Source organism: Panulirus ornatus, chromosome 43, assembly GCF_036320965.1.
Source record: "Panulirus ornatus isolate Po-2019 chromosome 43, ASM3632096v1, whole genome shotgun sequence".
In the NCBI taxonomy this organism is placed as follows: domain Eukaryota; kingdom Metazoa; phylum Arthropoda; class Malacostraca; order Decapoda; family Palinuridae; genus Panulirus; species Panulirus ornatus.
Window position 1 is genome coordinate 22,015,942 of NC_092266.1, and position 69,815 is coordinate 22,085,756.

The 69,815-nt window shown below is 42.8% G+C and overlaps 2 protein-coding genes across 4 annotated transcripts in view; one reads left to right on the forward strand and one right to left on the reverse strand.

Annotated features, from left to right (window-relative positions):
* Positions 1–3,113: 3,113 nt before the first annotated feature.
* Positions 3,114–27,073, reverse strand: glu (structural maintenance of chromosomes 4-like protein gluon). Of its 2 annotated transcripts, none has more exons than XM_071687219.1 (9): positions 27,019–27,073; positions 23,303–23,573; positions 19,500–21,977; positions 18,122–18,289; positions 14,812–14,985; positions 11,602–11,793; positions 10,648–10,880; positions 8,811–8,994; positions 3,114–4,371 (listed from the first exon to the last, which is right to left on the reverse strand). In XM_071687219.1, the coding sequence occupies exons 2-9, from the start codon at positions 23,552–23,554 to the stop codon at positions 4,147–4,149; spliced, it is 3,906 nt and encodes a 1,301-aa protein (XP_071543320.1). In that variant the 5' UTR covers positions 23,555–23,573; positions 27,019–27,073; the 3' UTR covers positions 3,114–4,146. The 2 variants fall into 2 exon arrangements, with proteins under 2 accessions (XP_071543320.1, XP_071543319.1); XM_071687218.1 differs by lacking the exon at positions 27,019–27,073 and adding an exon at positions 26,480–26,695.
* A 6,884-nt stretch (positions 27,074–33,957) lies between these two features.
* The window catches only part of LOC139762389 (cell adhesion molecule 2-like), a 62,495-nt gene continuing 26,637 nt past the window's right edge, over positions 33,958–69,815 (forward strand). For both annotated transcript variants that reach the window (XM_071687220.1, XM_071687221.1), the window contains exon 1: positions 33,958–34,552. In XM_071687220.1, the coding sequence (XP_071543321.1) occupies positions 34,495–34,552 (58 nt within the window). In that variant the 5' untranslated portion in view covers positions 33,958–34,494. The remainder of the gene's footprint in view (positions 34,553–69,815) is intronic.

The window sequence follows — 69,815 nt, forward strand, 5'->3', positions numbered from 1 at the left end:
CCTCTTCTGCTCTCTCAACCACGCTCTTTTTATTTCCACACATCTCTCTCACCCTTACGTTACTTACTCGATCAAACCACCTCACACCACACATTGTCCTCAAACATCTCATTTCCAGCACATCCATCCTCCTGCGCACAACTCTATCCATAGCCCACGCCTCGCAACCATACAACATTGTTGGAACTACTATTCCTTCAAACATACCCATTTTTGCTTTCCGGGATAATGTTCTCGACTTCCACACATTTTTCAAGGCTCCCAAAATTTTCGCCCCCTCCCCCACCCTATGATCCACTTCCGCTTCCATGGTTCCATCCGCTGACAGATCCACTCCCAGATATCTAAAACACTTCACTTCCTCCAGTTTTTCTCCATTCAAACTCACCTCCCAATTGACTTGACCCTCAACCCTACTGTACCTAATAACCTTGCTCTTATTCACATTTACTCTTAACTTTCTTCTTCCACACACTTTACCAAACTCCGTCACCAGCTTCTGCAGTTTCTCACATGAATCCGCCACCAGCGCTGTATCATCAGCGAACAACAACTGACTCACTTCCCAAGCTCTCTCATCCCCAACAGACTTCATACTTGCCCCTCTTTCCAAGACTCTTGCATTTACCTCCCTAACAACCCCATCCATAAACAAATTAAACAACCATGGAGACATCACACACCCCTGCCGCAAACCTACATTCACTGAGAACCAATCACTTTCCTCTCTTCCTACACGTACACATGCCTTACATCCTCGATAAAAACTTTTCACTGCTTCTAACAACTTGCCTCCCACACCATATATTCTTAATACCTTCCACAGAGCATCTCTATCAACTCTATCATATGCCTTCTCCAGATCCATAAATGCTACATACAAATCCATTTGCTTTTCTAAGTATTTCTCACATACATTCTTCAAAGCAAACACCTGATCCACACATCCTCTCCCACTTCTGAAACCACACTGCTCTTCCCCAATCTGATGCTCTGTACATGCCTTCACCCTCTCAATCAATACCCTCCCATATAATTTACCAGGAATACTCAACAAACTTATACCTCTGTAATTTGAGCACTCACTCTTATCCCCTTTGCCTTTGTACAATGGCACTATGCACGCATTCCGCCAATCCTCAGGCACCTCACCATGAGTCATACATACATTAAATAACCTTACCAACCAGTCAACAATACAGTCACCCCCTTTTTTAATAAATTCCACTGCAATACCATCCAAACCTGCTGCCTTGCCGGCTTTCATCTTCCGCAAAGCTTTTACTACCTCTTCTCTGTTTACCAAATCATTTTCCCTAACCCTCTCACTTTGCACACCACCTCGACCCAAACACCCTATATCTGCCACTCTGTCATCAGACACATTCAACAAACCTTCAAAATACTCATTCCATCTCCTTCTCACATCACCACTACTTGTTATCACCTCCCCATTTACGCCCTTCACTGAAGTTCCCATTTGCTCCCTTGTCTTACGCACCCTATTTACCTCCTTCCAGAACATCTTTTTATTCTCCCTAAAATTTACTGATAGTCTCTCACCCCAACTCTCATTTGCCCTTTTTTTCACCTCTTGCACCTTTCTCTTGACCTCCTGTCTCTTTCTTTTATACATTTTATACATTTATACATTTCAGTCTGGCATTGCCATGTAGCTCTCCTGCCCTCTCTGTGATGCTGGCAGGGCTGCTCTGTACTCTTGCTTCATTCACCATTATGAGATTATTGTTTTATGACTGTATTCTTTGCTTTTCTCCTTTTCATTTGATCTCTCGCATTTGCTGAGTACCACGCCTTGTTCAAGTTTCTTTGCCTGCCCAAGTACCTCCTGGCTAGATGACTCAAAGTTAAACAACCAAAACTGGTTATCCCTTTGCATCTTGATTAGTCACAAATTCTTTTCTTTATCACTGAAAATGTCTTGCAATTGTACAGCTTCTGGTATTCTTTAAATAAGCATTTCTTCTTTCTTTCTCTTTTCTTCCAGACCAAAAACAATTGGTGACTTGTGTCTTCAACCTCCTGATTTTGTAACTTTTCTAACCTTGTTTGGCTAGACTCTTCAGTGGTGAATTGAAACTCATCAGCCCTGAATTGCTCTAAAATCTCCCTTCTAGCTAAAAAGCACTGGTCCTGTATGCTCTACACTTCGTTGATTACTATAACAATGCATAATTTTCCTTCTACAGCTTCAGCTTATTTCCTGTCTACCTTTGTTAGAATTACCACAGGTCTATGTTCCTCTTCATCAGTCTTCATGTTCAGTGTCTGGTGATATTGTTGGTGAAAATACACCTACTGCTCACAGTTGCCAACAGATTCTGGATGTTTTAGTCCTATCCTTTAGCTGGACAGTCTTAAGGTCATTATGAAAAGATCCATCATATCTTCTTTACTATTCTATGAATTCCACTTTTGCTTAAATCATGTAACTCTTGAATCACCTCCACTAGATGGAACATATGTAGCACCCAATGACTGTATTTCTCAGATCCTTAAGTTCCTCTCACCTCACGACAACTTTCTAACCTGTGTTATTACCTAAGTGGCAGAATTGTCTTTTCCCTCATGACATCTTTCTAACGTGTAATTACCTGAGCAGCAGTTCTAAGGTATTGTGATTACTCCTCTCTCCTATAACTACTAAATGGTTGGGGTAGCTTACATATTTTGTGGTAGAAAGTTGTAAGATAGAGCTCCTGAACTTTCAGACTTATAGGTACCCTTCATATCTAGTAATTCTTTTCTCAAAAGGTTTGTCATTTCATGTTAAAAAGGTAGTGACACCGAGACAAAGCTTACCATGGTTTGCTTGTTCATCTATGGACCATTTCCTGTGTAATAATCTAGTCTTTGGTTTATCAAACTTGACAAATAACCTGACAGTAATACAGCAAAATACTAATCATAAACCATATCGAAAATGTATATCTATAGAAGAATAAAACTTTTTCTGATACCTAAATTACGATCAATAAATTATGTAAAACTATTTGTAGACAACTACACTACTATCACAATATTATCTTAAAAAAATGGTAGTGCAGTTCAAGTTCCCATAACTGAGCAAGGCATAATGAAAGAGAATCATATATAGTTACAACTCCTTTTAATGACACAACTTTCTGTATAAAAATGTATAAAACATATTTCCACATATGAATGATTATTCACTCACATGGTTACAAATTGTATTTCAGCACTCTGCTTGTAAGGAGTAGCACTGTGAGTGAGAAGTCATCTTTGACAAGGCTGTATCATTATCAGCAGACAGAATGGAATACAACATCGTCAAAGACTTCTGCCTAGGGGGAGTTTACTTTATCCTGCTCCCATCTGCAGTACATCTTGAAGATGCAGGATCCCCATAAAAGGAATCCTGAGGTTGTGTAATTAACTATGGTTATAACTTAAATACCATGGAACTCCTAATAAAACATATGATGAAACATTACTTGGAAAGGAATCTTTAAAATTTTAATTTATAAGTGTTGACATCTAAATACTGTAACATAATTACAATCCATGGACAATGCAATGATGAGACATTAAAAATTACAAGGGTATACTTAAAATATCTATAACACAAATAAAAATTTTCCATCATAATCATATGGGCAGCTATAAGAAATCTAAGAATGAGATTAATTTTATATAGAATAAATAAAAGAATTTCTTTGCTTATGAAGCAAAGCTCTCAGCAAAAGAAAGACTGTTAGGGCATTTACTAGATTGCAAACTAATTACTATGGTACAATACATAAAAAAATAACTGATTTTTACTTGGTATACATTTCATTGAAAGCATGGTTCTTTTGAAAAACTATTTCCTTTGTGTTTGGAACACTTCTTTGGGGAATTTCTGGGAAAAATAAAAATCAATAAAACACAGGATTTTGAATTGAAAGAAATTAAAATACACTGATATGCACATGATGCTCAGTTCCCTGCCAACACTGGGTCTTGTATGTGCTACTGGACAAAGCATGAGGCAAAAATATTATTTTTTTTCCATAAACATATTTTACCATTCTCTACCCTCTACTCATAAAGCAAAATACTTAAAAAATAAAACTTTTTAAAATATATATCTTTCAACTAAGCTACACTACTTACATCTTTGTACTAAGCTCTACTTTCGGCTAAGGCTTGTAGTGCTATGTTTGCTTGATTCACTGTAGCATTGGCTTTTTCACCTGTATCCCCACCAACATTTCCAATTTCTGATGGGTTGATTGTGACCGACTTTGTGGCATTATATGTCTTGTAAATGCCCACTAGTCTGTCTGCCAACTCAAACATTTGAGACCTCAGTGAAATGATAATGAACTGGGCATTTTTCGTGCGTTCCTGTGTTAAAAGAATTAAATCATATACATCACTAGGAAAAATTAAATAATGGCACATATACCAAAAACATATTTAATGAAACAAAGCCAAATGCATAAATAAACAGATGGTCAAACTATATAACATACTAGGTAAATGAATCATTCCTTTTCTGTCATTCTTCATCTAATCTCTCTCTCTCCGTATCATACCAAATTTCAACTTAACTCATTACACACTCCATTTCAACTTTTCTTCCATTTACATCTGATACATTTTTGCCTAATCCTGACATTAGTATAATCCGCCTGCTGTGGTTAAACCAGTAGTGAGAAATCATCTTTTTGGAGATAAACACAAGTAATACAGTCTTGTGAAGCACTTTCTTGCTCTATATGAGTCCATTCTTCCCTTGTTTCTGCCTGAAGTGTAGCCTCAAAGCAGCAGGAGCCCCTTTTGTTATAATAATAATAATAATAATATAATAATAATAATAATGCGAGGTAGTGCTAAGAACAGAAGACTGGGCCTTTGAGGAAATATCCTCACCTGGCCCCATTCTCTGTTCCCTCTTTTGGAAAATTAAAAAAAAAAAAAAAAAAAAAGAGGGGGGGGGGGGGGGGGGGAGATTTCCAGCCCCCTGCTCCCTTCCCTTTTAGTTGCCTTCTACAACACGCAGGGAATACGTGGGAAGAGTGGTTTGAAAATGTTTTGGGAGTAAAGTCAGGGGTTGGTAAGAGGACAAGAGCAAAGGAAGGAGTAGCACTACTCCAGAAACAGCAATTGTGGGAGTATGTGATAGAGTGAAAGAAAGTAAACTTTATGGGTAAAACTGAAAGTCGATGGAGAGAGATGGGTGATTATTGGTGCCTTTACACATGGGCATCAGAAGAAAGATCATAAGAGGCAAGTGTTTTGGAAGCAGCTGAGTGAATGTGTTTGCAGTTTTGATGCACAAGATTGGGTTACAGTAATGAGTGATTTGAAAGCAAAGGTGAGTAATGTGGCAGTTCAGGGAATAATTGGTGTACATGGGGGGGTTCAGTGTTGTAAATGGAAATGGTGAAGAGCTGGTAGGTTTGTGTGCTAAAATTGGACTAGTGATTGGGAATACCTGGTTTAAAAAGAGAGTTATACATAAGTATATGTATGTAAGTAGGAGAGATGGCCAGAGTGTTATTGGATTACGTATTAATTGACAGGTGCGTGAAAGAGAGACTTTTGGATGTTAATGTGCTGAGAGGTGCAACTGGATGAATGTCTGACCATTATCTTGTGGAGGCAAAGGTGAAGATTTGTAGAGGTCTTCAGAAAAGAAGAGAGAGTGTTGGGCTGAAGAGAATGGTGAGAGTAAGCAAGCTTAGGAAGGAGACTTTTGTGAGGAAGTACCAGGAGAGACTGAGTAAAGAGTGGAAAAAGGTGAGAGCAAAAGACGTAAGGGGAGTTGGGGAGGAATGGGATGTATTTTGGGAAGCAGTGATGGCTTGTGCAAAAGATGCTTGTGGCATGTGAAGTGTGGGAGGTTGGCAGATTAGAAAAGGTAGTGAGTGGTGGGATGAAGAAGTAAGATTATTAGTGAAAGAGAAGAGAGAGGTATTTGGACGATTTTTGCAGGGAAATAGTGCAAATGACTGGGAGATGTCGAAAAGAATGAGGCAGATTAAGAGAAAGGGGCAAGAGGTGAAAAAGAGGGCAAATAAGAGTTGGGGTGAGAGAGTATCATTAAATTTCAGGGAGAATAAAAAGATGTTTTGGAAGGAGGTAAATAGAGTGCATAAGACAAGAGAACAAATGGGAACATCGGTGAAGGGGGCTAATGAGGAGGTAATAACAAGTAGTGGTGAGGTGAGAAGGCGATGGCGTAAGTATTTTGAAGGTTTGTTCAATGTGTTAGATGATAGAATGGCTGTTATAGGATGTTTTGGTCAAGGTGGTGTGTGAAATTAGAGGGTCAGGGAGAGTGGTTAGGTAAACAGAGATTAAGTATTGAAAGCTTTGAGGAAGATGAAAGCCGGCAAGGCGGCGGGCCCGGATGGTACTGCTGTGGAACCTACTAAAGAAGGGGGCGACTGCGTTGTTGACTTTTTTTTTTTTTTTTTTTTTTAATTTTTCCAAAAAAAGGAACAGAGAAGGGGGCCAGGTGAGGATGTTCCCTCAGAGGCCCAGTCCTCTGTTCTTAACGCTACCTTGCTGATGCGGGAAATGGCGAATAGTTTGAAAAAAAAAAAAAAAATAATAATAATGAAAGCTAGAGACTGGATGTGAGCAAATGCAGCCTTCTTTGTTCCTGGTGTTGTATTGCTAACATGGGAAACATGGACTCAGTATAAAATTTAAAATAACATCCAGAATAATAATAATAATAATAACGATACTGTATTTCAAAAAATACTCAAAATGGTAACCTCCCCTTTCTTAACTGTTACTAGCTCTGACAGCACCATCGTACAGATATTCTTTGTTCACTTTAGAGAGCTCATTCACCTTTTTAAGATTAATGATTCACCTCCACATATGACCTAATCTGGTAATTCTATATGTTAGACTAATTCTCCCATCTTAACAGGTAAAAGCAAACTCTGGCCCCATTGCAAACATCCACTCTTTAGCTGTCATGTATAATTACTAAAACCAGGGTATATCATCCACAACCAAACCCAAATGACTACTCCATAGTTTATATTGACTGCCTCATATGTCCTGGTTCAGCCCACTTGTTGCATAATGTCCATATATTTGAAATCAAACCAATTAATTTTATCCTAAGCATGCCTATCCTCACCAGAATGTTCAAGTCCTAATACCCAAAAGCCTTCTTCACTACATTTTTCCATCTCATCTGTCTCCCTCTTCCCTCGCTCTCTCCACTTATGATAAGGTCCTCTGGTCAGTCTTTTTTCAATCATTTACTCCATCTCTCCAAACAATTTCAGTACAGCCTGGGTAGCTCTCTTAATCAGACCACACTTACTAAACCTCATTTTGCCATTCACACCAAACTGTCCTCGGGCATTTAATTTCCAATGTCCATCCTCTTTCTTTTGCATTTAAGGCCCAACTCACATTCCTATAACTGTCAGAAGTACAACCCTAAAACACTTGCACTAACCTTTCCTTCTACATGTTCCTTAATCTTTACATGGTGGCTAACATCATCTGATGTTCTCTTGGGATATGGAAGCTGATATCTGTTGATGTTTTCACTTACTGTACCAAAAGCAGTCTACATGAGTCTCCTCTATTCTTAAGAAGAAGTGGAAAAAATTCTGCTCTCTCAATACCCCTATAACTCTCAACAAAAATGCACGGTTATCAATCTGCAGGTCATGCATACATGGCAACTCCACGGAAAATATATAGATTGCTAGATGCCCTATGTAAACACGAGGAATTCTTGTGATATGTATCAGTTTGTGAGGAAAGTGGAGAGGAATAACATGAGAAATGAAAAGAAATAAGGAACTTAAGAGAAGCTAAGCTGAATTACATAAGGAGGAAGGCCTACACAGATATCTGGCCACTGACCTTGTGCTCAATGAAGAAACCACATAACAAAAGGGCTTAATTTTCTCTTCATGTAATCCTGCGGTCATGGAGGATTCTGGTAACAAATGATAATAAGTAAAGAGCTAAAACATTCCCAAATAAAAAACAGCACCAATATCCAATCACCACAGTGCTGTGCCTGTCTAAGAAATAAGAGAAGAGCGGTCAGTAGAGAAAGAGCCAAATCCTGAAATACCTTCCCTAAATTTACTAGGCAACTCTCCCTTACACTAAATTTTAATGTGAAATATGCACCATTTCTACATAAATTCATGTCGGTTATCGTAAAAGCTATGCCTGTGTAAGAAAAAAGAATACGGTGGGAAATCATGCTCAACATAAACAATTACTTCAGCCACCACAATTCCATCTGCTGTCCATGTCAACCCCCCATGTACTTAAAGCAATCCACCTCCTCCTTGCCCTCTCGGAGCACTGAAACTTACACTCAAATCATCCTGTTTCATTCTCCTATGCACATCATCACCTTACTTTCATTTGCATCTATTCCCCATTTCACTCGCCTCCCACACACCTGATTATGAAGTTTCTCTCAAGAGACTGCCACATGAGTCATATCATGTGTAACAGCATCTGATTAAATACTTCACTTTGGTAAATCTTTTTCTTTCAAACTATTCGCCATTTCCCGCATTAGCAAGGTAGCGTTAAGAACAGAGGACTGGGCCTCTGAGGGAATATCCTCACCTGGCCCCCTTCTCTGTTCCTTCTTTTGGAAAATTAAAAAAAAAACAAGAGGGGAGGATTTCCAGCCCCCGGCTCCTTCCCCTTTTAGTCGCCTTCTACGAAAGCAGGGAATACGTGGGAAGTATTCTTTCTCCCCTATCCCCAGGGATACTTTGGTAAATATGTACATATAAATACATATAAACATGAACAGAGTGTGTTCATACCTTGACATAATTGCCAACAATTGAGACATTCTTGAAGTCAAGTGCAGCATCAATTTCATCCATGACATAAAGTGGTGTTGGCTTGTAATAATGAAGAGCAAACACAAGTGCCAATGATGACAGTGTCTTCTCACCACCAGATAAATTAGTGATATTTTTCCACGACTTCTTTGGTGGACGTACACTGGAAAAAAAATTACGGGATAAACACACTACCTTACAGATAAAACAATGAAAGTCATACTAAAGAGAAAGATCTTTGCAACAGATAAATTTTTCACCATAACTGAAATCCTCATCCAAGTTAATAAAGAACATAAAACACATCCTCTACCACTCTTGAAACCACAGTTCCTCCCCAATCTGATGCTCTATGTATCCCATTGCTGTCTAATCATCACTCTTCCATACAACTTAACAACCAAAGTAAACAAACTCATCTGTCTCTCTATCTATCTATATTTCTGATGCCTGTTCCCTTTGGGAACTCCCTCAAGAGGTTGGCTACAGCAACAATCTCTACAACTAAGCTCCCATGCCGCTTCTTAGACTTTTAGTACCTCATTCTTAACAGACCAATGGCACAGGGCAACTCTAGGGCATAACCCTGTGATCTGAACTTTCACCTCTGTCTCCCTTACCTTTATACAATGGAACTACACATGCATTCTGCTAATCCGCAGGCATTTCAACATGATCCATATATATAATGAAAATTGCAACCAAACAATCAACTAAAGTCGCCCTTCATTTACGAAATTCAATTGAAATATCGTAAACTCCAGCTGCTTGCTACATTTCATCATACACAATGGATTTCACCAGCTCTTCTCTTTTCACCAAACCATTTCACCTTCTATGCCACTTCCCCATTTGCCCCCTTCACTAATATTTAGATTTGTTCTCTTGTTTTTCTCACTCCATTAACCTCCTTATAAAACATTTTCTTATTCTCCCTTAAGTCTGCTATACTCACTCATCCCAGCTCTCAATTTCTCTTTTTCAGCTCCAGCACCTTTCTCCTGAACTCTGGCCCATTTTCTCTTGTACATCTCCTATTCGCTTGCATTTTTAGTCAAAATATATTCCAGAAAACAAGGACACAGCAGCAATTACACTGAAATGAACTGATGTTGCAGAAAAAATTAACAACAGTGAGGCCAAAAGAAAATTCAGTTTCAGAAAATCTTTCAGAGAGTGGAGCAAGATTTCCACCCAACTTCAGAAAGTGCCAGAGGAAAATTGTTCCAACAGAAGTAAGCCAAGCAAGAGGCCACATTTGGAGAAAAATGTGGATGAGTAAATGATCTTGTCAAAGTGGGTACATTACTACTTGTCCATCCATCCAACTCTTTGCCTGAAAAGCAAAACATTCACTGGGTAACTGAGGCATGACACTTTACCTTACTGTGGCCAGAGAATACAAAGGAACTATCAAATCATCACTAACAACATTAGCAGTGAACATTGCACTTGGAAAGAATGTAAGACTGGGAATTTACAAGGAGAGTGTATAATAGAACAATGAAAGGGGTTGATGAAAAGACCACTAGTGACACGGGCAAATAAAGTGGGAGAATACTGGAGGGTGAGAAATGGTGTAAGAATGCATGGAATGGTGTATGCGAGGGATGCATGTAAGGACAGAGATACGCAGAGACTCTTTCGCTGTGGCTACCCCGTTATGAGATTTCCCAGAGGGAATGGGCATTAGAGATACAGACAGATAGATAGGTAGTGCATCATCAACTGACGATTATAGCATTTTACGAATTAAATCAACAAACAGTCCTGCTGTATAATTTCTTTCAGGATTTTTAATCAACTTTCTACTTACCTAAAAACAATACCTTCACTGAATGGATCAAGGGAATCAACTAGTTCTAGTTCTGCATCTCCACCCAAGGTAATCATCTGGTACATTTCCTTCAGTTTGTTGGATATAATTGAGAAACCTGCCATGAATTCATTGAGACGCTGCTTTCTTAAGTCCTCATGGTATTTTCGCTGTTCATCCCTTTGGCTTGTAATCTCATCAAGCTCTGCAACTCGTTGTAAATAAATCTCTTCCTGAAAAATGAAAAAATAAGTTATATCCTTTGCTCCTTTTCCTATTTTTCTGTACTGAAATGAGTACATGCTGTATTTTCTTCCTATTATCATTGCAGAATATCAAAATATTCACACATGTTTGTTATTTCCCATGCAAGCAAAGTAGCATATAGGTCAGGTGACAGCCTTAGAGGAAAAACATCCTCACTTGGTTCCTTTTATCTACTCTGTCTTTGGAAAGTAATTTAGGAAGGAAGGATTTCCAGCCCCAAGCTCCTGCCCTTTTAATTGCTTTTCACAACACTTGGAAGATATATGGGCAGTATTCTTTCTCCTTCATCCCCAAGGACAAAATGAAATATACTGTATATTTACTGTCATACATGTTCCCTATTTCCAATGTTAGTAAGGCTATGTACATATTCATACTTGCTCGCCTTCATCCATTCCCTGTGCCACCCCGGCCCACAAGAAACAGCATTGCCACCCCCTCCATCAGTAAGGTAATGCCAGGAAACACACGAAGAAAGGCCACATCCACTCACACTCATTCTCTAGCTGTCATGTGTAATGCACCACAACCATAGTAAATTACAACCACAAATGCTTTAGGAGTAAGTACTTTAAACCATCCAGCACAATGATGCCCATTACTGGACATCAAACTATCAAATCAGTTACATATTCAAATAAACCTTACATACTTTTTGACAAGCGATTAAAAGAAAGTGCTCATTACCTTCTTACGGTATTCATGGACAACTGCCAGGTTAGGTTTTGATTCAGCTAGTTTCTCCTCCAAGAGGGTCAGCTGGTAATTTAGCTGTTTGGGGTCCAGCTGACGAAGGGCTTCTGGCTCAAGAATGGCTAATTCAGCTTCATCCTCTTCCTCTTTATCTATTGGGATCTCCATCAGCTCAAGACGATTTAGCTAGAGTTGATGAGAAATTGATCAGAAATATATCTAATTAGGGATAAAACATCTTTGTAAAAGTGTATTTAGAGGCAGAAGCAAGTACGGTAAGAAAGACAACTGTTACGTATTTACGTACTTATATCTAATAGTGTATGACAGGGTTGATAATGATGCTCTGTGAAAGGTGCTATGAATGTGATGTGAGGAAGGAAAACTATTAGAAGCAGCATTTTTTATCAAGAGGATAAAGAATATGTTCAAGTAGATGGAAAGGAAGGTGAGTGGCTCCAAGGGAAGATGTGTCTGTGGCTGGGGTGTATGCAGTCTGCTGGGGGTGGGAGGGCCTGGGAGGTGAGTCAGTTGTTTCCTGATGGTACAGCACCGATGGCAGGTTCAAATGAAAAACCGCAGAAGCTTGTGTCTGAGTTTGGGAATATGTGTGAAAGGAAAAAGTCCAGAGAAAATGTGAATAAAAATACAGTTATTAGGTTTAGTGATGAAAAGATAGATTAATTAATGTGTGAGTGTGAATGACCAGAACTTGGAGGAAGTGAAGCATATGAGATATTTGGGAATGGAACCATGTGAGCTCAAGTGAGCCATAGGGTGGGTTAGGGATCATGTCCTTAGTTTACTGAGGAATGTGTGGAAACAGAGGTCACTCTCTTTTGGAGAAAAGTTGGGTATGTTTAATGGTGTGGTGGTCCTGTTGGTGCATTATTGATGTTAGGAAAGAGCCTTATACAAAAACGTTAAAAGAAATGTTGAATATGTTGGAAATAAAATGCATGAGAGCAATATGCAAAATGTTCATCAAATAAATATTAGGGTATGAGAGAGGTGTGGTAGTAAGAGGAGTATGTATGAGAGAGCTAAAGAGGGTATGTAGAAATGATATGGACAAATAGAGAGGATGAGCAAAGAAAGGATGACTAAGACAGTTATATACGTCAAAGATGGAAGGAGGAAAGAAAAGGGGTAAACTAAGGAGAAGGTGAAATGATGGAGTAAGGGATGCTTTGAAGGCTCAGGGAATGAACATGCAAGAGGGTGTAAGGTGTGCAAGGGACAGAGCGAAGTGGAGCAATGTGATGTACAAAGGACGACAAAAACATATTGTTAATGGACTGAACCTGGACACATGATGCAATTGGGAAAAACTATGGAGAGACTTTGGAGTGATCTGGGTCTGAAAATGCTGGAGGGTGAAATGTGTGCATGGGATAAGAGTGGATTGGCATGATTTGGTATACAGGGGTCAATGTGCTGTCAATGGGGTAAACCATGGAAAGGTCTGTGGGGCCTGGTTATGGATAGAGAGCTGTGGTTCACATGTATTACACATGACTGTTAGAGAATGGGTCTGGAGTGGACGCAGCCTTTTTTTGTCTGTTCCTGGCGCTACCTCAATAATACATGAAGTGGCAATCAGGTATGAAAAATAAAAATAAAAATAACAATCTATTATTTTTGATGTCTGCTCTCTCCGGAATCTCCCTCAGAGGGGTGGCCACAATAATAGTCTCCATAATTAGTGAAATCCAGTGCCACTTCATAGACTCTAGTGTCTCACCCTTAACAGGCAACTGGCAGAGGGCAACTCTAGTGAAGTGTTTGCAGAGGCTCGTATCTAATGTTTCTAGTGACTACTTCTACCTAATGCCCCTGCCTAATGTTCCTACCTACTACTCCTACTTGAATGTTACTACCTAGTACTTCTATCTACTGCTCCTACTAACACTATAATATAATAAAAATATTCTTTTCATAAATGGTTCCTGTTGTCCATATCAATCAAGTAGCACCAGCAACAAAGAAATGGCTTCATCCACTCACTTCCATCCTCTAGCTGTCGTGCATAATACAATGAAACTAAAACCTCCTACCCACAACCAGGCCCCAAAGACCTTTTTGTTGTTTCCCCCAACTGCTTCATAAACCCTGGTTAAGCCCACAGACAAAAAGTGTTCCCCAGTATACTACATCACTCTAATTCTCTCTATCCTTTACATGCTTCACACCCTCCTGAATGTCCTGGCCCCTTGGCTACTCCTTTGCAAATAATTTAGTTACTCAGGGCAGAAATTTCCATTATGTAGGCAACTCTTCTTAATGGATATTTACACAATGAATATCACACCTCTATTTTCAGGTTGCCCATCAAGGTAAGGTGGTTGCTTAGGAGGCACTGTGTGATAATTTCTCCCCATAGTCAGTCATCATCCAGCCAAGTCAATGACAACACATTCTCATGAGTTTTACAAAATTTGAACACATTATCAGCCAGATAGTAGTGGACAAAACATTAATCTGTAGTGATTACTTTAATTGTCATATAAATATCTTTGAACTGAAAATTAAATAAATTTATATACAAATAGAAAAACATATTCACAGGGTTGGAAAGGAAACCTGAGGACTTAAAGGGCTAAGCAAATCTGAAATGAAATAGATACATTCTTTCTTTTCTTTCAAACTATTCGCCATTTCTCGTGTTAGCGAGGTAGCATTAAGAACAGAGGACTGGGCCTTTGAGGGAATATCCTCACCTGGCCCCCTTCTCTGTTCCTTCTTTTGGAAAGTTAAAAAAAACAAGAGGAGAGGATTTCCAGCCCCCCCGCTCCCTCCCCTTTTAGTCGCCTTCTACGACACGCAGGGAATATGTGGGAAGTATTCTTTCTCCCCTATCCCCAGGGATAAAAGAAATGGTAAATACCGATAAACAAGTTTGCTGAAGAAACTGAAAAACGAAATGAAATTAAAATACTATCATTAGTAAAGAAACTTACTACAATTTCTTCGAAGCAATTCAATAAATAACTGAAATTATAAAGAATATCAATATGATCTTTGCTTTGCTCTTACCTACGTAATCTAAAACTACTTCAAGTTTAAAAAAGGCACCACATACATGACAACATGAATGCATTTAATGTATCTAACATATATTCAAAATGAAATGCTTTTGGAAAATATAAATATCAAATTCATCAACAAATGTAATTGTATTGAATAATACAAGAACAAACCAACCTTTTTCTTCCAATGAGACATCTTAGCTTTCTGGTCCTTGATGATACCATCATATTTTTCTATCTCCTGATCAATTTCAATCTTTGTGGCTTTTATCTTGTTTTCTGCTTTGACAAACTTCTCATACTCAGTCTTCAGTTCAGTGACTTGCTCTCCCAAATCAAGCTCTTCTTGCTGTCACAAAGATAAGTTTTTTATCTTAATGAACAAATAAAACATTGATCTGACTATACTTCTATAACTATCTTTCCTATCCATCTATTCATATCTCTGTCTGGGGAAGAAAATAGGGTTCAGGGTGGGAGGTGGACTCAGCAGAAAAGTCCCAAAACCACCCTATCATCCACAAATAATAACTGATGAATCTCCTATGCTACACCACCCCCAGGATACACCACTATTTCCATGACCCTCATATTTATCTCCACCATTCCCATTCATGAACAAATCAAATACCAAGAACATTAAAATTAAAGGCAGCACGGCAACGTAAATGAGATGTATGGATAAAGTGCTGGTCATAATCCTAAGGAGACATGACATGACTAAACACCTTACAAGAAAACATACAATTCACAGTAGAAGACATCAAACTTCTGTTCTCAGACACATTATGGAGAGGGGATGGAGGACTGAAATTTTCAGTATACTGGAAGCAGACCAATAGAGATGGCAACTTACACTTCTTTTCAGCTCACAACAGCTGAATCAAGTCATGTGTTGTGTCTAGTTTTTTTTTTCTTCTCTAAGGGCAATGAGAATATGCATCATGGAATATTTGGATGGGGAGTTCGGGCAGAAAGCTGACATCTTCAGAAAACTTCAATATCCTTGGGGCATATTGGTGAAGCTGAAGAAGGCAAGGAGAATCATGGAGAGGAGCAGAGACAAAAATGAGGACGGAAAAGCTGAGAAGAAAATATAAAGTGGTTCATAGCACCAAGTGATCAAGTCCTAGTGGAAGAATTCTCAGTCAAGCCTCCATGGTAATAACATGAGGCTCAGGGATCAAGATAGGAAACAAAGTGAAAGACAAAAGACCAAAGAATACATAACAAAGTGTGTTGTACATAATTCCATGTAGAAGATGTAACAGGACATATGTGGGAAAGCCAAGAAGAGGTGTGGAAACAACAAGAGAACATAGGAACGATGAGAAAAACAGCTAAATGACCAAGGTAACCCTATACATGGCAGGGTGGAAGAATCCAGATCAAATAGCAATACTGAAGATCTGTCTTCTGCAATTCTGCAAATTATGAGGCAAGTCAGTAACAAAAGACAGAGAATAATTATGGTATTAGTGCTACTTGGAGGGAGGACCCAGGCCCAGCCACAGGTGGCTATCACCATATAGATGGTTACCGTGGGGTGACGGTCATTAATCTCACCAAGCAAGAATGGGGTTGAGATGCTTCTAACCATACTGATCCAACAGATTCTTTAATGACTCACTTAAACTGACCTTGAGGATGGTCTGATGTTATCAAGGCTATGTGGTCAAAGTCAAATTTGAAGAATTAATTCATAGTTAATCTCTTTACACTTAGTATCTATATCTATCAGAATGACATCAATGATGATTTAATGAGTTGCACCATATTTGAGTTTCATTTCACTGGAGAAAAGGTGAGGTGGTCTGTCCTGACAAAATGGTACACTGCACAATGTATGTTTCAAATTTTTTTGGAGACCATCTTCAGTACCTAAAATATAATCTCAACAGTGAAGAATCCTGACAAGGGTGCACAGTCAGCCATTCTGACTCCCCAAATATATGTATATACTGTCTATTCCCTACTTATGACCTATGCGACTTACGACCATCCGTACATACAACCAGAAAAAATATGAATTGAAAAATATACATAAATATAAAAATCATGCTTGGTCGTACATCTGCTAGTGCTAACAGCTGAAAATGCACGATAGTGACTGTCAGATGATATCCCTGTACTGTGTACATTACAGCAGCACTCTTGGTTACCTTTCAGTAAGCACACGATATTCAAGTGAATCTAACAAATTTTCATGTTGGATTAAAGTATTTTTGTATCAAACCCCAAAGAAGATGACAAACAAGAGAAAAAAACCATCACGTGTAGATAGATTTGGCAAGAAGCCAAGGAAGACACTCAGTGTGGCATTGAAAAATAAAGGCAGTCATCCAATATGGAGGAGGAAAAAAGTTAATGTGATTACGTGTGATTCACAGTTGTCCCATTCGACAGCCCACAAAATCTTAAATGACAAAGAAAAAAATAAGTGAAGCAGTGAAAGGTTTGGTAAGTATGAAGTCTATGATAATAACAAAGGAATGACAAGGGTCCATCCATGAAATGGAAAAGTTGTTGATGCTCTAGATGGAACATCAAATTCAAAAACATTTACCACTAAGCTTACTAACAATTCAGGCGAAGGCTATAAGTCTTTCTGAGACTTTGAAGGAGTGAAAGGGCGAGGATTACATTGCAAGCTTCACAGTAAATCATGGTTGGTTCAATAGATTCAAAAGATATAGTTAGCACAATGTTTGAATCAAAGGTGAAGCAGCAAGAGCTGACAAAGGAGCTGACAAAAAGGTAAATACACCAGGAATATTCTCTTTTTAATAAACCATTGAGTGATTTAAAAATTGTCAATTAAAAAACTGGTTAAACATAAATGAGATAATCACAGTAGAACTTGCATAACATAAAAATAATAATGAAATACAAACTAGGGAATCTTAAATAAAAGGTAAAAAGAAACTGCAGAATTGTAAAATAAAGCTGGTTAATAAAAAAGCATGATAATTATGATAGAAAGTGAGTAGGATAAAAGAATGCTGTACAGGTACACAAATTCTACATGTCATGCTGACATACGTCTGACTTACGTCCATTTCGAGATCCGACCGGTCGATCAGAATGGAACTCGAACGTATGTCTGGGATAGATAGTATTTAGGTCTCTTAGATTTAACAGAATTCACGTAAGTGCATGAAAATTTTTTTCTTGCCTGAGTTTCAAATACCCTAATTGTTAAACTTTAGTTTAAAAAATCAATTATTTCCTTAACCACCCCAAAATTTGGTTAAGGTGATGAGGAACCACTGACATCAAATGGGAATGGAAATGTTAACAGATAGACACTCATTATGCTTTGCCGTGCATTAGAACATTTGTAATGAATAAAATATAAAATTTTTTTTTGACCATTACCACTAGTCTTCAGGTCCAGCAAATCTTTTCATAAGTATAGCTAATCTTCTAACACATTCTGATGTCATAAATTCTAATAAATTGTGAAAAAGCAAAAAAATACATACTGTAACAGACTGCAACTGCTCTAGCACCTCCTTAGCTTCATCTTCAATTCTTGTACGCTTTTTCTGTAAGCTTATTAGCTCATTCTGGACATCAGTAATTTCTGCTTCCATTCCTGCTATTTTCTCCTTTGTTTTTATGGTGTTGCGCTCAGCACTTTTGATGGCTACCTGTTAAAATTAAAAATGATACATAGCTGCTCAAAATCATATGTATACTGCATGGGGCTGACTTAGAAGTTCCAATATAAGAGGTCTTACATGAAGGGTTCTTATGCAATTTTTCCGGAGGCAGGGTTAGCATGTAACATTCACCACATACCTTGCTTGTCTCATGATATTCTTGTTTTCTAATGCTACTAACATTACATAGTTGCATCCCTCATCCTTATTAGTCACTCTTTAACAGACAATCTACTCTTCATGAATTCATGGAAAAGTTTTGTATTATCACCTGCTTTGTCCTTAATATTCTTTCTACAGCTTCTCTATTGGTTCTTTCTTATCAGAACACTGTTAAGTTCCTTTGCTTTTTGGCATATTTTGCTAAACCATTCATCCCTCTTGGCCAACCTTCCTCCTGTTTTTAAGTCTAAGGTATTCATATTCCTACTCCTTCACCGCAAATTTCACAAAACCTACTACACCCTGTTTCCTGGCCACTGAACTCTATTTCCTAGTCTATGCTACAAGAGAAATTCCTGTGTTCTGGGTAATTTCTATGATTGTATTTTTTCTGTGGAGTCTGAGCATATCCATGCTCTTTTTACATCCTCACATATGACATAATAAATCTGAAGATTCATCATATTTCATACACTACTGTTACTTCTATATTGGGAAGGAAGTGTCAGGAACAAATGCCTTACCTTCCCACAACCACTGTCTGGCTGGGATATATAATGTAATGAAACTAGAGCCCACCATCACAGCCAAGCCCTATGGTTTAATCTGACCTCATATACCTTAGTTCAGCAAAGTGACTGCATGTTACTCCCCATATATCACAACAATCCAATCAATTCTTTCCCATACATGTCTCATCCTCCTGAATATTCAGATCCTGATACTCTAAAGCCTCCTTTAATCCATCCTTCCCTTTCGGTCTCTCCTCTCCCTTCCTCTCACTCCTTCTGACACAAAGATTCTCTTTGTCAATCTTTCCTTGCCATTCATTTTTCCACACTAAAAACACTTTCTTACCAATGCATTCCAAAATCTCCTCTTATACACGTCCTTACAGTCATATAGCAACACACATCCAACAAAAACTGCATTTTAAGTGAACATTGTTATATTTAAATTTGTTCAACTAAAAAAGGTACGTTAATACTAGTCTAAGAGGGGGGGGGGCGCCACCGCAAATCAAACGATGACTAACCTGCAGCCTGGTAATTTCTGCATTGACCTTCTCAAGCTTTTTGTTGACACTATCCAAGGATTTCTTGAGTCCCTTCATTTTTCCTCCAGTCACATCCATAATTTGATTGTGAATTTTTGTCACTTCTGATTCCACTGTTTGGGCAGAGGATGATGCCTCTTTATATACTTTCATTTTCTGTTCAATATCCTTTTCAATCTTCTTTATCTTTGCCTGGTCTGGTTTGACAGACTTAACTTTCTCTTCTTGTTGTTTCTTCTGTTGCTGAAGGGATGTAACCTGCTGCTGAGCTGCCTCTAGCTCCATTCTAAATTTCTGAACATCCATTTTCATGAACTTTAAATCTTTTGTAAGGTGCTGTACAGACTCTTCTAGTTGGGAACGCTCTCTACGAAGTTTTCCAGCATGTTGTGTTAACTCATCTACCTTATTTTCTACATGCTCAACTTCTCTGGGGTCAATATTTACAACAGCTGCTCGCTTACCCATACGACCACGAAGAACTGACCGTCCACCCCCACTCATAGTACCAGAAGGTTCAATTAGCTCTCCTTTTAAGGTTACTACACGATGACGCACTCTACCATATGCAATACGAGATGCTTGATCTAAATCATTAGCGACAAGAGTGTCTCTCAGAGCAAAATAAAATGCTGTCTTCACTCTATCATCGTTCATAGTTACTAAATCAAAAAGGCGAGGTACATTCTCTGGGGTCTGCATTGATCTCTCACATTGATTTCTCCATTTCTCCATCTTGTCTAAAGCGATAAAAGTAGCTGTACCAATATTGTTCCTCTTCAAGAAACTGATACATTTCTGACCAGTCTCAACTGTATCAACAACAATATTATCCAGTGGACCACAAGCTGTACTAATTGCAATATCATATTTTTCATCAATGCCCCCTAAATCACCTAAACGGCCAAAGATTCCCACAATGCTTCTGTTTCTTTTCTGTTCCATAATAGCATCCATTACTCTACCCCGGGACCGTGATGACTGCATCGCACTGCGAGTCTCCTCAAGCTTTACTCGATGTGTTCTGAGCTCCTCCTCAATCTTCTGCTGTTCAGGAATTAGTTTTTGAAGTTTCTGCATGTCCATTTTCAGCTGTTCATCACTCTTTGGTATATCATTTTCCAGCTTCTGTACATCCTCTTTTCTTTTACTGATAGTATCATGGGCCTTCTCTATTCCTGCTACAATCTGTTCAAGTTTCTTTTTTTCATTTCGCTCTGTGCTCTGGCAGATGTCTAATTCCGACTGAGCAATATCAACAGCACTCTTTGCTTCATCAACTTCTTTTCGAAGATCAATGAGTTTTGTTTCAAATTTAGCCTTTTCATCCTGCAACTGCTGGGTTTCTGAGTTGAGTGTTGACATTGCTTTGTGATAAGCCTCCTCTTCCTTCTTTCTCTGGTTTTCCATATTACTTCTCAGTTTTTCACACTCTTGTATATCTTTCTCACTTTTTTCTGGAACATGCTCAAGCTCCTCTAATCTACTTTTGTCAGTAGCAAGTTGGCTCATTAGTTTCTTCCTCTTCTGGTTTTTGTGCTTGAGATCTTCCTGCATTTTGACATCTTCACTTTCTAAGCATTTGAATCTTTCTGAGCACTGCTCTTTTATCTTACTAATCTCCTCTAACTTTTTCATGAATTTCTTTTTTTCTTCTTCCTTTGCAGTCTTCTTTTCACTAAGGTCTTCAAGTTCTTTCTTTACATCACTCATACCATCATCAATCTCCTTCTTTTTTTCCTCTGCTTTTTCTTTTGTTTGAGAACATTCTAAATAATAAAACTGAGCCAGTGTATGTTTTTTGCGTGTCACTTTATTTTCTAATCTCAAATGTTCTACGGCTGCGTCTTTAGGCCCTTCTAATTCATCCTTTTCCTTCTCTACAAGTTTAACCCTGTTTAACTTCTCCCCCCTTGCTTCATTTAGGTCTTCTACTCTTTTACTTAAGAGTTCTATAGGCTCCTTGAACCTAGATGATCCAACTATATCTTCGAGAAATTCAAGCATGCCAGTGTCATGCTCAGTGAGGCCTTTGGGTTTCATCATGGCAATCTGTTCCACTTCACCCTGAAGAATGAGGAATCGATTGTGATCTAAGTCAATCCCATGAAACCTAAGTTCTTTTGCAACAGCCTTAAACTGGCATCGCTTTCCATTCATTTGATAATATGATGAGTTATCCCGAAAAGCTGTACGGGACACAACAAAGTGTGAATTAGGTACAACTTCAAACTCATCACAATCCTTATCAATGATCTTTTGAAAATGAACTGCAACTGTGCAGCTCTGGACATTTTGATGCTGCTCAGAGTTGTGTATTAAAACAGATATTTTCTTAGAACGAATCTTTTGAGCTCTGTATCCAAAAACAAACAGCATGGAATCAATAACATTGCTCTTGCCACTTCCATTTGGTCCAACAATAGATGTGAAGCTCTTGTGGAATGGTCCTAGCACCTGTAAGAATGAAAAATGATCAAATGAATTTACTTTCCTGTAAGTTTCCTCATCAAAAAAAAAAAAATTATTACAAAAATTCATTTTTTTCAAGGAACATATGGGGTAAAAATGAAAATTCAAAAGGACTGCCTTTTCCCCATATGATGTTTCTTTTCTTGCATCACATTCTAAATTCTGCTACATTCATAGACTGTTATTGCTCTTCTCTTTACATTCTATTATTTCCCCTTACTTTTACCTTCCTTCTTTTCTGCCTCCGTCCTACTTTCTCACTTGTATACTTATAAGATCCAGAGCAAAGAGATGACAATTCATTTATGTAATCCCTGATGCTAATAGGAGAACACTTTGCAGATGTTGCTTACTCACATGGAATTGATTTAAAACTAGAGTAACAGGCACTTTGAAGTAATATAATGAGCCTGGGGCTGAAATTTTGATATCCAGTACTCCCTGACCAAACTAATGATAACTAATGTACTGATTTTGACAACTGGCATGTCTCTAGCTTATATTTTGATGTAATATCCATTGCAATACGGTATCTTATGCAATGTACATCAGAATTTTCTGAGGTAACCCCAAGTCCACATAAATGCAAGATTTTTTGATATTGACATACCCTACCATGTCACCTTCCCTTAAAGGATCTAAAATCCATTACATAGTTGATATTACAATCAGGATAAAATGTTAACAAAATATATATTAAACTGTAAAATGCATCAAATATATATACTATCTATGGCTAGTCAAGAGAGCTTATAGTAAGTGCACGTGGGGAAAGACATTACCTGCACAGGTTGATGCCAGTAACATCCTGCTACAAAAGTATATATTGACACCAAAAGTACACAGTTAAACAAAGCCAGGCGTATTAGGCAGAAGCCTCTGACAACACTGACTAGAGTTGCCCTCTTCTAGTGGCATGTTTAGGGGGAAGCACTAAAGGCTTAGAAGTAGCGCTGGGGTTCACTAACTCTGTGGCCAACCTCTTGACCCTCTCCCCAGAGGAAATGAGCATCAAAGATATATATGGATTGTTAAACTGTTGTCACTATTTTGTGCTTCCTTCATTTAGTTCAAATACCACCTAACCATTTTCATTTATCAATTATCTAGTTCTATAATCAATCTGAAACTTCTGGGCAAAATGGATGCAATACATACACAAAACATGCTGGATAATTTTCCAAAAAGTTGTCAAATAGTGAATAAACATGGGAAATACTAGAAAATCTTACTAGATCTCAAAAATATGAGGATATTTGAATATAAAGGTGAGGCTGGAAAAGGGACAGAGCTCTATAAATTTGTATTACCTGTTTACCAGCATAGCTCTTGAAAAATTCATTTTCTATGTGTGTAATAACCATTCTGGGACTTGTGCTGTCAAATGTACATGCTGGAAGTGGTGGAGGAGGAAGGTATATGTCACCAATGCGGATTCCCCCTTCTTGATCCTCTTCCTCTTCCATTTCTACATCTTCTACTACATCTTTTTCTGGTTCTACATCTTTTTCCTTTTCTTTCTCTTTGTTCTTTTCTTTACTTTTCCTCCTTTCGGATGGCATGATGCTTCAGTACAGCTCACTGTGAATTAAAGTAAAAAAAATAATTATCATCCCTCTTTGCTTGGCACATTTTATCATCTCAATTCCTGAGTTATAAAATTAAAAACAGAGTGAGGCCCTATTCTCTGTGATGAAATCATTAGTCACAACTATCATGATCAATTAAAACTTTACAAGCCTGTAAGAATATGATTAAATAAATGCCACGATGAAATCATCAACCACACCTATCAGGTTCAACTGAATCGTTAAAAGCATGCAAAAATATAATAAAACATATGCACCTTTACAACGCTTATTCTGGCACAAAGTAAACTTGAAAAGGACCTAAATGAAAAACAATTTATCAAAAATGAGAAGCCTGACCTTAAGGAGGAATTATGTCAATGACAAGAGACTCATAAAAAGCACAGAAAACTTAGCAAGGAGGGAACATAAACCGATATGGTTTACACTGTACTGAGCAAAAATAAGCAATAATTCTGTTACAAAAAATCTTGAGGAAAACTGAATCGCTTGAAAGCCTTTCCGCAGGTAGGACAACAAAAGCCAAAGAATAATATCAAAGTCAATACTCTAGACCAGTTAGTCTTGACCAGTCAGTCTTGTTGAGTCAAATTTTAGTTTGGAGCCCGCAAGAAAAATAAAGCCGAAGTCCAGCTTAAATGAGGTGCAGAACCCTTATTTTTGATGCTGCAAATCTAGGGGCATGCTAAAAATATTTTGTACGATGCCAGAAACTTTACCTGCTTGTTAGTCCTTTGATAATATGATGTAAAGTGCATCTCCATTGCAATACTGAAAATTTGCCTAACGCATAAGATGAAATGTGTGGCTAAATCTCACACTCGAAGACAAGCACAAAAATAGTTGTACTTCCATGAACACAGTTGTTTACAAAAACAACTATTAACATAAGGACTCAGTAAAGTCTGTAAAATAAAAGGTGATATTTCCCAAAGCATCCAAGTTCCATATTCAGTCACACACCAATAAAGTAAAGAGGAAAAAAAATCGCTAATATCAAATCACCAGCAACAACAAAAAGAAATATGATCTGACACTGATAACATAAAGGTTATATCAATAATCTCCAATGATTTTTTTTATTTTCTATTTACTTTTATCCTGGTTTTCATCTATCATTTTACAAGGGTATCTTTCCTTTATGTGCACTCACACACTATCAAGGAAATTCCACACCAAGCCCACCAATTATGGGTTATTTACTTTACCTTCAAGTAACCACATTTTCCCTAATGTACTACAGTTGTCTTTTTAATACTGTAAAAAAGAGAAAATTAAATCCAAATCATGCTCTACAACTGTTAGTGCATTCTCTAAATGCTATAGCATTGCAGAATAAAAGCACACAATGTCCACTTGTGGAACAAGAATTTGAGCATTTGGGAAACACAGGATTCATTAAAGAAAAACCAGATACATGTAAAACATTTGGAAATAAAAAATCAACAGAACCTTTGAAAACTTTACTTAGTGCCTGAAATGATACAATCATATCAACACTAAATTTGTCTACTTCTGGCAGTTACATGTTCATTCACTATGTTGTATGTTTTTTTTATCCACTGCTTTTTGGATGGTACACAACTATGGGTTTAACTATTATACTTTAACTAGAATACTGCTAGGAAGATTATTATGGTCTTTGGAAGTTCAGTTACAGGTTCATTATTAACTTTTACATCAACTAACTATACCAATACATATTCCCTGATATAATACCATCATCTTATTCAATATTGTTCAATACATATGATGAAAGAGACTGATCCTACACAAGTAATCCTGCAATCACAATGAACTATATAATGTATCTACAACATACGCAACCATATCCCACAGCTAGTTTCTGTGCAGTTCTAAAACAGACTTACAAAAAAAAAAATTCTTCCCAATCTATATAAGGGTGGCAAGAAACTGCACTTGGCCCAAATGTGAGGCACTTCCTACTCACGACCACCGGCATTCATTCGTGTAAACATCCAAACCGTGCTTGGACCTTTTTTGTAATTTTAGCAACTGCCATCCTAGATTATCAATTTTCTATTTTTCACACATATTCATCATTTCCCGCATCAGCGAGGTAGCACCAAGAATAGAGGACTGAGCCTTAGAGGGAATATCCTCACTTGGCCCCCTTCTTCGTCTCTTGGAAAATTTAAAATGGAAGGGGACGATTTCCAGCCCCCCAATCCTAGTGGAAATCTATTTCACATAATAACTTTCTATGTCAATCATTTCTTACATCTAAAATCAAATCTGAATTCATCGTTTAAACCCACTATTACAAATTCTCTCTAATGCGGATCTTCAATTCATTCAGCCCTCTCATCCGCTTGTAAACTTACCACCACTACTTTACTTCTTTCTATGAAATGTATATTTAATTTTCTTAAGTCTCTCTGCATAAAGATTTCTACTGCCTAGTATCATTTTTGTCATCCTTACCTGTATGTTTCCTAGAGAATTTACACCCATTCTGTAAAGTGGTACACCAGAGTTACACTACATAATCAAGATGTCTCCTTTGTAAGATATATGGGCGCAGTATGACAACTGCACTTGTACAGCTAACACCTCCAGAGATAAATCAAAGTACTAAATTGTGCTTAATTTTGGACATTCATATATTGTTGCCCCGTATTTGAGTAAGTGCTTATCAACACTCTAATACACCATTTACACAATTTGTCAATATCTACGTTAAGGTGATACACTGGACCCTTGTTTTCTCTGTAATACCAGTTTACATTTATCAGTTAAGTCTATTGACATGCTTTATAAACCTTCAGTTACTTCTGTGGAGCCTATGAACTGAAGCTTTACAGACAAGATACTCAGCAAGATAAGCACTAGAATCAGAATGTCTTTTCGGTGTCATAGTTCATTTGAAAAGTTTACCTCCGATTATTGTATTAGCCGTTACTTGTAGACAGTCCACCTTCAATTATGACAAAGATTCTTCCAGCTTCATCTTCTGTCCTCTTTCTATGCTGTTCACTTGATCTGAATACGATATCTTATCCTACTTCTTTATCGCAGATACAGTGTCCATGGATTTTCTTAAAACCACAGAGCATCTGCCACTTTGGCGGGAGAACCTCAAAAGTCAACAATACATCGTTTCGTTTCAAAGGATCGTAACAGCAGATATCCCACAGTAAACAAAGATTCATATTTACGGGAAACAGTTTTAAAAAGTTATACAAAATTGATCTTATTAGAATAGTTGAGGATATCATTTATATCACCAGCATACGAAGAACAAAGCTTATGACCCCATGATAAAATGATTAATAACAAAAACATGAACCAGTCGTTTCATTCAAATGTGTACACAGGGACAAGGAATGAACCACTGGTATATATCAACTAGTTATTGAGTTGAAATTGGAATATCTCTCCAATAAGAAAAAGAAAAATTCATTTCGCTTACGTACGATGTCAGTATAAATCATACCAGTTGTAAAATAAAATAGTAGACCGAATGCGTACTAACTCCTCTCCCTTTTTATATCGTACTGGTCACTGGAACATATCTTCTTTAAAAACTGAGGAGTGGATTTCAGGATATTGTAGACTTTTAAACGGGTTCACTAAAAATATATTTTTGCAACTGACAAAGTCTTGATATTTGGTACTTTTACGTCTCGATTTTTTAGATGTTCATAACGTACTAAGAGAAAGCACATTTACCAGAATTTTTTTCGGGGAGACTATTTTACAGGAAATGAATAATTTCCGAAATGCTCTGATTGCCAATTCTTTTATTTCTTTGTTTGCGAGGAGTGAATAATGCTACTTTGCGTCGGGCACTTGGTATTTTAGGTGCATTCCACTTCATTACTTTCTCATTAATTTTGTATTAAAGGAATACTTGGAACAGCAAAAATGACATTACTTTCTATTGGGCATTTTGATATCATGGTGGAAAATGTCACTGTGAAGAAAAAAAATTCTTCCGTCTGTATGACAGCCCGTTCTCGGGCGGCGGTCCCTTTGTAGCTGGTAGCATAATGGGCTCAGGGTTGGATGTATGTGTTGTATAAAATGGTCTCATCCTGACACACTTCAGGAATCATACTCAGGCCAAAGGACAATTCCTGAATGTCACAACGCAAGTAAAGATGTCAGTAGTGTGATTAACTAATGAATATTAAAATTTTCTGGAGTATTAACCCTTGCCGTAAGATAGCTTTCCTGGAGTCACTTGAAATGGGATTAAGTTCAAGATATTTACATAATGTATTTAGTAGTAATAAATGTACAACTGAAAATATAGAGTAATAAGTGGAAAAAATCGAAATGGCAACAATAACATCATTCACATTTAAAAAAAAAACGAAGGTAATTCATATTGTTTCACTCTTTGTGTCAATTTGACTCGCCCATACGTTTTAACTACTCAGCACCAAAATGTCACAATTCATATTTCAATTCTCCTAAAGAATAAGAGTTTACGAATTTGAAAATGTATGAAAATAAAAGGTATCATATGAGTGTAGAATTTAATCATAATACTCTTCTAATCTAATAACATAGGTATCATTTATAATTCATAATCATACTGTACCTTTGATATTTACGAATATCTCCAAAACGGCAGTAGTAGAAGTTCCATGTAGTCACATAGTTTACAGAAATTAATTTCGGTCAAGCGGGACCTTATTATCTACGGAAGTCGAAAATGTTCGCGCATGTTAAAATTTCTAGTGGACACGGGGACATTGATCTCAGGAGTATGACTGTCCCGCTGAAGTCACACAATTATCTAAGCCTATATATAAGCTTAGACAATTCTCTTTAACTACTGGTGATGAAAATAATTCAGTTGGGTGTTTATAACTCGACGTTGACGGCCTAAAGGAGACATAGAACTTAAACCTAAATAACCATCTGACCACAGGATTATTCTTATAGAAACATCCTGATAGCATAATAATGTATAACTTGATATCCAATGTAATTCACTTTACCATTAATCCCTTATATCCAAGTCTGTTGCTGTCTTTCTTACTCTTTCAACGCTTTCTCCGTCTCTCAGTTAGGTTGCAAGTCCTAGCCAGTATTTACAGAGAACAAATAGAATAACAATACCACAGCCTGTGCCACCCGGCCTGTTACTTTCTCCACGCTAGAAAAGGCATCTTTGATGCACTCCGTTCCCACCCCTACGAACTTGGGTATAATTTGAAGTAATACAGTAGCAGCCTAACCTTCTGTTTCAATACAAGCTGTCCTGCGGTTTATAGAGCACGAAAACCTTCAGAGTTTAAGAACAGTCAATCACCTGCCCAACTCTCTCTCTCTCTCTCTCTCTCTCTCTCTCTTATATATATATATATATATATATATATATATATATATATATATATATATATATATATATATATATATATACACTTTACATCCATTCTTAGGACCTCCTCCACGTGAATCATGTTGCTTTTTACTTGAGACATTCTTTTCAAACAAATAGCCATATATCTGTTTTTTTCGGAATGCATTTCCAATTAGCCTATAAAGGACGCTTGTTAAGTGGCACAGGTCTATAGTTTAGGACTTGCATGTGTGTGTGTGTGTGTGTGTGTGTGTGTGTGTGTGTGTGTGTGTGGAGGGGGGGTGAGATGAAGTCTTACTGTCTTGGGGTGGGCTATTACTTGTATCATTCAGAGGGAGAGGTTTTACACTTGTGTTGCACCGTCTCTTAACCTCGAATTTATTTACTATCTCTGCATTCCCATGGGTATACGTACATACACTCACTGCAACCTAAGCCAGGAAACCATTTTTCGACCATCCCCGGAGGAGGACGAACATCTGCGATGGGTGTGGACTGAATGCCGTGCCCAGAATTCGAACCCATACCGGCCCGTCTTGACTCATGGTCAACTAACCACTAGTATGGGGAAAGAAGATTGTATTCGTGGGGCCTCGTCACTTGAACTTTCTTTACCACCAGCTAACTATTTAGATATCTGGATGTAGGTTAATCGCTTAATTTATTCCAACGAAGGGCGCTGCGAGCCAGCACGGGCCACCATTTCTGGATGAAGATAAATTTGTAGCACAAAGCAGCTGATAGCTGGAATAAAAGAATTTTCATTCGAAGAAAACAATTTAGTATGTTTTTACACAGAAAATACTATTAATATAAACATATGACCATGTCTTAGGAAGATGAAACGGACACGTTTCTTAATGTATCGATCCTCTCGTTCGCCTGACGAGGAAGTGAAAGCAAGGGTTTTTTCCTTCACTGTTAAAACATAATTCAGTAAGATTCAAAATAGAAGAGGAGATCGGGCCTGGGGCTCTCTTCACAGACCCCAGGCTCCGGGGGCAAGCCCGGTGAGCGGGAGGGGAAGGGAGGTCTCTGCCCCCCGGGGTTTGGACTCTGTCGAGGATCCATGGCCCGGGGCCTCCCCCCCTCCCCCACGTTCTCCTGATTGTAACATAAAACTAAAACCCTCGTCCGCACTTCCTCATCTTTACATGGAAAGGCCATAAGTATACTGCGTTGTTTATGAACTCTTTGCTCTCCTAATTTAGGATCTCTTTTCAGTACCTAAAAGTATAAAAAAAAAAAAAAAGAAAGGGCCTTTAAAAACCTCGTTGCCCCCTTCAGCTGGTGTGTTGGGAGAGGGGCGCTAGGCTGTTTGCTTTCACTCCTTATTTGACATGATCTCGACCATCCACCACATGTACATTACAACAGTGCTTCACGTCCTTTGGAACAAAATCATTGCTTAGCTTCTTGTTATGATCTCCGGAGTTTTAAGAATTTGTACGAAAGACATGGAGAGAGGAAGTTTTTGTGACATATATGGATTAAGAAGAAAGAGTAATGACAGGGATGATACAAGGGCCTCGTGGAAGGTGCTGCGAATATATGGGGGTTAATAGTAAGTTACTAAATGCAGCAAGTTCTTATCATGGAAGTAAAGCAAATAAACTGGTGAGAATGGAGGAAGGTGAGAGGTTCCTGGTGAAGGTGGGTCTTCATCAAGGATGTATTATGCCAAAGTGGTTGCTAAATCTGTTTATGGACAGGGTTGTGAGGGAGGTGAGTGCAAGGATCTCAAAACGTTGGGGAGGTCTATGGTATCCTGAAGTTACGGGGCATGGAAGTGAATTAGTTACAATTTGCAGATGACACTGCTCTGGTGGCAGAAGCTGATGACGGTTTCGGAGAATGTCAAAGGTGAGGGTAACCACGAACAAAGGTAAGGTAAAGAGGTGCAGCAGCAGGACAATCAGGAAGGTTTTAGTGTTAATCTGAATGGGGAGGACGAGGCTAGAGTGCTCGAGGCATAGTACCTAGAAGTGACATGTCAGTGAGTAGAACCTTGGGGGACTGAAGTGAGTCACATAGTGGAAGAAGGGCACTAAAGTCCTGGCTACAGTAAGGGGCATGTGGAAGGAGAGGTCAGCAGTGTCTGTGCAAAGTTGGATATGTATTAAGATATAGTTATCCCCGATACGTCATGCAGATGTGTCGTGCGCCTCTACTGCAAAAGAAAAAGAGATGGTGGACATGTTAGAGATGAAATGCAGCGTAAAGTGGGTTGAACACATAAGGTGAGACAGTGCAAGAGGGTGGTGTAGTAGTGAGTGCAATCTGATTGAGAGCGCCAACCAGGCTGTGCTCAGATGTTTCAGACATATGAAGAGTATGAGCAAAGAGAGGCTGAGTAAGAGGATCCATGTGACAGAAGCGGAGGAAGCAAAGAGGAGTCGGGGACCGAAAAGGAGATGGAAGGATGGAAAAAAGGAGGCTTCGTGGTATCAGGCACTGAACATCAAGAAGGATGAGAGGCACGCATGAGACAGCGTCGCTAACCAAATACACCACGAAAGCCCATGTGAAATTACCTTTTGTGCCGCACGGGGAGGAAGTCTTACACTTGTTGGACCCCATCTCTTGAACATTCTCCATTATCATACAACTTTTTACACATGTAAGCTGTTCGTATTTACTATTTCTTCATTCAGATTAATCCATTCATCTACCTATTTTACACTACAAATATTTCTTTACATCTTTTAATATATCTACATATTTCTTTTTTTTTTTTTTTGCTTAATTTCTTGCTATGTTCTCTGGTTGTTCCATCGTTACATCATTCAAAGAATTGTTCACTGTCAACTATATCAAGCTGGTTTATAAACTTTAATGTTGCGATAAGATCACAACTCACTCTTCTCTCTTCCATGATGGGCAAAGTTAAGACCTATAACTTTACCCTGTAACTCACCTTTCTTAACTCGGTATCATCTTTGCTACCCTCCTCTGCATCTTCTCTATCATCTTTTTGTACTTATCTAGGAGCCATGATCGAACTTATTCTAGTTTTGATCTTACGTAGGATATGAACAACTCATCAACAAATCATCAAAGTACCTGGGAACTACTCTAATATTTCCCAGCACACAGTTTGTCTCAAATATTCGCCTAACGTGGAACTCCAGCGATAGGATAAGGAAGATGTCAACCCCCAAGTCCTTCTGACGCACATAATCCTTAAGCTTATTTCCTGCTAGATAGTGTTCCTCTGTAAGCTGATGCAATCCACCTCGCTTTTCACATCACTCATAACATTTGCATCATCCGCAGACATATCTAAGTAGGATTCTATACCCACTGGCAAGACATTCATCTAAAACAACAAGAGTAATGGTCCCAGAATAGAATCCTTAGGTACTCCACAAGTGACCACCCATCTCGAGGGGGTTCCTCTGACATGCGTCCTTTGTTCCCTTCGATAAAGATATTCTATCCATTAGAGTCTCTTCCTTATTACTGCTTGATGATCCAGCTTTTTAATTAGTCTCCCATGAGGTAGTGTCAAATGCTTTCCGGCATCCAGATACAAACATTCCACCCAGCCTCCCCTCTCCTCTTGTCTATGACAGCGAACTCGCTCGTTGAAACCTAAGAAATTCATAACACGACCTTTTATGAGTAGTCTCTAAGGTAATCTCTCCTCTGTCGAAAGTCATCAATTTGCTCTCTGACTTCTTTCCCAGAACCTCAAAATCCACACTCCTCAGGGACATAGAGGTCTGAAGTTCAACGACTCTCCAGTCTTCTCAATTAGAGACAGGTATTACGCTTGCCCATCTCCCACTTTTCTGGCACCTAATATCTTTCTTCAATTTCATCTTAAACGGACATTACACAGATCTGTCAAGTGTATCTCAAAACATCATCACAAATGGTTAAATTTCAGCTGGACCATGCGTCCAGGGGTTGAAAAGCCTTTCAGCCTGTGTGTGTGTGTGTGTGTGTGTGTGTGGCCAGGTGGTAGATGAAGCATCTCTAGCCTTGTTATGTGTGTGGCCAGGGTTAGATGAAGCCTTTCTAGCCTGAGTGTGTGTGGCCATGGGTAAATGAAGCCTCTCTAGCCTTAATGCGTGTGTGCGACCAGTAGATAAAGCCTCGCTGGCCTGAGTGTGTGTAGCCAGTGGTAGATGAAGCCTCTCTAGCTTGAGTGTCTGTGGCCAGTGGTAGATGAAGCCTCTCTCGCTATGTTAGTATTCAGAGAGAGTGCTGGACACAGGGAGGCAGGTGGCCGGTGGCCGCGGTTATGGCCCTGCACCAGCCTACCTCGGTACAGTGCCCAGCTGACGTTGTTTCCAACAGACCAGTACTGCAGTCAGCCCGCCCTCGCCTCACTCCTAACTCTTCACACTTGTGTTTGTTCTCAAACCAACATCTCTGACTGAAACCAACGTGATGTTCTTTGTCCCACACTTAAGTAATGTAAAATTGCAACTTAAAATATCCTATCGTACATCACTGTGATTATGAAATGATCAATACCCTACACTAACCGACCACGAAGTTGCAATGACCAAAATCCCACACTAAAGTGATGTTGCAATAACCAGTGTCACACTAGAGAATAGTATTGTTGTTGTAATGATCACTTTCATACACGAAACCACAATGATACCGCAATGAGCAATGTTTAGCACTAAACTATTGTGGGGTTAGGGTTAAGTCCAGAGACTCACGCTTGATTAACGGTGTATGATAGGTTTCCTGCCTTGTCTAAGTCATAAATTTCCCTCCGTGGATATAGAGTAATGATTGGACTAAGCTCTACCTAAATCTAAATAATAAACGTTCTCAGGGGAAAATCTAATTTGGAAAAAAAGATAAAATTCCAGTAGGAATTGTTTAACAGTTGTCATTGTGTATACTGTCTGAAAGCAGAGATGCGCGGGATATTCATATCGGGCAATTACAATGGTGCTCTTCCCGCTGACATGTCTGCATACAACAACAATTTATGGTCTTAAATGTTAGTAGCGAGTGTGGTTGAGAGCCTGGCTGCGTGACAGCGGCCCAGACTGGCAGGTGGTGGCTGGGCAGGGTTGTCAGTGGCTCGGCCGACGTTAAGAGTGGCGCACCGACCTCCGACACCAGCAGCGCCTCGCTCACACCACGCGCCGAACTAGGCTCTTTTGACTGCCAATGACAATTTTCTGTTCAGGATGGCATTTCCTTTGGATTAGTTTACTTGCACATGCACACATTACTACTGAGAGGCACTCTGATAATGAAACTGTAAAGCTGAAAAGTTAACTTAGATGTATGTTGCTTTGCTATACAACATTCTTGGGTTACGACTGCAAATAACAGAAAGTATAATGACCAGTAACTGGCAAAAGTATCACACGTGAGGCTATTAATGTATATAAGTTGGGAGACAGTGCAATCAGCCCCACAGTCCTTAAAATGCACGTAGAGCCGCCCTTACTGTAGCTTCCCACTGTGAGAGAATCGTAAAAAAACGCACCAGAGTCCAGGGACAGTATTGGAAGTGTTCTCTCGGCCGTTGCAGTGGTGGTTGAAGCATCGTGTAGGATATACCCTCGGGTCTGCTAGCAGTGTGTGACGCGCCGGCATGGTCTGCAGGAGGAGCTCGCTGGCCTGGCTGCTGCTGGCGGTGCTGCTCGTACAAGGTAATGTACTCTCAAAAAGGTTCGGTCACCGAGGGACCAAAAAGCATTTCTCTCTCATCCTGTGCTGGGAAATCGAAGGCATCATGCTCGTGTATTTTTTTTTTTTTTAAAGTGTATAAAGTTCAAGATTCCTCAATGTCCTAGACATTGTGAGTCCAGGATCCACGTTGTCCTGGTGATAGTGAGTTCCCGGATCCACGTTCTTCCTGGTGATAGTGAGTTCCAGGATCTACGTTGTCCTGGTGATAGTGAGTTCCAAGACCCACGTTGTTCCTGATGATAGTGAGTTCCAGGATCCACGTTGTCCTGGTGATGGTGAGTTCCGTGACCCACGTTGTTCCTGGTGATAGTGAGTTCCAGGATCCACGTTGTCCTGATGATAGTGAGTTCCAGGATCCACGTTGTCCTGATGATAGTGAGTTCCAGGATCCACGTTGTCTTGTGCGTTTGTGGACACAGAATTTCCTGAACATCATTTGGTTGCTTTAGGTTGGTGGTGAAACAGACACAAAGTCATGTTACGGGTCACAAGTGTAAATCACTAAGTGACTCTGACCCACTTGCCCTACGCCGTAATATTGGTTCACTTTCCCTCTTCTTTAGGTTTTGCTTCGGTATCTGTCCCTGAGAGCTGGTTGGTGGAGTGAGACCCGCCATTAGCCAGACAACGTAATACTCGACAAGCTATTTATGTTATGTACCGGTAATTACTGGAAGTCTGTTGGCAACTCAAGGGTGCGTAGATTTGAAATCTGTTTCTGTACACCATGAAACTTGGAGACTCTCTACCCGCTCATGTCTTTCCAAACAACTATGACCTGGACCATTCTAAAAGGCGAGATTTCCAATTCCCCCGAAATTCTTACAATATTTTCCTCTTTTCTTTATCCTTCCTCTCATGAACCCTCTTTAAATGTCATTTAAGGCCTGGCCTCGACGTGGACTTGTACGTGACTGGAGCCTAAGAAAAAAAGAATGCGATAATTGTAAGAAAAAAAAATATTACTTATGTTTCTAAATGTTTATGGCACAATGTAACCAAAAGGGGGGGGGGGGGATCACCGGGGATCACCCCGACTCCCTGCATTGTCTTGGTAACTGCGAGTTGCGAGACCTGTATTGTCCTGCTAACCGTGGGCCCCAGGATCCATGGCGTCCTGGTAATTGTGAGCTCCAAAATCCACGTTGTCCTGGTGATTGTGAGCTCCAGGGACCGACCACCATGTGAGCTCCAGGGACCGACTACGTTGTGAGCTCCAGGGACCGACTACGTTGGCCTCGTGACTTACTGAATATTTCTTTAACTGAACTTGAATGCAATTCTAATATTTGCCTGCAGACAGATGGTCACATAAACTGTCAACTAAGGTGGGACTCTGGCGATAGATTCCTGCATCTTATTTCTTGCTATATGGTGTGTGTGTATATGTGTGTGTGTGTGTGTGTGTGTGTGCGTGTGTGTGTGTGTGTGTGTGTGTGTGTGTATCCTATATGGGGAGGAAGTTATGCACTCGTGGGACCCGCTCTTCTGAACTTTATCATATTACAACTTTATAATCTTCTGTATCCTATCCATATTCACAACATCATTACTTATCCTATACATTTTTTCTATATATCATCTTTTCTAACAAGTTTATTGTTTAATTCTAAGTTATGCCCCACAGTTGTTCTATCTGTTCATCTTTCATGGAACTGTTGCTCACTATCATCAAACTGGCTAAGAAACTTACGAGGTCGTGATCGTAACCCACCTTGTCTCTTCTTTCTTCTAAGGTGGACACATTTACCTTTCCCCTGCAACTCAGCTGTAGTTTATTCTGGTGTCAACTTCGTCGTCTTCCTCTAGATTTTCTTTATTAGATCTATATGCTTTTTAAAGTGCAGGACCAAACTTGAAAAGCATACTCTAGTGTTGGTCTTCTGTATGATGTGGACGGCTTGTCGAATATTTCCAAATCGATGAACTTGAATATATTCTTATTATTTGCCAGCAAAAAGTTGGTCTCCTTAACTATAGTCTCTTAAAGTGGGACTCTAGCGACAGATAAGGGAAGATGTCGACTCCCAATCCTCACTTACATGCAGAATCCTACAGCTTACTTCCCGGTCGATGCTGTCCATGTTAAAGCCTTCTTTCACTGTGGTCCATCCTCACTGCTTAGCATTTACTCGAGTCGAACTTCATGAAACATGTATCAGACCAAAGTTGGTGTCTGTCAAGGTCCCCTTGTAAGTTAATGCAATCTTCCTTGCTTTACACCAGCCCCATCACCTGTGCATCATCAGCAAATATATTCAGGTAGGATTCCATACCTTTTAGACGATTATTCACATAAATCAAGAGGAGTGATAGTAGTAAAAAATTACCCTGCGGCACTCCTCTGGTGACATCAACCCATTTCGAGAAGGCTCCTCTGATACGCGTCCTTTGTTCCATTCTACTAAGGATCTTCTATCCATCGAAGGAGTCTCCCCCTTATTAGTCAGCTTTTCATTCGGTTCATTGCTTTATGGGAGTCCAGATACAATCATTCCACCTATTTATCTCTCTTGTCCAATACAGAGTTCACCCTTTCAAATCTAAGAGGTTCATTACGCATAATCTTCCCCTTAGACCGTGTTGTCTGTCACAATGGTAATCTCTCCTCTGCAGGAAATCATCCATTTTCTTCTTGATCATCTTTTCCAGTACCTTACAGACCAGACTCGTCATTGTTACCAGTCTATAGTTCAACATCTCTTCCCGGTTTCCTTTTCCGTAGATGGGTATGAGGTTTGCCCTTTTCCCACTCCCTCAGCAGTGTGCCTTTCCCTAGCAACATCCTAAACACTATTTCAAGAGGTTTTTCAAGTGCACCAGCTTCAGCAAGTATGGTAAAATTTCATCAGGACCATGAGCCTTGTTTGGGTTTGGACCTTTTAGTATTTAGTATTCCTAGATATCTAAATGTTTTCCATCTCAGTGGTATTAGGGCTATAGTGTTTTCCACTGTGAAAGCACTTTTGAACTTTTCTTGCAGTTCCTCACTTATCCTTCTGTCATCCTCCATAAAGTCTTCCTTCTGAATCTCTTACCCAGATCAGCTGCTTTTTAACTGACAATTTATACTCTTGATGAATTGATGGAAAAGTTTTGGATTTTCTCTTGCTTTGTCCGTAATATTTCTTTTTTCAAAGTTTCTATCTTCCTCCTCTGTTATTCTGCTGTACTCGTTCCTCGCTCTGTTATAACTTACAGATGCTGGCTGGCTGGAGTGTTCCCCACATCTCCGCCACAACATATCTTGGAGATACTTTGCTGCTGACATAATCAACTGAGTCTTTCCTCCCTCTTTCTTAAGCTTCCTACCGTACGTGAGGCTAGAGGTACTCATGGCCCTATTTCCATACTATAAATTTAACAGAACCACCACAAAACCATGGTCCCTGGGTACTTAATTCCATATCCCAGTTTATGTTACCACATATATTCTCCAGTTCTACGTAGGTTGCATGATTATATATACAAATTCTATCAGGCACGACCGCTGGTGGAGCTGCCAATACTTTTTACTCATATCCTGCTAAACTTCGACATAGAATCTAATTCATAAACCTCCCTATTCGCATTATGCCACTTGCAATATCTTCTGGTTAGAAAGAGTTTGCTCAAACCATAATTTGAAACATTAGTTTCCTGATTATGGCAGCACTCCTCACACTCGTCTTGAAACCTCTGGTCATCTCATCCTCACTGCAATTTTTGAATTGATATTCACTTTCCGCGGGGGAGTAGTCATATCTCAGAAATGTTTCATTCCGGGACTCCTCTGTACACTACTTCCTCACCTTACTTGTGTTGACAGGCCTGTAGAACTGTGTACCCTGTGTGTGTGTGTGTGTGGGTGTGGGTGTGTGTAAATTGAGAAAGACTACTGCATACCTTGGGTACCCGATAGTAAAAGAAACGAAAGCTTGGCGCACTGAGCTTCTGGAAACGCTGGCTGAGACGAGCGTGTGTGTGTGTGTGTGTGTGTGTGTGTATGAGGGCCCCAAGCCTAGCCCGGAAGGTCAATCAGCTGCTGGAGCGGCTAATCTAATGTTCCCAGCGATTTCTAGCCGTTTTCTGTGTTTTACTCAAGACGCATTTAAAAGAAAAAAAAATTCTTATGCCTCAATGCGAATCAATTACAATAGTTTCAAACGACATCAAACTGAGATAGAAAACCCAATTCTGTTTTAAACGAGTTAAAGCTTTTATATACATACAGATTAACAAATCATTTAGAATATAGAGAAATGTTAATCCATTTATATGGAGAGGTCCGTCATCTTCGCTAGACATCTTGACGTGTGGTTGACATTCTCTTGATTCGACTGTGACGTAATGACGTGGGTGACGTTCTCATACGTCACCAGTGACGTCCGGACGTGGCTAATGTTTTCATAAGTGACGGCTGACGTGACGTCATTATGGACCATCGCAGATGACCTGACGTAGTTGGCGTTTTCATGAGTTTTTCTCAAGGTCATGTGACTAACATCTTCATGAGTTATAAGAAGGGGCTTGACGCTCTCATGACGTCCTCATAAGTCACCGGAGGCGTGGTGGTCGAGGTTCCTATGGGTTTTCGGAGACGTCATGACGTGGCTGACGTTGTCATGAACCACAAGTGACGTCATGACGTGGCTGTGAGAGTGCGGAGCACAGAAGTAAACATTCACAGGCATCTTTCCTGATCCCTTTGACTGGCTGGAAGAATATCCTAATTAAATACTTAACGTTCTTTTCACACCCGGGCGAGCAGCCCAACCTCCAGTAGGTTAGGTTAGGTTAGGTTAGGTTAGGTTAGGTTAGGTTAGAGCCACAATGTGTGCGTCCGTCCTCCTGCCTGGCGCACGTGCGGCGCCTCCATCCACTGGCCTCGCTCCAGAGAGTTGGCTGCAGGCGGAGGCATCAGTGTTCCCCTCCCTCCGGCCCTCCGACCCAACATCAACTAAACTTGAAATATGAAGTTAACACGGCCAGGGGCGAGGCTACCAGCCCCTGCAGGACCAGTGTTTTTCGCGAGGACAGATCAAGGCAGCAGTACCCCCAGCCCTCAGACACCCTCGCAGGGGGAGATAGAGGGTTGGTTTGCCCTCCTTCCCCAACACACACACACACACACACACCAAGTGATAAAGCCAAAGAATGCCCACCCGGTACATACCCTAATACACCAGAGGTTGAGGCACACCGTCGTAATATTTGCAGTCGCCATCCAATCAACTGGTACCAGAGGGGTGGGTCCCTTCCCACCAACTCACGGGGAAGGAATTCTTAGAATGGACTAAAAGTTGCATAACGATCAGGGTAGCGAGAGCACGTGTTGGATATACGTTTTACGAACTGGACGAAATAATAAATGGTGTCTCACTGAGTCCACTATCAGGACCATTCTTATATGTGAACCTCATAACAAAACTACCAGAAGGACTGAGCTCATATATCTCAGGATGTTTCCAGACGATGATAAAGTTATGGAAGAAGAAACGAGTATTCCAGTGTGCGGCAGTAGCAGCTTACTGTAAGACCTGCGTTGAGCTGTAACAAACCACGGCGGACGAAACTCAACACAACCAAATGTCACGAAGACTGAACATGCTGGAACCAGATAGGATTTCTCACATCACACTGAGGATAACTTGCGATAAGAATGAACCTAGAAGAAGTATAATATAGTTTATAGTACATGATGCTCAACTTAACGGCAGAAGAATGTAAACAGAAGGGTTAACACTGTCATCATACGCGTGGATCGTCATCTCTCTTCAACCATCCTTTTCGCCCACAGTTGCTTCGCTCTCTTTGTTCTGAAGGTATCATTTCGGCCACTAATCCCGAGATGTTTCCAGCGTGTGTCCCAGCCACTAATGCCTGGATCCGCAGCGAGTGACCGGCTGCCGTTTGGAGAGCAACTATACGAAGAGGAAGACCTTTATGATGCCTTGTTTACAGATGCGGCGAGTTGTGCGACTAATCCTCCTTCTGTTCGTCCTTCCCATTTTTTAAAAGTCAGGTCTACAACCATCCAAGGAGCTGTGATCAATGTCTCATATTCTTCACATCTTTTGCCTTTCGTCTACGACGGACACAGGTGGAGCCTGTTCGTGCCATGTCGGCTACTACTTCTTACTACTACTAAAATAAAAGAAAGGGATATACGAGACATACACGCTAGCCAAGGCTGATAATGCATCACCAGGTTGGTCTCCTCACACGGGGAAACACACAGAACTGATTCACAAATTCTAATATCGCCCAAACAAGATTTGTGTCAAAATCAAGAACCACAAGTTACGGGAAGAGGAATCTCATGTGCTAGCTACACTAGAGGAAATAAAACGAAAAAAAAAAAGACGTGATAAACACCTCTGAAATCTCTAGGGGTCAGAGTGTTGTTAACACAGAGCAAAATCTCAGTAAAAAAAAAAATGTAACTAAAGGACACTTATGGTTGAAGGAAAGACGAGTCAAGAAAGTCGTAAGAAGACATCTTTTCTGGCAGAAGCAGTGGACTTTTGGAACAAGTTGAAAGGTGTAAATGCTTCTGGCAGTAATGGATAAAAACCTTCCTCTCCCTCTCTCTCCCCCCCATACGCACACTGGGTTGCCGGGCATATTTGTGTGTCGGGAGGCAAGTCTCTCCGGCGAAGCAACGGTGTTGGTGGATCGCAGGTGACGAGCGACAGAATAAGAGAGAGCAAAGTGTGTCTGGTGTGTGGTGCTGTCCCGCAACACAGGCAGATATGGATGGGAGGTTCTTAGCCGGCCTTCTTCTGAGAATCCAGGAATGAGGGATCTCTATATGGAGCAACTCCAGCCATGGACAGGACGGTAACGGAAGGTCAACGAATATAATCTCTCTTTCACTTGTATCGTTTGGTACTGAAGCATCGTACCCATGCTTTCACACATGACTCTTCTTGTGTTACCATATCTGTTATTCAGTCATTATCATTACCATCCACATTCTCTCTCTCTCTCTCTCTCTCTCTCTCTCTCTCTCTCTCTCTCTCTCTCTCTCTCTCTCTCTCTCTCTCTTTCTCTCTCTCCCTCCTGACCGACAATCGACTGCCACTCTCCCAATCATATTTGTCATTCGTTCTCACTTCGGGTATGGGTGAACACGCATACCTTCACGTGACTGAACGTGTGGACAGCAAAACGTTCACATTCTGCCGTGGATATATATATTGGTAAAAGCTTAGCCACGTGCAACCGTACGTGTGCTCTTAGCCCGGTTGCTAGGGTAACCAGGTGGAAACGAGTTAGGAAAAAAAATAATGTGCAGAGGCAGTCCACTGTCGGTAAAGTGAGAGTGATGATGGGAGTGAATTAACAGAGGTCAAGCCGTAGGAGTGCAACCAGCAGTTGGGGGAACCAAGACTTTACGTACGCGGCAAATCGTGCTATGACCTCAAAGTCCGGGCCATGCATACGGCCAGAGGGTTTCGGACGAGTCTATGGAAGGGGGGAAAACAGAAAGGACTAGACCAGGCAGGTCAAGTAGCCGACTGGAAGGTCTTGATAAAATTGTAACGGTGACGAAGGAAACAAAAGAGCAAGAATGGAGGTAGACAGGATCAAGGAGAAGCAGAGAAATTCACCAGATTGTCTTGAGAATAATAATGATAATAAAAAAAAAAAACCCCACTGGAGTGGGTAGGCCGGATCCGGTATCAGAACCACCACGAATAAATTCTAGTCGTGGAAACGTTTAATTCAGGTATCTAGGGAGGAAGCGGTACTGCACAGAGGGCGACAGAAATGCAGAGGAAATCAGAGGTTAATGGGAGAACATGAGTGCAAATAAGGCTGCGGCAGAATGTAAGAATTAAAAGAGAGGAAATAATTGGCAGAGAACATTGATAAAAATACAAGAGGAAGAATCACAGATCATTAGAGGAAATTCAGAGGGAGAGTGAAGCTAAAATACACAGATGATAAGTTTCATAGTAATGAGATGGATGACGTAGTGAAGGAGGCAACAAGCTCTTAAAGAAGAAAAGAAAAAACTCCACTTAAATGTTTTCATGCGTGAGACGTGAGCTGGAGCGACACAGACGGGTCGTGAGGACTGGTGTAAAAGTACAACAGTAAGTGTAGCAATGATGAGAGTCTGGAGGGAGAACGGCCAGGGATGATCTGGAGGTATTGTGCATAAAGGGAAGCTATGGAAGGAGGGAAAAGTCACGGAGGACTGCGGAGATGGGCAAGGGCTTTGAGAAACACTGCTGAGGTTAATATGGAAAGGGGCTCGAGAGAGAAAAGGTGGACAGGATTATGATCATACAAAAGAGAGCAAAGACCCCAGCAAGAGAGAGAGAGAGAGAGAGAGAGAGAGAGAGAGAGAGAGAGAGAGAGAGAGAGAGAGAGAGAGAGAGAGGATCACTCTGGCTTTAAAGAACCACGAGAAACCCCATATCAAATGGCCTCTCTACTTTCCTCTGATCAGTCGCCCGTGCCGGTATACCGAGGCTGGATCAGGTGTAGAGGGCCAGGGAACTCTTGCAGGAATCAAGTTTCCATCGGAGAGGGATGGAAGGAGCGGGTGAGGGAGGCAGGGCACTTCAGGAGAGGAGAGGAGAGTGCGGGAGCCACAGAGGCTGAGGAAGGCCTCGTGAGGGAAGGCAGCAGGGCAAGGGTGGAGGAGGCGTGGGAGTGAACCAGAGAAGCAGGCTGGCTGGGTAGCCATGAGGAGGCCATGGGAGTCAGGATGTGGTCATTGAGCGTGGGAGGAGGTAGGAGGGCCAGTTAGTACCCTGCATCACTGTCAGTAATGCCCTCACCCCCAACACTACCACCACCACCAGCACTGCTGTTGCTGCCGTGCCTCCCCCGCCCTCACCACCACCACAACAACTGCAGCTCCTGCCCTCACCACCACCACCACCATTATGGCACACCGCCACCATCACCATCATGGCACACCGCCACCATCACCATCATGGCACACCACCACCATCACCACCATGGCACACCACCACCATCACCATCATGGCACACCACCACCATCACCATCATGGCACACCACCACCATCACCATCATGGCACACCACCACCCTCACCATCATGGCACACCACCACCATCACCATCATGGCACACCACCACCATCACCATCATGGCACACCACCACCATCACCATCATGGCACACCACCACCATCACCATCATGGCACACCACCACCATCACCACCATGGCACACCACCACCATCACCATCATGGCACACCACCACCATCACCATCATGGCACACCACCACCATCACCATCATGGCACACCACCACCATCACCATCATGGCACACCACCACCATCACCATCATGGCACACCACCACCATCACCATCATGGCACACCACCACCCTCACCATCATGGCACACCACCACCATCACCATCATGGCACACCACCACCATCACCATCATGGCACACCACCACCATCACCATCATGGCACACCACCACCATCACCATCATGGCACACCACCACCATCACCATCATGGCACACCACCACCATCACCATCATGGCACACCACCACCATCACCATCATGGCACACCACCACCATCACCATCATGGCACACCACCACCATCACCATCATGGCACACCACCACCATCACCACCATGGCACACCACCACCATCACCATCATGGCACACCACCACCATCACCATCATGGCACACCACCACCATCACCACCATGGCACACCACCACCATCACCACCATGGCACACCACCACCATGGCACACCACCACCATGGCACACCACCACCATCACCATCATGGCACACCACCATCATGGCACACCACCACCATCACCATCAAGGCACACCACCACCATCACCATCATGGCACACCACCACCATCACCATCATGGCACACCACCCCAGCAGTAAACAAGCCGCGGGGCGCACCAGCTGGGATATAACCAGGGTCGTACCCAGGTAGGTGGTTGACGGCTGGCTGGCTGAGTGTGAGGGAGGGTATATGAGCCAGGCTGCGTCTTGCAGCAGGCCTCCCGACCTGCGCTCCTGCCCGCCAGGATCGTCTCATCATGTCCTTTCATCTCGCAGAAAATATAACATAAATTGTTGTTCTCGTGATTATGAAGATCTTTTACTGAGGGAAGAGGATTAGGGTGATGAGGGAGGCAGCCAGGGACGCGGGTCTTGCACAAGGTTTTATATAGTCGGTCTTTACTGGTAAGAATTTTTTATGTTGCTGGTCTGAGGCCTTGGCTGCTGCGCGGGGAAGGGAATGGCCTGGGTGAGAGGGACGGAGTGGGCGAGAGGGACGGGCAGTGAGAGAAGGACGAGCTGTCGGAGAGGGACGGGTTGGGTGAGACACACGGGCTGAGTGTAAAGGATGGGTAGGTGAGAGGGGTTGGAGTGGGTGTGAGGGGAAGTGGAGGGTGAGAGGGCCGGTCTGGGTGAGAGGGAGAGGACAGTGCTAGGGCGTAGAGAGAGCAGCAATAGGGGCTTGGAATCTAGACGGTGACTCAGACGTTACTGGTGTTGTGTCTAGGTGGACGTGAGGCGCTACATGGGGGAGGTGGGAATGGTGCGACACCAAGCAGTGTATAGATGACGGCCTGATGAGGGGGGGGAGGGGAGAGATGATGGGGTAAGAGGGTAGGGAGCAGTATATGGGATGGGAGGATGAGGGAGAAGTGGTGGAGAGGGATGGTAACGTGGAGAGTGAGGCAGACGGAGGGGGTTGGACATCTGGAGAGAGAGAGAGAGAGAGAGAGAGAGAGAGAGAGAGAGAGAGAGAGAGAGAGAGAGAGAGAGAGAGAGAGAGAGAGAGAGAGAGAGAGAGAGAGGACTTACCGACCTGTGAGTACCTACGAAGAGATTTCGCCTGAGGCAGGGCTAACTAAACTGGTCGTGCACATCGCATGTCATGTTTGTGTTGCTATACTGTTTCACTTCGGCCACAACAATTGTTTTGTAATCATCAACTCTCGCTTCACCTGATTTTTTCCTTTAACTATCATTACAGAAAAATGTATCTTGAAGGTCTTGAGACTTGCGTCAGGGGTGTCTTGTTATATTTCCCCACTGGGTAAAACACTGAACAGCCTTTCCATCTTTCTTGCAGGATGTTCGTGCATCTGTGTATGTGGCATGTGTTTTGTGTCTTTGCACGACTATTCTGTTTCTTTACCGCATAACTAACAGCTTATTCTATTTTACATCTTCCTTTTTAGACTTTCATGGTGGTATGGATGTTTCTTTATCCTCAATTTCACTTGTCATGTGTTTCAGAATTGTCTCTCGCTTATATATCACATACCATATCTCTCTCTGGGTCTGTTATCATTATCATGAAGTCCCATGGCCAGGACTGTTTCCTGTGACACCCCTGGTAACATACCTTCATCAAAGATGGTTCCAATAATTATTTGCATTCTTTTTTTTCCTAAGAAATGCCTTCATCTATTTCCTCGTTCCATTCATACCAAAGTCTCTCGGCAAAGAATCTGTTCTCTTTCCTTACAACTGTTTTAGAAATCTTTTTGAGTCTCTCTGCCTTAACCGGGTCCAAATCCAATGTCGCTTTCATTCATACAGTTGATATTCATCAAATGTTCTGATACGTATGCTTATCATTATCTTTACCTTTTTATTCTTCATATACAATAACATATTCCATCTTCACGTTCTTCTCTGTTCTAGACTGTATATGACCCTCTTCCAGTATTTTCCCTTTGGCACTGTAACCTGTTCGCTCCATACTGTAATCCACTGTAATATTCTCCTTCACTTGTCTGCATCTTGAGATCAGTAGATATTACTGTCTTGAGTATTCTGTCATTCTAAAGTACCTCACTCCTTTTTATAAACATGCAGACACACGTCAGTTTTACTCTTTTATAACTTCACAATCACTTAAACTTCAATATGTTCTTATATGACATGGAAACGCTCCTTTCCCAGTAATAATACCTACTAAATATCGTAATAGATAGGAATACAAATATCGTAATAGATAGGAATACAAATATCGTAATAGATAGGAATACAAAGGCATACAAAATGCCTAGCAAAACGTGCCGCTCTCAAGCATCATGTGAAGATTTTAGTTGCTTTAGAACAGTATACGTATGGCATTGTGTCGCACGCGCCCTCATCGTTCTTTAAGGCGGATTTTCGCACGAAAATATCACAGAAGTTATTCCGTACGTCTGATCCTTCGTGTGGTGGGGAGGGAGGTGAGTGCTGGGCACGGCGCATCACCCGCCATAAAAGTGACCAAAATGAAGATGAAAAAAGTACATAACATGAATGGAGGAGCGACTCTATGGCTTTACGAGGCCAGCAGCCCACTAGCTCTCGGTGTGATCAGCTGATTCCTAACAGCTGACTCGCCTGACGCCCAGCTAACTTGACAATCACGAGCTGACTTGGTTCCTCCCTTGAGCTGACCCTCATCAGCTGACATGAACTCTCCTCATAGCTGACTAAAATGTCTTCTCAGCTAAGGCCTTCAACTGACTCTCACGGGGTGACTCCCCTACCTAACGAATCACACCAGCTGACTCAACGACTCTCCTGCTCCTCAGGGGGGGGGGGGGGACTCACACAGATTTCACTCTCATGGTGATGATTCCCAGCTGATGATTTACATATCCACTCAGCTGATTACACTCTCCCCTCAGCTGACTGACATCCACTCACCTGACTCTCACCAGCTGACCTCGTTTTCCACTCACCTGATTCTCACCAGCTGACTTCACTCTCGCCTTACCTGACTTAACTCTCTTTTTCAGCTGATTTCCACCAGCTGATGTCCCTCTCCCCTCCGCTGACCTCACTGACACCACTCTCCTCTGCGGTGACTTCCACAAGCTGACGTCACTCTCCCCTCAGCTGACGTCACTCTCTCTCTCTCTCTCTCTCTCTCTCTCCTCTCAACTGACCTCATCATCATCATCATCATCTCCTCTCCAGAGATTCTTGACTTATTCTCTCAGCTCACTCTCAGCCACGTAACTCTATTATCGTCTCAGTTTATTACCCCCAGGCAGTTGCGTCTCCTGACGACCCCCGCCCCCCCCTCCCCTCTCACCTGACGCCCCCAGCTACCGGCTACCACTACCCCTCTCCCTGCTCCAGGCCAACCGCCTCCCTCTCCCCCACCCCTCACCCACTCTTGCCATGAAAGGAGACAAACTTGCTAATGTTTTGAGTGCGTCACAAGGGGTGCGAGAAGAGGCCCGGGGCCGAAGACCTCGTCCCCCTCCTTCAAGGCAACACCCGCCACAATACACTGCCGACGACCAGCAGTGTCGGGAAAAATGTCGGATGTGAAACAGAAGCGAAGACGTGCATGATAGAAACAGGAATGAACAGAATGATAGAAAATGGAAATATGTATTATTTAAGATATGATATGAAAGATGATATTTAGCTTCGTAAGGACGACAGTACGATCCTTGTGTACAACGATATGACACTAGAATACAACGGTGCGATCCATGTGTACAACGGTACGACCCTTCAGCACGATGGTACTACCCTCGAGCACGAAGGTACGACCCTTGAAGGGAAGCCTCCAAAGTTAAGGGTTAAGTTCCTCTTTCCTGTGGTTGGTAGACAAATGGGCACCAACTGTGAATAGGGTAAAGCACCACACCTGTATCGGGCCTGGCTTGAGTTTTACCTCAGGGTGGCCATGTACACGGGAAATTGCCCCTCATTCACGGGCCAGTGAGCCTACCATGAGGTCTTACTTTATACTTTAGAACCAAAGGTGATCCATTTAGAATAGATTGGTGCAAGGAGAAAAAATTATAACCCTCCTATAGCGCTCAGAGTGATCACAACTTCTCCTCCCGGCTCATAGAGTGACAACAGCCACTCCTCCCCAGCCCATAGAGTTACCCCAATCACTCCTCTCAGCTCAAACAGTCACCAGAACCACTCCTCTCAGCTCATACAGTGACTACAACCACTCCTCTCAGTTCTTCCATCTAGCTTATTTTTACGAGGTCACATAAACACAGAAAACGACAGGGATATACATGATGCTCAGTCGGCAACGAACACACTCACACACACACACAAAACGTTCCACCACACAGAGGATTGGTGAAGGATCTAGTTCTTCTGGCTGGATTAAAGGGGAAACTCCTCCAGTAGGTGAGAAATTATCCATATAGAATGGAAGAAAGGACACAGGGTTGGAGTTAACCACGGGGTACCGCAAGGCTTGGTCCTGGGACCTTTGCTCTTCTTGATCTAGGTAAATGACTTAACTGAAGGACTAGATTCTTACCTGAATACATTTGCGGATGATGCTAAGGTCACGGATGAGGAACGAATTATTGGGATTGCATCTTTTGATGGAAGAGAAAGTTGAAGAGGTGTGTACATTCCTCCACCCTGCGGGTAAAGGAATGTACAAATTAAATTAAGAATACGTAATCAAACACAAAGAAATTGATCAGAGGGTGAGGTTCATACCTGGGAAACATATTGCAGGACTCATAGAGTGGAAGGGACCCAGGAGTTGACATGCCTAACTTGTCATATAAGATGGGTCGAGAAGCAGGCAAACTATATTTAGTCAGTGTTAGAATTTCCTTCAGGTACATGGACGGTCGGATGTTTAGGAAGATGTACACGACGTACATTCGACCATGCTGGAATATTCCAACATTTTCGTTCTCTCACTTGAGGAGCTGCAGGGAACTGCTGGAAAAGGTCCTATGGAACGAGAAAAGAATGGCACCGACATTTACGATATTCGTCATCTTCTACTCTCTGAGCACCGGTCTCTATGACATTGATAGCCCAAATACCCTCGTATAACTGTACACACCCTGGGTATATAGAGCCAGGTATCATCTGGGTTGTTCACCTTAGAGGCACAAAGATTCTTAAAAATCTTGCTTAGATTTTGTTCTCCGTGTCTTGTGGTATGCTCTAGCCACGGCCTCCTCCTCCTTCTCCTGTAGCAGGCCCCTGCCACCTCCTTGTCTTGTTGCAGGCCCTGCCACCTCCTTGTCTTGTTGCATGCCCCTGCCACCTCCTCCTCCTCTTGTACCAGGCCCTTGCCACCTCCTCCTCTTCCTCCGTATCCTTCCGTAAGAAGCCCTAGCCACGTCCTTTTCCTCCTCTGTGTCCTCCTGTGGCAGGGCCGGTGCCTGCAGGGGATACATCAAAGAGGGACACCGCTGTAGGCATCATTACCTCGGCTGCGGAGGGAGAGTGATCTGGGTTGGCGGAGTGGCTGCTGGGGAATCGCCAGGGAACACCACAAGTTTAATTCGCTCATATTCGGAGAGGAGCCTTGTTACGGATGGACGGTTAAGGAGCTTTTGCTCTTACTTTATTATTCATGCATTTTACATTCATCTCCCGCATCATATCGCTCTGCAGGACAACTTTGTCAAGATGAGAGTGAGGCTGGAGGGAAGGGTGGCTTGGGCGGGGGCTGCTGCTGCTGCTGGTGCCCCTCCTCCCCCAGGCTGGCTGGACTATTGCCCTCGTAAAAAATTTCATCAAAGCTCCGGGCGAGATGACGAGTGCCAAGTGTTTCCCAAACTCGCCGTGTAAGCATGTTCTCTGGCCCCGAGACCAGGATATAGAATACATATTACTCTGAGGCTCCTTACGATCTGCTAATGTCGTGGTCTCGAAAATGAGACGTAAAACTGATATGATTAATGGCATGGGCAAACCGACATCTAAACCAGAAATGCGTTTACTGGTTTGGGTGAGTTATGGTAGAGGGAATGTGGATGTTGACCCCACACTCTCGCTCGTCTGTATCTGAACTGCTTTAAACTTACCGTGGCTCTGCACCTCGACATGACAGCAGTAATCATTTCCTGGTGACCCAGCATAATGACTCAGCACTACTCATGATGGTTCAGGATGACCCACAGTGACCCGGCCTAACCCAGGGTGACCAGGGACGACCTTTCGTGATATCGACGATATCTGACGGTGAGCCACAGATGACCTACAGTGACCCAGAGTGATCCACGATGTCCGAGGGGTGAGGACGGATGACCTATAGTGACCAAACATATAGCAAGTTGATCTTGAATAATCCAATGTGACTCCTGAGGGATCTAGATGACTCAATTTGACCTCAGCTAACCTAGGATGATCCTGGGTGACTTAGTGATCCAGGATGGTCCAGAATATGTCTAAGTGGCCCAGATCGGTACATAGTAACTAATGACTTACTAGGATGACGCATCACGGCACACACACACACACACACACACACACTGTGTATGGCCCATGGCGATACAGGATGTCACAAGGACTCCTGACCACGATGGTTCGACCCTAGGTATGATGACACAAGAATCTGAACTGACCTCTACCCTAAAGTTCAGGTTAAAGGTCAGGCCGTCAAACCGAAGCGTCGTACCGTCGCTCTCAAGGGGTTGAACAGCCATAGTGATCGAAGACGATACAAAATGACCCAAAATGAACCAAGATGACACACGATAACCCAGACTGTGCCAGGCTGACGGAGACTGATGCCAACTGTGGCACTGGACGACACGGGGACAGAGTCACCATGCATCACGACGGTACAGGTGACCAAGACCGACTCAGGACAGCCCAGTGCCACTCATACCACACCGAACGCAGGCACCAGCTGATTCGAAATCCAGGATGGAACAGACGGACCCTGTACTCCGGAATACTTACACCATTAAAGAATAACTTGGGTTCGTCTAGGATGACTTGAGGATGGCCCATATATTATAGGATGGACTAGACTCGCCCAAGATGACATGAAATTGAGATAACCTGGCGCGATCCACAATGGTTTGGTAAGAAACAGAAGGGATAAAAGCAATTCGGGGTCGCTCAAAGTGACCAACATTACTTAAGGCCAAACTAGGGTGACCCAGGACAATCAAGGTGTGACCCAGGCGTAGCAAGGATGACTAGGGATGACCTCATCGACGACCAGGGACCAAGGCAGTATTTGGTGAGGACTCAGCACGACCTTGAGCAATTAAAGGAAACAAAGACGATCCAGTGGGACTTAAGGCTGCCTGTCGTGGCACTTGAAGGCGTGAATGATTCAAGGTGTGCCACGATGTTTCAGAAGGAAGCTGAATGATTCAGAGCCTGAGGATGACGCTGGTGGTCCAAGAATACCTGACAAAGGTCCACACCAATCCAGCACAAGTGCTGCCTATCTCTGGGAGCTGACCGGACCGTAGCAGGTCCACGCCACCCGCCCAGGGGGCCCGAGTCCAGATATCCTGAGGCACGTCTCTGGCTATTTCCTACTAAAAACAATTATGAATGTGTCATGTGGTAATTGGAAATAGACACTTTAAAACATGACTGCGTGATTGTGTCTATTTATGAAATTTACTTTCCTCAAGAAGTTGGTCCGATGATGTCAAATCGGAGAGACCAGGAGCACCGTCCCTGCACACACACACACACACACACACACACACACACACATCAGAGATAAAGAACCACTCAAAGAAAAAACCGGGAAATAATCAAGGTAATCTGGAGAGGCCCAGGAAAACCCGGGAAGCCCTATAAGGCCGGGAGGAGGAGGAGGAGGAGGAGGAGGAGGAGGACGGGAGGCGGGCCGTGGCGTGCCCGCGGGACGGACGACACCATTAATGAACCATCATCTGAAAGAGAGTTTGGCTAACTTTGTGAGGTTCGACTTATTGGGAAACTTTTCCCTTTCTGCAGTCCTCCTTCTCATCAATGTGAAGGAATGCGTTAGGATTTACTGAGCGCACGACGCTTATCATGGCATAATTCACCCTTGATGACGTGACGACGTTCAGTGCAGGCGAGGGTGACGTGCATCAGGTGTCTGCCACCTCCCGCCAGTCACTGTGTCTCCCCCATCTCCACCCCTCCGTCTGCTCACCTGGGGTTATTTATATATTTGTCATACGAGACGCTGCCATTTTGTTTTCGTCAGTTCGGGGATGAGGGATCTTCGGGTGGCAGGAAGAGAGGGGTAGCGCAACGAGTGCAGAAGTTTCTCCTGAACTACTGAACGAGGAGCGGTTAATGGTTGGCGATAGTTTGCAGGACCAGTTTGTTCAGTGCCTCTCGACTAGTGGTGTAAGAGGCACCAAGGATGATCTCGTATGCCTCCTCTTCTAGGAATAACAGTGATTGGACTTCAGTCACCGTTAATACTGGTGGTCTACAGCCATACACAGCGATGACGACCCTTCAAGGAATGTTCCTGGCCCCGACCGTGACACTGTCCTCGCACACTGATAATTTCCATCATCATTCTCAGTCATCTGGATGTTTCAATCACTCCACCAAAACGTAATTCGCATGTATCACCTTCCTATCTTCCTTCTGACGAATCAGATGTAGGAGAGGGTCAGCAGACTGAGCCAGGCTGATACAGAGCATCAAACAGGTAATGTCCCCGTGAGGGCTGTAGTGCCCGTCGGGAACTCCGCCCACTCACGGAGTACTTGAGGGTGGGGGGGTGGTCTCACATCACGGCGGGGATAAGTGCGTCCACAATGGTAGGTCGAACGTGAGGTTAAGGAGGAGAACGTATTGGATGGGGAGACCCTACAGATATGTCCTCAGGAGAAGGATCGTCAAGGATGGCAGAACTGGATGGTGGAAAGGAGCCATCTCAGGATCGACGCACCCCTGGCAGGCAGGCATCAGAGCAGCATGGAAACCCTGGCGAGGGTTGGCAGCTAGGCTGATATTCTGTTGTGAAAAATAACATAGCTGAGTGGAAGAAACTGAAAATACATCTCCTCAGGTGCATGACTAAGTCCTGGCAGAGATGCTTCCTGATCTCCACAGGGACATCTGCGTCTTCTGGAGAAGCTAGTCTTCCTCAAGCATTCTGTTTCCCTCTTGTAATGTTTGTCTCTTGTCATAATCTGTCTTTCTGGAGCAGTCATTCTTCCCTCAGCAGTCTACCTTCCTTCACGCGGTCCCGGATGTTCTTATTTCTTCCAAAACCTGTGCGCTGCTCTTCCTTCCAAGACCTGGACGCTTATCTTTTTTTCCAGGCCCTGCATGTTGTTGTTCCTGGCCGTCATTTAGATGCTCTTCTTCCTTCCAGGCCCCGTACGATGTTCTGCCTTCCAGTCCTTAGACGGTCTTCTCCCTTCCAGTCCCTAGGTGCTCCTCTTCCTTCCAGGTCCTGTCTACTCTTGTTCCACCCAGGCCCTGCACGATCTCGTTCCTTCCAGGCCCTACACGCCTTTGTTCCTTCCAGGCCTTCCACGCTCTTATTCTTTCAAGGGCGTACGTACTCATATTCCTTCCAGCCTCTCCCCCTTTCAAACATTGTCACTGCCTCTCCACTCACACTTTCTTACGCACACTTTCACTCCTTCCCAACCCTACCCCATCAGACTCTCTCTGAAACTTTCTCCTCTCAAAAATACACCTCTTTTCTTGCATAGCCTTCATCCTTGCCCACACACTCTCACCTCCTCTTCCACACGCACTCTTGATTTTTTCCCCTCTTCCACTTACTGCCTTCTCTACACCCACTCTATAAACTCATTCACAACCCTCACTTCCTCCCCTACACAACCACACAAGATTCTTAGTCTCTTTACATTCCCTTGTAGGTCCACCCTCTCACCTCTCCTCTCTCCCAGATCTTCTCAACCTCTTTCTCTCCTTCCTCTCCCCACATCTCTTGCTTGGTGTACCTCTCCTACCCAGGCCCCTTCACAGACCCCTCCTCAACCCAGCATCACCACCTGCCTTCACTTCTCCCTGCTAGCTGCGCCCCTCATCAAGGTACGTGGACTCCCTCTTCTCCTCACTTGCCGTTCTAATCCCACTCAGGTTCCAGCCAGTCACAAAAACGAGCGCAGATAACGCGCCACTCCTGGGCCCTGCCCTCCGCCCCAGCTCGCTGGTCGACGGAAAATATGCAGATAAGATTGAGGGTTGTGCCATTATGACGCCGGTGGCACTGTGCCTTGGAGGGTCAGGCTGGAGGCGGGAAAAGGTAAAGGAAAGGCTATCGTGGTTCTGAACGACCTGGTTGACCCTAGGGTGAGGCAGGAGCAAGGGGGGGGGCTGGCAGGGGATCAGTGGACCTGCCACTGACGACCCTGCCTAGACTCTAGGGTTACCCAGGGCCAGGGTTGTTTCCGTAGGACACTCGTGAATCGGTGAGGATTCGATCTAATCCCGAGTCATCATGAGGAATCGGATTCATAACACATTAACAACCCCAAGTTGGTGTACCAGTAGTCAGCATCGAGGTGGTTGGAGTCACCGTGGACGATGTTTCAGGAGCTGTTGTGGTGTGGAGACAGTGTATGTGTTCTCCTGGGTTAGGTTATTGACTCACTCGAGTGTGGGTCACGAGATGGGTCCTGCTGTGTCAAGAGGCGAGTCCTGCAGTGTAGTGTGGGTCACGAGATGGGTCCTGCTGTGTCAAGAGGTGAGTCCTGCAGTGTAGTGTGGGTCACGAGGTGGGTCCTGCTGTGTCAAGAGGCGAATCCTGCAGTGTAGTGTGGGTCACGAGGTGGGTCCTGCTGTGTCAAGAGGCAAGTCCTGCAGTGTAGTGTGGGTCACGAGGTGGGTCCTGCTGTGTCAAGAGGCAAGTCCTGCAGTGTAGTGTGGGTCACGAGGTGGGTCCTGCTGTGTCAAGAGGCGAGTCCTGCAGTGCAGTGTGGGTCACGAGATGGCTCCTGCAGTAAGGGCAGGAAAATACTTCTCAAACGACAGGATTTCAAGTGGTGCTACTGACCGCTAATGGTCATCAGATATGCCTTGTTCATCACTGTTTGTCAACACCGGTGACTCACTGGTCATAACTGGTCATTAATTCATGCCTTACCTTACCATCATTGGTCACTATTTATGCCTTGGTCACAGTGTTCATCGAAGGGTTTGGTCACCACTTCTGGTATCTCCAAGTGCCTCAGTCACCATTACTGATGATTAATGTTACGATCACTTGCAGTAATACCATCATACGCTCTGATCAATACTGGCGACATCTGCGTTAACATGGTCACACCTCTGGGTCACTAACACGTGCAATGACCACTATTTCTGACACATCACTAATGTCTCAGCCTCTATCATTGGCCACCTCTAGTGTAGTGATCAATAATGATGTTTTCGCCACTATCATCGGTTACAATGTATGTCGTGGCAACCTCTCTCTCTCTCTCTCTCTCTCTCTCTCTCTCTCTCTCTCTCTCTCTCTCTCTCTCTCTCTCTCTCTCTCTCTCTCTCTCTCTCTCTCTCTCTCAGTCTGTATGATCGGTGTTGCTGACCTGTGATGCCTCAGTCACCTGTACTGGTCACGAGGTGAGGTGAGATCGATCACCCTCACCGTCTACCATTCATTAAAGCCTCTGCCACCAATACTATCTCAGTTTAAGCCTGGTCACCACGCTTGCTTGTCATAACGTAGGTTTATGTCACCATTACTGATCCTGTGTGACACCCTGGTCACCACCCCCCTGCTGGTCACAATGTATGCCTCTGTCACCAACGTGTCATCACTCCTCTCGTAACGCCTTGGTCGCCCTGTCACACATATATATACCTTAGTAACCACTGATACATCTTGAGAACCTGGTCACCACCCTCTTGATCACCTGGCACAACCAACGCCTTGTGCACCACTACTGGCCACGGTAACTTGCGTCTCATATCCTCGTTGCTGGATATATTACCGTGACACACAGCTCCCGGCACGAAGGAAGCAGATTATGTCTGCTTTAACGTACACGAATGTATTTCATGAATATTGCCAACCTGGCTAATATCTAATATGAATAGGCAATAACATGTAATCTTAGTAGCAGCTAGAAATGATATATATATATATATATATATATATATATATATATATATATATATATATATATATATATATATATATATATATATATATATTCCTATGAGTTCACGGGGAAAATGAAACACGAAAAGTTCCCAAGTGCACTTTCGTGTAATAATCACATCATCAAGGGAGACACAAGAAAGAAATATAACAGTCAGTTGATATACATCGAAGAGACGAAGCTAGGACGCCATTTGGTAAACATGTAATTGTCCATTACACGAAAGTGCACTTGGGAACTTTTCGTGTTTCATTTTCCCCGTGGACTCATAGGAATATCTTGATCACGCGCAAAATTGTGATCCTTTCCCTATATATATATATATATATATATATATATATATATATATATATATATATATATATATATATATATATATACATATATATATGTGTGTGTGTGTGTGTGTGTGTGTGTGTGGCCCACCCAAGCCCGCAAACTCTGCCCTTGTGGTCTTCATTCACGGTAATTTTTGCCACAAATCGTGACCAGCTGATGAAACCAGCTCTCATGTTTCTGAAAATTTTCATGCCAATGTAAATGGTTTCTGGTGCTTTCCTCGTGTGTGCAATTGCTATTGTCTAATCCCAGTTCGGCAGGTGTACGCATTCCTCCAGATGCAACACAACAGCATAAGAGAATGATTCCTCAAGTGAGCCTCATGATCTACGATTCCTCAAGTGAACCTTATGATCTACGATTCTCTTTGTGAACCTTTTATCATCACAGAATCCTATACATGGTACTTTCTTTGTTGCTCTCCTGCCCGCTTGGTTTGCCACCTTGCAACCTCGCCAACTTTCTTTTTCCTGACGCTGTGGCAATATTTATGCTCACTAGACACTCGTAATTTTCTTGAAAAATGTGCACACGGATCCACCTGTTGAACCAAACACTACCAAAACCCCTCCTCCTGTTCTCCTACAAGTAACAGATAATAAGCAAGATCATCACATAATCATCTCAAGACGTATGTTATTCTTTTCCTTTCCTGTCCAAACTCTGACTATCAAAACAAACGAATGGTCTGGATCGTAAAAGTCAACCGAGATCATCTGCATGAAGCGGGCAGACGCAGATCTCCCTCCAGCCCTAACGATTGTATTGGACGCCCAGCACAAGACGTCGGAGGATCTAGAAGACACGAGACCCTTGATCTGGCAGGAGAAGTGTTGCCCTGAGGCCTTGTGCCCGGTGCAAGGAGGGGCGGGGTGGGCAGGAGCCGCCTCCCTGACGGTGACACTGCAGCAAACGTCTGTGTGTTTATAGGAGTCGTATACATGTCTCTGCTGTATGTAACTCCCTAAATGAGTTTCCCTCTTTTACCGCCTGATCAAGAGTGGTCATTATAGTGTCACACATACACACAAACACACATATCCTACAGGTGTCACCTTCACATTCTTCGAAGAATGCAAACGCCTAAGTTCCCTGTTCCCTCTCTGTAGCCTAGTCGAGTTTTAATCAGCATTCCTTCCTCCTTCAAACCTTTCCCCTTCCAGATCGAAAATCATCCAGTGACGTCTTTCAACTTCCCGCCTCAGTCACCTAGCTATATTTTCGGTGCCACTCACTCTTCTGCTAATTCCATCAGTGTTGGCTCATCAGCCACAATGGGTCTCGTTAGTTCTCATTATCTTCTGTGACATTAGTAACTATTCAGTTCTGGCTGAATTATATAACGTTTCTTCTTTCTGTAATTCTGCCTTGGAACTACCCGGCCCCCTGGTTGATACAGGTAGAAAAAAGAAGAGTCAGTGAATACTGGCCAATTACTTGGCAAGTTATTAACTGTGTGGGGCTCGAGGGAAGCGTTGATAAGTCAGGGGAGACTGATGGAGAGTCTGCTCCCTGCCGGTGATGCTGTCTCTGAACCTAATGCTGCTGCTGCTGTCAGCCTCATGTACACACCTCGATCTCGAGCACTTGTTTTCAGTCCGTTCTCTTCCTACGTATCTGCCGATCTGTACTGTATCCTTTTCAAGGGAGAGGGTGAGACAAGAGAGGGTAAATGGAACTGAAAGGGGGGGGGGGGGGAAGAGAAATGGAGACAAGAGAGACCATAATGCCGTGCTCTTAACCTACACATCACCTAAGTTTGTGACAACCATCCACACGGCAGATGAGCTTTCCACTCATGGCTCGGCCTGCCACCGGCCTGACGTCATCCACCTCTTAAATAAGAAGGAAAAAAAAAAAATAATGGCGGTGTCGAGCGTCACATGAGCGGGTAAACTAAGCCGTGCACCTCAGGCTGTAAACACCATGAAACACTGCACAATACCTGGACGAAACTGGTGTTTGTGTGTGTGTGTGTGTGTGTGTCATGATAGAACACTTCCCCAGATGGTGGATGGGAGGAATGGCTGGCTGGTCTGGGTTTATCGAGCGTGTCCCGGGACCTACAGGACAGGGGTCAGTCTTAAAACCAACAAGACCCGTCGCCCATGGTGGACCGGCCTTGGGGTCAGCTGGATACCAGAAGAGCCGTGTGCCTGTTGTGAGCGTGCACACCAGGGGACCGTTCCTACAGACATCACGAAGACCACGGGATCGCTGCAGCAGACACCATGAAGAACAGAGGACCACCTTTATAGACACTATTAAGACCAAGGAAGCCGCTACAGCAAACACCATCAAGACCAAGGGACCATCCCTGCAAACACCATCAAACCAAGAGACCAGTCCAGCAGACACCACAAAGACCAAGGGACCGCTCCAGCAGACACCATCAAGACCAAGGGACCATCCCTGCAAACACCATAAAGACCAAGAGACCACTCCAGCAGACACCATCAAGACCAAGAGACCGCTCCAGCAGACACCATCAAGACCAATAGACCGCTCCAGCAGACACCACCAAGACCAAGGGACCGCTCCAGCAGACACCATCAAGACCAAGGGACCATCCCTACAAACACCATAAAGACCAAAGAGACCGCCCCTGCAGACACCATCAAGCCCAAGAGACCGCTCCAGCAGACACCATCGAGACCAAGAGGCTCGTTCCTGCAGTAGGGAGGACCTGAGTGTCGGCTCATAAGAAGGCTGGCCACAAGCTCCTGCATCTTGGCTCTGCGAGGGTTCATGTGGGTGTGGAACGCCCTGAATTACGTCGTTTATTGCATGGTGATAAACTCGGGGCTGAGGCGTGAGGAAACTAGCCTTAAAACTGTCATCTCAGTTACAGTACAAAAGATTAATCCCGTCGTAAATGTTATCCTTTTTTTTTTTCATAAGAGTAATTGTTTTATGTCGTTACTTATATCTTCATAAAAACACTGTGATCATAGAATTATAATTCTTTATAAGAGTGATAACAGAGAGTAATAACGAACTCAACAATGTAATTCATGACCTGCAAGAATGCGTCTGAAATATGATCTCGCCGAGAGTGAAAAAGTTTGAAGAGAAAAGGCTAAATTTTGCTCTTGCTTTAAGTGTAGGAACGTCTGCTCCAGGCTGTTGCTGGAGTGTTGGTGGCACATGGAACTACTGCATGAAGTTAAGGGCGTGATACACTAGTGGTTTAGTGGGGGTTAAACAATAATTACCTTGAGCCTCGTTATGGGAAAACATTTAATTAAGAAGTCTCGGGTCTTCTGGATTGCCATGCCGACATGCCGTTCTCCTCCCTAATCTACATTCCAATTCCCGTCCTCCTCCCAAACCCATTCCAAGATGCTTCATCTCTCTCTCTCTCTCTCTCTCTCTCTCTCTCTCTCTCTATATATATATATATATATATATATATATATACATATATATATATATATATATATATATATATATATATATATATATATATATATATATTTTTTTTTTTTTTTTTTTTTTTTTCAAACTATTCGCCATTTCCCACGTTAGCGAGGTAGCGTTAAGAACAGAGGACTGGGCCTTTGAGGGAACATCCTAACCTGGCCCCCTTCTCTGTTCCTTCTTTTGGAAAAAAAAAAGAGAGGGGAGGATTTCCAGCCACCCGCTCCCTCCCCTTTTAGTCGCCTTCTACGACACGCAGGGAATACGTGGGAAGTATTCTTTCTCCCCTAATATATAATATATATATATATATATATATAATATATATATAATATTAAGTGTTGCGATAAATTGACATCAAAGTAAACGTATGTTGGGATGAAAGTGTGTTGACGTGAACATTTGTCGTCCTGAACGAGTGTTGGGTAACAAACCTCCTCGAGAATGAACTCAACAACGACACTTAACCCTCGTAAGTGAGTGAGTCTCAGCCACCATAAAACCATGATGACAACAGTAACTCTCCACCAGACTGACTTGAGGGATAACGGGGGGTGTATCGTCGAGCAGGAGCGACGGGGGCACCAGACTGACTTGAGGGATAACGGGGGTGTGTCGTCGAGCAGGAGCGACGGGGGCACCAGACTGACTTGAGGGATAACGGGGGGTGTGTCGTCGAGCAGGAGCGACGGGGGCACCAGACTGACTTAAGGGATAACGGGGGTGTGTCGTCGAGCAGGAGCGACGGGGGCATCGTGGGGCTCCCCTCGCCCCTCACAATGGATTGCGTCAAGGGGACGAGTTGGTTATTAGGGACAGGAACCGACCTGACTCAATTATGTAACAATAACAACCTTCCAATTGTTATTGCGGTTGCTCCTCAGACCCAAGGGTCCCACGGCAAGGGGGAAGGAAGGAGTCCAGACTGGTTATCTGGTCAGGTGAAGTGAGAGAGAGAGAGAGAGAGAGAGAGAGAGAGAGAGAGAGAGAGAGAGAGAGAGAGAGAGAGAGAGAGAGAGAGAGAGAGGGGATCTCTTTATTTGGTAGAGTGTTGAAAGGGTGGACGAGGGCTAAAGCATCGTGTGGGACTGGTGAAGTGCAGTAACCGTCTCAGCTGATGTGTCGAGGAGGATAGAGGGCCCCAGATCCAGGTACTCCACACTGACATTACCACCCACAACCATGCTCTCTCTCTCTCTCTCTCTCTCTCTCTCTCTCTGATACAGAAGCAGTATCTGACGTCATCTATTTAAGACTTCAAAAGGCCCTTGATAAAGTTCCACGGGGGAATATTAGTCATTGCGTAAATCAAGATCCCGTGATTTCCGAGTAGACATTATGCAGCGGGACAGCAGACTGGAGCAATAAAACCAATTAGAATCAAATGGAAAGCCTCGCTGCCTCACTCCAGGTATAATGAATTACACATGAAGTATCTAGAATTACTTGTGACCGCAAAAATTCGCTAAATTTCTTAACGTTACAAAGGTAGGACGTGAAACAATAGCCGAGTGCGGGTACAAAAGTATTCTAAAAGATGTGGTGAAAATGTCAACTTCCTTAGAGGAATGGCAAACAGAATCCAACAAAGACAAATGCAAAGTTATCCATTTTGGAGGTATATATTTTTTTTTTTTTTTTTTCCAAAAGAAGGAACAGAGAAGGGGGCCAGGAGAGGGTATTCCCTCAAAGGCCCAGTCCTCTGTTCTTAACGCTACCTCGCTATCGCGGGAAATGGCGAATAGTATGAAAAAAAAAAAAAAAAAAAATATATATATATATATATATATATATATATATATATATATATATATATATATATATATATATAGGAAAGCAAACAAAGGTTGTTTGGTAAAGCAGTTCTAGAGACCTGACGAGCGAAGGACCCTTGAGTAACTTTTAGCAAAGAAATGAAATCAACTGAGACGAAGCATACGTGAAGCTCACCCTCAGGATCTCTTGGTATGTCCTTACAGAACAAAAAGACTGTATAGTGACCTGTATATACCTCACCTGTGGGGTGCGACTTCTTCAGTATACGCCACGTTTCTGCTCTGTCAATCATCCAAGGTACCAAGAAAAGCCTCGGGGAGAGAGAGAGAGATAGATAGATAGATAGATAGATAGATAGATAGATAGAGAGATAGATAGATAGATAGATAGATAGAGAGAGAGAGAGAGAGAGAGAGAGAGAGAGAGAGAGAGAGAGAGAGAGAGAGAGAGAGAGAGAGAGAGAGAGAGAGAGAGAGAGAGAGAGAGAGAGAGAGAGCAGAACGTCGATATAATTCCACAACTAAGGAATTAACCAAAAGAAGAGAGATTAAAGTAACTCGAACCATTCTCTCTCTCTCTCCTAAGAAGGCGATGGCTCTGCGCTGATCTTAAGAGAGTTTTGAGATACTAGAAAAAAGTAATAATACTAATGTAGTACAAACAGGGTTGGCAGCACACATGAATCCAGTAATGAGCACCAGAACCAAAAACAGATGTAAAGAAACGTCTCTCAACAGACAAGTGTGTGGGGACACTGGGATAAACTGCCTGCTTACATCACACATACCAAACTTATACATTCGCCCAGCAGAGCACAGATAATTATCTGCCTGTCATTAAATAATTATTAACCGGGTAGATCAATGATAATTGTAAATAACTGGGAAACTATACCGTTACAAAGTAGGGCATCATCTGTACCATGCTCTCTCTCTCTCTCTCTCTCTCTCTCTCTCTCTCTCTCTCTCTCTCTCTCTCTCTCTCTCTCTCTCTCTCTCTCTCTCTCTCTCTCTCTCTCTCGTCGTTCCTAAGTATCGTCCTGGTCCGTCCCACCCTCGTCTGCAGGGCATGACTCTTATGCCTCAACATCATCATGCACATCACACGCAGGGATTTACATGGAAATGTTCACAATGGTACGACTCTTGTGAGGAGAACCGCTGGGTCAGGCTGAACCACCTGCTGCCAACATCAGAGTGATCAATATGTGCTGGCAGAGTGGTGGTGGTGGAGGAAGAGGTTCACAGAGTGGTGGAGGAGAGGAGTTAGTGGAGGAGGAGTGGGTTGGCAGACCAGGTGGAGGAGGGAGGGTTGGCAGAGCTGTGGGGGAGGGGAGGAGTTACGTAGGGGTAGTGAGTGTAGGGAGGACTGATGATGTAGCGGGAGGGAGGGAGAGGAGTAGTGGTAATGGTGATGTTTTGGAAGATTCCTTGGCTATATTTCCATTCCACACTGTACCTTCCCACGTCCAACCACTTCCCTCGTCTTCCCCTGCCGCTGATACACATGGCGCAGGTGGCGTCAGCGGAACCAGAGGCGTAGGTGGTAAAGCTGGTACCGGAGTTGCACATGGCAAAGGCGGTGCGAGTGATGCAGATGGCGCAGCAGCACGGATCGTGTGTAGGTGGTGTGAGTGGCATACGTGGGTGTGAGTGCAGCAGGTGCACTAGGTGGTGTACACACAATACAAGGCAGTTGAGGAGACGGGACAAGTGGTGGTGATGACCTCTTCCTCATCTGATGACTCTTGATGATCCTTAACCAAAAAGTGACCTCCAATAACCTCAGCAAGGTCATCTTATCTTCCCTTATCATCTCTGACCTGACCTGATAATGCCGCCATCCTTCACGGTGTGTCATTCTCCTCTAACTCTATTTCCGATGATTGAACAGCCAGTCCTTCCCCTCAACTACTTTCTACAGAACCTCGGTCCTTTCCCTAAATTTCCTCGCGCATGGTCTACAGAGCACCTCTCCGTCCCCCATCTACAGGTGGGGAAGGCATATGGAGTGGGTGGTAAACCTCCTCATGCTGGAGGGTGTGCCACTGATCCAAATGACATCCTAGGTCGCCAATCTAATTTCTGTCTGAAAACCCCAACTTTCCCATCTTCTTGGTACCGTACATTGGTCCAGTCCATCCCTAGGAGAAGTGAGCACCTCAGCCCTTTTAACTATCGCCCCTTCGATCTCCCGTCTAGTGTCTACAAAATCAGCAAGAGTCTACACCCACTCTCTTAAACACTTAGGATCTCATTATCTCATGCCAGATCACCTAGTGCGATGTCCATGGTGCCAGCCAGGTCTACTGGTGATGTCATGTGTGGCCCACGGTTGGTCCTCCTTAAGTGATTCTTTAGTGAATCGTGTGTCATGCTGAGGGACTGCGAGGAGGCACTTACTGAATCGGTCGAAGTATAGTTCACTAGATCACTACAGGAAAAGGGTTGTTTTCTCCTGTTTTTGACAAAACATAACCTAAACAAATCGATTATGGAATGCCATACTACAATATAATTTCGTTCTGTGGCTGTAGGGAACAAGATAACATCCATAAACTCCCTTCTTCTACTGGTCTCCGTACATCAGACTGAGGAAGTCATGACAGATCTACGTCATGACAGATCCTCCCATTACCACAGCACATATCTCTTGGTTCTATGTGTTCCCTCCCACCAGTGGGGGTCTAGCCTTCGTGCTCATGTTACCCCCGCCCCACCGTCAGCTGTAGATTTCTAGGAAGATTTTGAATTCGTACTTCATATGTCAGAGGGGAGGAGGAGCCCCGCTTGTACCCACCACGAGAACAGCCGTGCAGCAGCCTTGCCTCCGGTGGGAAATTTATAGTTGATAATACCAGAACAACATGTCCAGGAACACTGTACACGGCCGGGCAGAGGCGGGAGAGTGAGGCACCTGGCGAGACGGGAGGTGGGCAGGGAGACAAGGGCTGAGGAAAGGTGAGAAAAGAGGTGGGAGATGAAGGGTGAGATGAAGTGGGAGACGAAGGGTAAGACGGGTGAGGAGTGAGACAGGGAGGGTGGAAGAGTCAAAGGGATTAAGACAAGCTGGCACAATGAACCCAGACGCAACAGATGGATTTTAACGTAGACAAAAGCCAAGTTATGCACTTATGGTGCAAATAATATATTTCTTTATTACACAGTGGTTGGTAAACCTCTATACCAGAAGGTGGAGAAGAAGAAGAAAAGAACTTCGAGTTAATTATCATTTATGACCTTCAACACAGTAAATAATAACTAGCTCCATACAATAAGGCCAATAGAATGTCAGGTTTCTGATCAAGAAACAACTATAAACCAATGGATACAATGCTCATCCTTTACAGTGTCTTGTTTAAACCTCACTTGAGTCAATTCAAAGAAAAGCAACTAAACTAATACTTCACTGAGAAATAAGCCTTATAAGGGAAGACTCCAAGGGCCAAAATTACTCTCTTCAAAAAACTTCACAGACCCTGGAGGACATATGATAAAAAAAAAAAATTCAAGGCACTAAATACCTTCGAAAAAGCATGATATCATCTGAAAATTTCTTCACTATAGACAAATTCACTCATCATACATAATGGTATGAAGACAAAACGGATGATGTAACAGCAACGTGGCTAAATGTTTTTCCCACATATTGAGTGATGGAGAATTGGAAGAACCAGCTGACGGAGTAACAAATGTAAAGACTAAACATATCTTCAGACTGAGGTTAGACCAACACCTCACTGATATCTGTCATCAGCAGAAAAATGACCCAGATAACAACAAATCATGTCTTTCTTTTCCAGAATACAGCCACACAGCAGATGTTGTCACACCGACTGTGAACTTTTTTTCCAGTCTATACTTTCCGATGAAATTTCCATGGCAGCTTTTTCCTCTTATACCACATGGTATTGTCCTTCTCATCCTTTTCTTACTAGCAATTGAGCCGGAGGGAGAGGTGGATGGGTGAAGTGCTTCTTGCTTTGATATCTTGTGTCTACCACTCTAATTAGATCATTAATAACAGATAACTTCGTTATGGACCATCAGGTCTCCAGTTATCTGTCCCTCCCGTGTACCACCCACCTCTCTCACCCCCACCCATCTCTCTCACCCCCAGCCAACCCCTCTGATCCCCACCCATCTCTCTCACCCCCAGCCAACCCCTCTCACCCCCAGCCTTTTCACTTCCAGCCACCATCTTCCTCGCTTCCGACCAATCCCTCGCAAAAAGAAAAGAAAAGAAAAAAAACTAGCTTCAGGAGGGTGCGTATATGAAGACTGACACAGAGAAAGTGCTTCTGCCACAAGACCTGGCACCCCAGAGGTTGGCTGCCTCTCTCTCTCCCTCCCAAGCAGACCTCCCCTCTCCTCTCCTCCCTCCACAGTCAGATGATCTGATAAAATATGCAACAGTCAGCACTCCGGATAGTGTTCTAAAGCCAGTGTTCAGAAAAGCTTCAGATCGTGTGTGTAATTACCTAATTGGGGCGTACGGTGAGGGAGTTTTTATTCCCATGGACCCGCCCATCTCTTGAGCCTTCTCTACTATTAAACAACTTTCCAAACTTCTGTATTCTGTCTTCATTTAAAATGTCATCATACGGTCTACTTCACTCAGCCACAAGTTATGCTATAAAAGTACTTCTTCACCTACTTTTTCTTCTTAACAGGTTTCTTACTTTGATGTTATGGCCTCTGGTTGTTCCAATACTACATCTTTCAAAGAATTGGTCACTTGTAACTTCATCAAATTGGTCTAAAAGCTTAAATGTTGTGATTAGGTCACCCTTTATTCTTCTCTCTTCGATGATGGGTATATCTGAGACCTCTTCCTTTTTTCTGTTATTTGTCTCTTTTTGCTGCCACTTTCTGGACCCGCTCTATTAGTTCTTTACGTGTGTTGGCCAATTGTGACCAGCATCTTCTACACCTAGCCTAACATAGGGTGGTTATCCGTATACTGAAATGCGACAGGTTAGGGATGATGTCTACTTCCTAGTATGCCTCACAAACAGCTTCCTGCAGCTTATTTCCAGATAGACGATATTCATATAGAGGCCTTCTTTCAGTGTGTACTGTCTTCATGAGTGTGTGTGTGTGTGTGTGTGTGTGTGTGTGTGTGTGTGTGTGTGTGTGTTTGCGATTGCAGATAACAGTTCAATCAACAGCAGTGACCAGTATCGAACCACTTGCAACCGAAGCTTGAAAACAAAGAGGAAATACATCATAAACCGGGGTAGGTTAAAACGAACAGTCTTTTCATGCAACTATTGCTGATGATATGGTAGGTGGTTAAGATGGTGCTTTGTACCGGCTGGGACGCGCTGGACGTGGTTGTGGTGCCAGACCTGCAACAAGGGAACGAGGGATCTCAAGCGGTTAGAAGTGATGGTAACGAGAATGATGAAGCACCTTCAATCTGAAGTTGTATGAGATCCAGGTGACGGGTGAAGACAAGTGGGCAGGAATACTTATGAAGATTTATACATCTGTTTCCCAGCATCTGAAGAACTGAATGGCTTAAAATCCATAACTCTAATTTCCATTCATTCCTTTTTATGTTCCATATAAAAAGGCGTAACCTGGAACTCAACCTGGCTCATAACTTGATGAAAGTTACCATTTTGGCCATGGGAGATAATACAAATATTTTTGCCATCTTCCAAGCAATATGTCTCTACCCAGTATTATTTCACTCATAATATGTATGGTGTACTGCAGGCGACACATATGATCCATGCAACACCCTGCTGGTTATATATCACTGACAGACTTTATCTACAAATTAATCTTGTCTTTTGAATCTCTTATGTGAATTCTCTACAAAGTCACTTATTGACAGTGAGGTATTTCTACTGTGAGTAACACCTAACCTTCCTATTTCTCATCAACACATTCTTGTCTCAGCTACGTTTTTCTCAATAGATAATTTTCTACATATGACGTTCCTAGTCTGTGTGTCCGAGAGTTTCATCATTGCTCAGCCTTCGTCGTGTGCTTCTACATGCTCGTCTATTGTGTTCACAGTTCTTCATTTGTTTACCTCTACAGCTGTTGTCGTGCTCCTGCAGGGGGGGGACCGTGTTTGTCCCTCTCTGTTTGAACATTGTTAAAATAAACACAAGAAAAATGTAAAACTTGGGGAGACAAAGGATGTGGAAAATTGTCGTTCTTTATAGACGTTCTCTCTGCCAGAGATGAAGACTATAACAATCACAAGATATTTGTTGCCTCCACCTTATCTGAATGGAACTAAGGTTTCTACATTATTGATATATTTTCTTTACCTGCAGGAATATACCCGGGACTACCACTACCAACCTACCCACTCTACGACGAGGGTGGAGAGAGAGAGAGAGAGAGAGAGAGAGAGAGAGAGAGAGAGAGAGAGAGAGAGAGAGAGAGAGAGAGAGAGAGAGAGAGGAGATTTTCCCTTAATTAGTTTCTTAAGCACTTTCCCCTCACTGCAGTTTGTTTACCTTTCATTACGAGTTGCTTGTCAGGTGTGGTGCTAGGGGGTTGGGGTCAGGGTGGTGGTGGTGGAGGTGGCGGGCTGGGAGGGAAGGGCGAGGTGGGGGGGGGGGGTGACGTGTGTAGGCTGGGAACATTACATCTGTCTCTGTGGAACTTGTCAACACTTGTGGCCCACATGTTAAGACCAACTTACACGCGGTGGACTCGCGTATAACAACACATTACCTGCTGCCTCACAACTGTAAAAAAAAAAGGAAATGAAGTAAAACCTCAGGTGTTTCAACGATCTGTTCTGAGGTTTGTACATGACCAGGAGAACCATGAGGCGTCCAACCTCACCACAACCAAATACTTTATTCAGTCTCAGAACTAAATAAGTCTTCCATTTTCTCTGATATCTTACTTAAACTATAAACCATGAAATAAACAAATGATTAAATATCTTCCTGTGAGGACATTCAAGGCACCGTATATGTTAAATGAAGATCATGGAGAGTGTACAGGATAATATTCACCGATACAACCACAGACTGGCGACCACTCAGGAGCCATCACATGTCTTCCATGTACAAATCTGTATTCCCAGGGGGTCGACATGGACTGCAACATATCATAATATTTCAGTCCTATTGGAATAATTCCAGGCTCTCTTTTTCATTCAAGATATCTATATTCTTTCATCGGGGGACTCTTTTTTGTCATCCTAACTCTCCCCGTCATGTAAGGGTTCCTAACAACTGGTTGTGGTGGGGAAATCTGTTGATGTGACAGTCGACAACACTTTACTGAAGTGAATCAGTGATTCTGTTGTGGATGACGACACTTACACTTTGCTGCAGTGAAAGACCCGCCACATATCGAACCTTGAGGTGCCTTGGGGACAAGACATGGATATACCAGGGTGGTTGTAAGAGCCTGAGTCTTGTTGTGTCTGCCAGTCCGTCGTGCGGGTGGTGGTAAGGGTGTGTCACTCTTGTGTCCCTAGGACGTCCTCCAGTGCTGCAAGTAGATTGAGCTTTCTCCTCCTGATCAACCACTCTATTTTTAATGATTTCTGCGTCTTCTTCCGTCCTTCTGCTCACACTACCCACTCTTTCCTTCATCTCCCCATCTTTCTCCCTCTTTCCTTCATCCCGTTCCTTTCCCTCCTCCTCCTCCTTCTTTACCATCCCTCTCCCTCACGGTGTACAGCAGCATCAGTACCTGGCCTGGGACCATGCTGGCTGGCCAAGGTTGGCAGGACTCGTCGCGTGATGTGCCACATCTCACCATCAAATGTATTCACTACTGTCAACACACACGAGACTTTCTTTGTATCCTCCCGCAACCATTGCACAACGGAGAGCTTGGCACTTTCAGCTCCGAGCTCGTTACCTTCAGCTGTAACAT

What these genes read in the sequence shown, in the direction of transcription:
- glu (XM_071687219.1), bottom strand. Translation starts at nt 23,554, where the DNA reads ATGCCATCCGAAAGGAGGAAAAGTAAAGAAAAGAACAAAGAGAAAGAA. An exon ending in CAGAAATTACCAGGCTGCAG is followed by an intron (nt 18,290 to 19,499) that starts GTTAGTCATCGT and finishes TAATTTTAACAG; the next exon opens with GTAGCCATCAAAAGTGCTGA. An exon ending in TCCATGAATACCGTAAGAAG is followed by an intron (nt 10,881 to 11,601) that starts GTAATGAGCACT and finishes TTCATTTTTCAG; the next exon opens with GAAGAGATTTATTTACAACG.